This window comes from Muscardinus avellanarius (genome assembly GCF_963383645.1).
Source record: "Muscardinus avellanarius genome assembly, chromosome: 1".
NCBI classification, from domain to species: domain Eukaryota; kingdom Metazoa; phylum Chordata; class Mammalia; order Rodentia; family Gliridae; genus Muscardinus; species Muscardinus avellanarius.
Window position 1 is genome coordinate 44,349,703 of NC_137786.1, and position 72,089 is coordinate 44,421,791.

A 72,089-nucleotide genomic window follows, 5' to 3' on the forward strand; every position below is an offset into this window, starting at 1 on the left:
ATATTCTCCAAATCCGTAACACTATCATTTGGGAATGGCCATCCTCAACATTAAGTGTGATAGTGAGTATTAAGTGTGATAACATATGTAATGTTGTTTAGCAGTGCTTTATATAAAATTAGTTGTTAGTATTTTATACACTCATATGAAATATATATATCTATACATATATATGACTATATTATTAACATACACACATGCATATATGTCTGTATTTGTGCGCATGTGATTCACACAGACTTGAAAAAGTTGAATTATCTGTTAGTGTCTATTTCACTCTGCCTACTCAACTCCAGTACTCAAGTCTCCTTACTCCCATCCCCAGACACTAGGCCTCAATGACTTGCTCATATATTTGTCTGTCATATTGGCACATTGTAGATGCTCAAGAAATATTTATTAAATTGTTCATGAACTAAGGATGGCCAGTTCTCATGAGAACCTGACTGGGGAAGGGTTGGGTAGAGGGGACAAAACAAAACATAGCAAACCCAAAGCAGAAACATTCTGAAAATTCTCAGCCAAGTCACACACTCCTGAGGCTGGTGTTATGGTTTGGATATGGAACGTTGCCCAGAGTCTCTTGTGCTCAGAGGTGGGGCTTTGGAAGAGATTGGATGATGAGGGCTCTGACCTCATCAGTGGATCAATCCACCGATGGCCAAATGGATCCTGGGAGGTGGGACTGAGCTGGAGGAAGCAGGTCACTGGGGGCGTGGCCTGGATGGGTTTACCTCTCCCTGGCGGCTCCTCTGTGCCCCTTCTGCTTCTCAGCTGCTATGAGCTGAGCAGCTTTCCTCTGCCATGATGTTGTGCCTCAGCTCAGGCCCAGAGCAATGGATGGAGACCTTTAGAGCTGTGAGAGAAAATTAACTTCTTCCTATAAGTTCTTCTCAGGTATTTGTTCACACTACCACAAACCCGACAAACATAGTTGACATTATGTAAGCACCTTCTCTTTCTCCCTCTTGACCCCCATAAGGACCAGAAAAATGCTTAAACACCACTCTGAGCTGAGGTTGGAGGATCTTTTTCTCTCATGCACTGGGCTCTCTTTAAACAGGGTTGAAGGTTAAGTGAAGGACAAAAATCTAAGCTCAATGGGCCTTCCCAGTGCTCCCCTGGCAAGCAGTTTCTCCTAGTGTTTATACTTGAGAAGCCTCAATTTACATAGAAACTTTCTGTTTTTACTTGGCTTATGTTTTGTGAGAGCCCAGATTTTGGTAAATAGTGCAGAGGACCCACTTTAAAGGAAAGGTCCCAATTTAGTTATCCTCCTTTTGTGCTTCATCTCCTTCTAGCAGCAGTTTGGAGTTGCATTGAAGCTGGATCGACCTGAGAGTTCTTAGGAATACAGTAAAGCTTGATTATATCAATAGGACAAAATCTCTGGATCAGAACAGTTTAGCTTTACCATCCACCCGCAGGCAGTACAAATATCCCTTCCTCATGGGCACTGATATGGCAAAGTGTTAGGCATTGCTACCAGCTCCCTGCCCATCTTGCCTTTTGTATCAAGGTATGGCACTCAGGCCAAGGATAAGTTGCCTTTCGCTTGGGAGGTGGAGACAGGAGGATCGTGCAGGTTCGAAGCCAGCCGTGCTGGCTTAAAAGACCCTGTTTCAAAAAAAAAAAAATGGAGGTAGAAGGGCTTCCAGGAACTCCAGTACCACCAAAAAAAAAAAAAAAAAAAAAAAAATCATTTGAGGTCTACAATGTTTTCAAGAGCTTGATGGTTTAGCCCCAGATAAACCATCAAGATCTCCAGATACTGGGGTATTAGTTTATATGGAAATATGAATTTGTTTTATATAGAAATATGAATTTATAAAGGCCCTTTATTTTTTTTTAATTTAATTTTTTATGTGGTACTGGGGTTTCTACCTCCGGGCTACACTCCCAGACCTATTTTATACTTTTTATTTGGTAACAGGGTCTCTTAAACCAGTGCGGCTGGCTTCAAACCTGCGCGATCCTCCTGTCTCCACCTCCCAAGCTCAGGGATTACAAGCGTGCGCCACCATACCTGGCACAAAGGCCCTTTAGGTATCTGTTTCATATGTTGAAAGAATTCATCACTAGCCGGGAATGGTAACACAAGCTTGTAATCCCAGCATTGGGAAACAGGAGGATCTCGGTTCGACAACAGCCTCAGCTACTTAGTGAGGCTCTTTGCAACTCAGTGAGACCCTGTTTAAAAATAAAGAATATACACTCAACCAAGAGGACATAGCAAGCCTAAACCAACCAATAACAACCAAAGAAATAGAAACGGCAATAAAAATTCTTCCACCAAAGAAAAGCCCAGGCCCAGATGGGTTCCCAGCTGAATTCTACAAAACCTTCAGTGAACAACTAATACCAATACTTCATAACACGTTCCGGGAAATTGAAAGAGATGGAACTCTTCCAAATTCCTTCTATGAGGCCAGTATCACATTAATCCCCAAACCAAATAAAGATACCTCAAGAAAGGAAAACTACAGACCAATATCCTTAATGAACATAGATGCAAAAATTCTAAACAAAATACTAGCTATACGCATTCAAAACTATATCAAGAGAATAATTCATCACGACCAAGTCGGTTTCATCCCAGAAAAACAAGGCTGGTTCAACATACGCAAATCAATACATGTTATTCACCACATAAATAGAACCAAGAACAAAAACCACATCATCATAGCAATAGATGCTGAAAAAGCATTCGACAAAATCCAACACCCATTTATGTTAAAAACACTGCAAAAAATTGGGATAGAAGGAAAGTACTTCAACATCATCAAGGCAATATACTGCAAACCCAAAGCCAACATTATATTGAATGGGGAAAAACTGCAAGAATTTCCGCTACAGTCAGGAACAAGACAAGGATGCCCACTTTCACCTCTCCTTTTCAATATAGTCCTTGAGACTCTTGCTGCAGCAATCAGACAAGAGAAGGAAATCAAAGGAATCCACATAGGAAGAGAGGAAGTGAAATTATCCTTATTCGCAGATGACATGATCCTTTACCTGGAAGACCCAAAGAACTCAACCAAAAGACTTCTGGAGCTGATCGACAAATTCGGCAAAGTCGCAGGTTACAAAATCAACCTAAAGAAATCAGTGGCCTTTCTTTATGCCAACAACGAATCCACAATGAAGGAAACAAAAACAACAATTCCATTCACTATAACCTCAAAACCAATAAAATACCTAGGAATAAACCTAACCCAAGATGTAAAAGACCTCTACAACAAAAACTATAAAACATTAAAGAAAGAAATAGAAGAAGACCTTGGAAGATGGAAAGATCTCCCGTGCTCATGGATAGGCAGAATAAATATCATCAAAATGGCCATTCTGCCAAAACTGATCTATAGGTTCAATGCAATTCCCATTAAAATACCAGTGACATTCTTCAGAGACCTAGAAAAATCAATCATGAACTTCATATGGAGAAAGAAAAGACCTAGAATAGCCAAAGCAATTCTCAATAACAAGAAACACGCAGGAGGCATTACAATCCCAGACTTCAAACTATACTATAGAGCAATAGTAGTAAAAACAGCATGGTACTGGCACAAAAACAGATATACTGACCAGTGGATTAGAATAGAAGATACAGAAACAAACCCACACATCTTTAGTCAATTAATCTTTGACAAAGGGGCCAAACACATACGCTGGAGAAAAGACAGCCTTTTCAACAAGTGGTGCTGGGAGAACTGGCTAGCCATTTGTAAAAAGATGAATCTAAACCCCTATATCTCACCTAACACAGGAATCAACTCAAGATGGATCAAAGACTTAGAAATTAGACCTGAGACGGTGAAGTTAGTAGAGGAGAACATAGGTTCAACACTACAACATATTGGCACAGGCAGTAACTTTCTCAACAAAACCTCCAAAGCTCAGGAAATTAAAGCAAGAATAAACAAGTGGGATAACATTAAACTAAAAAGTTTCTTCTCATCAAAGGAAACTATCAATAACCTAAAGAGGAAGCCTACAGAATGGGAAAGGATCTTTACCAGCCACCATTCTGATAGGGGGCTAATATCCAGAGTATACAAAGAGCTCAAAAGGCTCTACACCAACAAAACAAACAACCCAATCAAGAAATGGGCAAATGAACTAAATAGACACTTCACAAAAGAAGAGATACAAAGGGCTAATAGATACATGAAAAGATGTTCTTCATCACTGGCCATCAGGGAGATGCAAATCAAAACTACACTGAGATTCCATCTAACCCCAGTGAGAGTAGCAAGCATAAAGAAATCAAACAACAACAAATGCTGGCGAGGATGTGGGGAAAGAGGAACTCTTTTACACTGTTGGTGGGAGTGCAAACTAGTTCAGCCACTATGGAGATCTGTGTGGAGATTCCTAAGAAAGGTGGGAATAGATCCACCATATGATCCAGCTATACCACTCCTGGGTATCTTTCCAAAAGGGTTGAATTCAGAGAAATACAGCAACATATGCATACCTATGTTCATAGCAGCACAATTTGTAATAGCCAAAATATGGATCCAACCCAGATCACCATCAACAGATGAATGGATAGCAAAACTGTGGGAAATACACACAATGGAATTCTATTCAGCCATAAAGAAGAACAAAATTTTATCATTTGCAAGAAGATGGAAAGCCCTGGAAAGCATCATGTTAAGTGAGATCAGCCAAGCACAGAAGGAGAAGATACACATGTTTCCTCTAATATGCCCAAACTAGAAAACACAAAGGATACCAGTAGGACCCCAGATATTAGAGGGGAAATACTAGCTAAGTTTTAATGGAAAGATAGGAGAGGAGAAAGGCCGATCTTGATTAAGGAGCATCTTCACCTGAACATGTGTAAAATTATGAATAAGACATGGTTAACCTGGCCAACCATTGGTGGGGGGGGGGGAGAAAACGGGGGCGGGGGGAGAGGGCACCAAATATAGTGTAAATGTATACTATTTATGTTCAATAAAAAAAATTGTTAAAAAAAAAAAAAAAAACCAGATTAAAGGAAACAGCTTAAATATTAGAACTCAATCTGCATACCTTTTACAACGCTGAAAATAGATGTATTTCTTGGAATTCTTTAAGGGAAATCTGTTGCAAACACTTGTGAGATAATCATTTTTAGCCAGAGATTACTTAATTAAAGTAAGGATATATAAACAGCTTTAACCACCCACAGGCAAAGTACTGTCATTTGTCAGAGTAATGAAATCGGTTCCTGTTTATAGAAAGCCAGACAGTCCTCCCTGGAGTTCCTTCTCGATAATGAAAAAAAAAAAAAAAAAAAAAAACTTGTGTGAAAAAAAAAAAAAAAAAAAAAAAAAAAAAAAAAAAAAAAAAAAAAAATAAAGAATAAAAAAGAAGGCTGTGGGCATAGTTTGGAGGTAGAATGCCCCTGGGTTCTACAGCAAAAACAAATAACAAAAAAGAATTTATTACTAAAGAATACATTCACAATATGATTGCCAATGAAGAATGTTTGTTGAAAACATTTTACCTGGATTTAAAAATATTATCTGATATTCAGCATTCTATGTGTGTATAATCTTCTTCTCTATGTATAATTTTGAGTTCATTTGAAAAGTTGTGATGATGCTCAGTGGCTATGTAAATCTTTATGTTAAATTCACTGACGTCAGTGGTATGGCTACCACTGGAAAGCCATCGGTTCACTTTCCACCTGTCCACTGCTCCTCTGGCTTTTATAAACATGTCCTCTTAGCTCGGGCAATATTCATGAAATGGGATGGGGAAATGTTCAATCACAGCAGTCTGCCTTTCCTGTTATGACAGGGGTGTTTGAACTCATGTTAAAGAGCACAGAGGTTGTCTCTACAGGAAGAGCTTGTCCAGGACCACTCTGGGGAAAATCCTTGACCTCACCCCAATTGGAAACGGGTGTTCTTCCTTCAGATTTATGCCACTCCTATGGCCTGAACACAAGGAAGAAAACATTAAACATTTCCAGGAATATAGTACATACCACACAACATAGTCTGGCAGGTCTTAGATATTCTTTCTCTAGCCAGGATTTAGGCAAGTAAAACAAAACAAAGCAAAATTTGGTCTTTCAAAATGGATGTCACCTTCTGGAGACTGGTAGGGTAAATCCTGCTGTTACATACAAGTTGTTTGGCTTACATGATGTTTTCAAAGTTAGAACTTTTTACATACAAATCGTAATTTCTGGTTTCTCAGAAAAATCAATATGCAATAGAGGACCTGTATTCCTGCGTGGCACCAAGGGGCAGCGGCTGAGTGACAGTGTCCCCTTCAGATGGGGTGAGCTCTCAGTTCACCGAAGGCTCCATCTCCCTTCCCCTCCCACCCTGTCACCAGGCCCACATGTTACCTGCCTATCCCATGTGGCACTTGAATTAACAGCTTCTTTAAAATGCTTTTTTCTGGGCGTGGTGGCACACGCTTGTAATCCCAGCATTTGGGAGGCTCAGACAGGAGGATCGCGGTTCACGGACAGCCTCAGCTATTTAGTGAGGCCCTCTGCAACTCAGTGAGACCCTGTTTCAAAATATAGAATAAAAAATAGGGCTGGGAGTGTAGCTTGGAGGTAGAATGCCTCAGGGTTCCATCTTTAGTACTGCAGAAAAATAAATGCTATTTATCTCTCATGTTTAATAGTTATTATGCTAGTACATTCCTCATGTAAGTTATATTACTGTATTTGTATGTAGTTTACCCTTAAACAATTGTGTATTAAACATGTAAGGGTAAAACTACATACAATAAACATAAATGGCAATAGTCTCCTATAATGTTATGTTGATTAAGTTTCTAGTGGGACAAATATTCTATTATATACATATTCACTTCTCTTCCAAATCATTGCCTTGTCTTTCAGTTACTCAAAACCTGGAAAGGGTCCTAGAGAGGTGCTCATATATTGTGAGAACCAATCCTTAGTAAATTTCTAGTTTTGTTTGGTTCTTTATTCTTTTAGGATTGCTTGTTGATTTATTTCTCTGAATTTTATATTCTCCTGCAGTACCTGAGCTCCAGGAAAAAGTGGATGAATAGAGTTCTGATATGTTCTGATATAAAAGTCTCACTAGAGTTTATACAAGGGAGAGCTAGCAGCGTTAGCAGTGAGTGGCAGGAAGAGGACTGGGCTCTGTTCCTGGGACAACAGGCTGTGCCGTTCCCTCCCTCTCCCCTTCCTTCCTTCCTTCCTTCCTTCCTTCCTTCCTTCCTTCCTTCTTCCTCTTCTCTACCTGTCTTCTCAAATGACATTCTTTTCTGAACTAAAGGATGAAAACAGATGACTTTTTTCTACTTCCATATGCAGAAACTAAAATTGACTATATTTATCACCCAAACATCCAAAATTTCCTTCTATTTTTTCTCCCAGATTCAGCAAATGTCCACATTTATTATCTGCCTATGTTTACTGTTGCTACTATATACTTGAACACTCTCATGTGAAGCACTGGAGTACCTTCCTGCCCCAAGGATAGCCAGAAAGAGTTCAGATTTTTAACTAGGGATCTTGTTGATCTGCAAAAACCATCACTTCCGTCTCCTAAATCTTTTGCACCAGAACTGCATTCAATGGGATCAGACCTATGGACTGATAATAAAGCCTTATGATATAGTGTTATAGATGCCACAAAACAGGTATGAAAGAAATACAGTGAGGACCCAGAGGAGAAATAAATTATTCTGCAGGATTGTCAAGAGAAGGTTCTGAAAGTGGGATTTTGAAGGACGTCTAACAGTTTTGGTGGGTAGATGAAGTGAGGGCACACCCCACGCAGAGGAAAGAGCTTAGGCAAACACCCCAAGTCTCGACAGGCATACAGGCTGTCAAGGAAACGTGGAAGCAAGTGATACCAGGGCATTTACAACAGCTCACTCTAGTAAGAAATGTGGGCTAAACTGAAGCAGTGGCCAAAAGGATGGAGAAAGGGGCGAAATTAAAGATCAGCAGGAGTTAAGGTGACCGAAATTCCTATCTTGGAAGAGTTGAGCTTAACACCATCATCATCAAAAGAAAAAAAAAAAGCCAGCAGGCAGCAGAGCTGCTGTCAGTGGGCAATATGTGGACACCTTTAATCTGTATTGATTGACCTCTTTGCCTAAATCCAAATGAATACTTTCATCTTTTACTAATATGACCACCTTTTCTTCTTTGAAATTCGCTTCACTCCCAAGTGTGACATACTTCATCTTCTAGCTTCCTGGCATACAACTCCTAAAATCCTTGATTTTCCAGAATGACTGCTATGTTTCTCTGTGATCATGAGTGGACTGATTGCTGGAAGCCCCTAGGCAGCCTCAGGATAGGGCTGGTGACTGGAAAGGCCAAGGTTCAATTGGACGGTTAGACTTTCAGCTCAACCCCCTAACCTGTGGGGAGGGGAGAAGGGCTGAAGGTCAAGTTGATCACCCTGGCTCAAAATTTAATCGAGCATGCCTATATAATAAATCCTTCATAATACTCCAAAAGGATGGGTGGGGAGAGCTTTTGGAATACACAGAGGTTCCTGTAGGGTGATGTGCCAGAAGAGGCTATGGAAGGTCCATTTCTATACTTTTATACCTTGTTTAGTGCTATTCTTTATCTGTGTCTTTTGTAATGTCCTTTATAATAAACCAGTAAACATAAGTCTTTCTCTGAGTTCCATGAACCACTCCAGAAAATTAACTAAATGGGGAGTCATGGGCACCTGAATGTATAGCCAGTCAGATTCTCAGGCCACAGCCTGGGGGCTTGTGGTTATTTTCTGAGTGTGTGTGTGTGTGTGTGTGTGTGTGTGTGTGTGTACGCACGCATGTACAATCTCAGGACTGAACCCTTAAGCTATGGAATCTCCAGGTAGGTAATGTCCAAACAGAATTGGGATAGAAGACACTCAGCTGGAATCTGCTACAGCAGAATGAAAAGCTGCTGGGGAGGAGAAACCCATATACCTTTTGAGGTTGCAGAAGTCTTTAGTGTTGCTTATTATGATGTAAGGGCAGAGTAAAACAGTGTATTTTTTTTTTTTTACAGCAACACACCACTCTTCTAAGTTTCCTCTTACCTTTCTGGTTTCTTCCCTGGCGTACAGAGGAAAGGGAGCAATTAGAGGAGGCTTTCTGCTTTTGGCTCACTGTTCTTTCTTGTTATGCTCAATTATTCTTTCATAATTTCACACTACTACCTGTGGACTGGTGACTTCTCATTCCAAGATGTACCTGACATCTCTCTCATGAGTTCTGGACCTTTTTGTGCAAGCTACCTAGTGAACATTTCATCCTGGTGTCCTGTAGGTACCTCGATCTCAACACTCAACCCTGTCCTCGTCTTCCCTAGAGGTATGGCTATGGTGCAGAATGGCCCTTGGAAGAGCTCATGTGCTAATGTTCAGAGGTGATATAATTGAGTATATGTGTTGGAGACTTATTTAAAAATATAGATTCTGACTTCCGGGGAAAATATCAGGTTTGGCTGCACTGGGCCAACATTTCTGCATAGTAATGATTAGATTGTTCCATTAGACATGGCATGTTCTCACTAGTGCACCAGGGTCCCCACTACTCTTGAAGGTTCTATCATGAGGGTTCTAATCTCATCAGTGGATACATCTATTGATGAGTTAATGCATTTATTGGGTAGTAGCAGGCAGGTAGGCTGTGCTGGAGGGAGTAGGTCACTGGACCTTGGGGAATACAGGCCTGCTTCTTAATTTCTGCTTCCCACCACCATGCTCTGAGCTCTGCAGACTTTACTTGGCCTAACATGGACTGAAATCTCCCAAATCTCCAAAACTTTGAGCAAATGAATCATTCTTCCTCCATGTCAACACCACTCTCTAGCTGCATGAGAGATGACGCAGGTATAGTCTTACCATCTTATATTCTCATGCTTTCTTGTTGCAAGGAAGAACAGAAATTCTGGCAGTCTGTGGAAGGTATCCAGAAGGTATCTGGTCATGATGAGAATGGAACTTGGAAGAAGGCTGTGGCCAAGAGAGATGGGAACTGCCTGTGGTGCTGCCACAGCAGTAATTGCTCTTCCCTGGGATGTGCGCAAGGGACAAAATCACCTGTGTCTACAGGGGCAAGATTGAAAGGTAGTCCTGAGACTAAAACACCAAAGAGTACCTTGTACATTCTCAACTAAAAAACAACACCACAGAGAAAGATAACATCATAGCATCCAAATATGAAAATTCATACGGGTCAATATTTCAAATATTGATAAAGAGTAGTGGAGACTCTGTTGTACTAGTGAGAACATGCCATGTCTAATGGAACATACTAATCATTACTATGCAGAAATGCTAGCCCAGTGCAGCCAGAGCTTCTATTTTTTCCCCAGAAGTCAGAATCTATATTTTTAAATAAGTCTCCAACACAGATACTCCTCAACGTATGATGGGGTTACTTCCTGATAAGCCCATTGCAAATGAACAATATTGTAAGTTGAGAAGGCATTTAATAAACCTAACCTATGGAGCATTGTACTTTAGCAGCAGTGCACTGTAGAATACAGTACTGGTTGTTTCCCCTGTGACCACATAGCTGGCTGGGAGCTTTGGTTCTCTGCATCAGAAGAGATTATATTTTGCAAATTGGAAAAGGTCAACATTTAGAATTCAAAGTATGGTTTCTATGAATGTGTATCACTTTTGCACCATAAAAGAGTCATAAGTCAAATCTCTCTTGGTCAAGGATGTCTGTATTTTTAAATGTGGATCAACCAAACATTAGATAAGATTCAGATCTTGGTTTAACAATTTGAGACTTCTGGTTCAGTATATTGAGTAATGTTCCCTTATAAAGTATGAAAATGCAAATACATTGAAAATAGGAAGGAAATCAGAGGCTACAATCCAAAATGGGACAGTTAGAACAAATGAGCAGCCGGGCGTGGTGGCTTACGCTTGTAATCCCCGCGCTTGGGAGGCGGAGACAAGGAGGATCGCACTGGTTCGGAGCCAGCCTCGCTGGCTTAAGAGACCCTGTTTCCAAATTTAAAAAAATATATAAATTAGGTCTGGGAGTGTAGCCCGGAGGTAGAAGGGCTTCCAGGAACCCCAGTACCACCACCCCCCCCAAAAAATGAGCAAATTTATCTAAAAGAACACACTCATTAGTTGATAGCTGAGTTCATTTGGTGAAACATATTTGAGGAAAGAGGAAAATTTATAAAGAGAGCTATCAGGTTAAAAAAAAAAACCCACTGATTCAAATACTAGATTTGATTTGGGAGCAGAAATGAACTGTGTCTGAAAGAGAAACAGAAATGAACAATGAGGGATTTCTATTTTAGTGGTAGATAATTTTTTTAGGTACTTGTACATTCTCAACTAAAAAACAACACCACAGAGAAAGCATCCAAATATGAAAATTCATACAGGTCAATATTTCAAGAGTTCGTCTTAAGAACAAATCATACAGTTTGGGAAACAGATTTTAATTAAGAACTGAACTATGTTTTTAATTATATTAAAATTACTTTTTCACTTGAGCACCATAAAACACAGCATAAACTTACCCCTTCATTCAGTCCTGATATGACCCTAGGGAGTGGATTTTTATTCTCATTTTTGTAGACTAAGGTCTGAGAAATTTCCATTTACTTGTTCACTTGATGATTACTTAATTTGCTATGTTGAATGTATATAGTAGTGAACAAAGCAGTCAAAAATATCTGCCCTAGTGGAGTTCAAACTCCAGGTGCAACCACACAGACACAGGACCCAGTAGCCTCTCTTTCAAACACAGCATCGTTCCTGAATCCAGGTATCCTTCTAAACCCATTATGGAGTTTTTATCATGTGTCTAATGCTGTAATAATGAGAGTAGATTTAAGGAACCGGAGAGTGCAGATCTCTGACTCAGTGGATGGAAGTCCTCAAGACAGCTAAGTAGTTGCTGGGTCCCTCGCCAGCCTTGTGACGTTGGCAGACAGCCCTGTCTGTGGCTTGGTGTGATAATGCAGGTGGAGATGTCTGTTCTGCGCGGAGGGGTTGTTGTGGATGGCAGGGAATAACACCAGAAGGAGGAAAGTCTTTTAAAATCATATGTGTGTGATGCTTGACATCGTATATAAATGGTTTTTCAGGTAACATATAAAGATGTGTTACTTGTAAATGATAGTGTTATTTGTAAAATGATGACCTACTCTGCAATGGTGAAATTTCTAGCGATCTCAGAAAATTAGCAGTGGTGTTCTGGGTACTTGATTAGCTTTAAGGTTGTTCATTTAGAGATAAATGTTATTTAGTTGTCTTTAGAAACAGTTACAGCTGGCAGCAAAGGGGCCCAGACTCATAGACCCAGACAGTAGTAGCTAGTTCTAAGAACTGACGCTATCTAGGGAGGAAGTCGGCATTCTCTCATTCATTCATTGAACAAATATATACTTGTTGTCTACCATGTCCATTTTGTTCATTGCTATATCTTCAGTGCCCAGAACCAACTTGATACCCTAAAAGAGTATATATTTACACAATTAATGTGTAAAAGTGTTTATATTAAGTTGTAGTTGCTGCACAGGAAAATGAAACTGATGGATGTGAGATGGAAGGGAGGGAAACTATTATGATAATTAATGCCAGCTGTTTCAACAACAACAAAAGCCTGCAATTGTAGTAACTGAGCACAACAAAGTATTTTTTCCTTCATACACTGGGACTGGGTTAGTGTCTCAGGGACCCCGTGGACCGAGGCACCCTCATCTCATTTCTAGGTTCTCCAAGGCAGGAGAAATAGGAGACTTGGAAGAGCCAGGTTGATTCTGAATGAAGGAAAGGCGCAGCATGGCAGATCTCCGGGGGAAGAGGGTTCCAGGAATAGAAAAGAGCCAGGGCCAAACCCTAGGCAGAAAGAAATGTGCTTGGCTCATTCTGGGAATAGCAAAGCAACCACTGTGGCTTTTCTCAGGAAAGACACAGCCCAGGGCCAGACCACCTTAGGCTTCTTCAGCAAAGGGAGAAAGAAAAAAAAAAGCAGTTGTTTGGGGTTCACTGTCCCCTAAAGACTTTTCCTAATAAAATAAATAGAATTTTAGAGGTGTATAATAAATGTGTTGATAGACTGTATAAAACAAGTTATAAACGATATGCTCCATTTTCTAGAAAAAGCCTTTAAAATGTATTACTGTATCTACTTCCACGAGTAAATGGTTATAAGTGAATATGTGAGCACAATTTTTGCATATCCAAGATCGTTTAGGGCTGGGCTGTTCCTGAACCTCAGTCCATAGGATCAAGCACCATGATAGCCCGTTCCCATCTTCCTTGAAGCTTGATGGCAGGTAAGCACACAGTTCTTTACAAGTGGAGCACCTGAGCTACAATCAACCCAGACACCCAGAGCTCCTCAACCACTGCGTCTAACGCAGCTCCGCCCTCTGTAAAAGCCATCACTGTGAACTCCTGAGGTTGTCACACCTGAAATGAGCCTGGACTTAACTCTTGACTCTAAAAAGCAACCACCAGATGAATAGTAGGTAAAATTAAATGTTTATCTTAAATATTCTAACTTAGCTTCTGGTGAGTTCCTAAGTAAAATAAATTATATTTGAGATGTTTGGTCAACATTTCTGACTAGACAAAATGCTGAAACTGAAATCCAGCAATCCCTGTTGCTTACTGTGATGGAGAGTCAGCCTCAGAGTTTTCAGTCAAGAATGTAATTTGGAATTTGCTTGCTGAATAGAATTAAGGTTTTGCATGGTAGAGGTGCTTCTATTGTACCAGGTTGGTGATTTTGTGCAGGATGCTTAGAATACCAGGACCCTTACAATAATGGTATATTCTTCTGGCCACTTTCCCAGATTTGCTGGAGGAAGGTCAGAGGACAGGCTGAAATTAATGACATGAATGCTGAGCCCCAATTAGAGGTGTCTTCAAAGGAATAATTAGGCTAGACTTAATAAGAGGGAATTATGCAAAGAAAAAGCTTTGGGCAAATTATATACTAAAGGAAAAGAAGACATAAAACAAGGCAACAGTAGGAGATTGGAGCTGATTAATAGTTCAGGAAGTGAATTTTGATCTGCTTATCTTAAAATAGCATACATTTAGTGAGACATAGAAATGACTTAGAGAGCCATAGACACTGACCTCCCTGAGGTCACCTCCCTTAGCCACCAATGCTGAGACCTTCCCAGGGGCATACACTCTGCAACTGCAGTTTTAGGATCTTTATTCTCTTCATGAAAAAGCCAGAGATTTTGCTTTTCCAAACAACAATAATAGCAGCAGCAAACGCTTGAACTGTGCTTCCTATGTACAGTGTCTGCCGTCTATTAATGTTTCATTTTCCTCATCTATAAAACAGGGGATACATTATCATTGAATACCCACAACTGTAGGAGGTGGGGACAATATAAGTGACTTGCTCAAGGTCATACAGCTAGTAGGAATACGGGTTGGAACTCTGCAGCCTGGCTCCGAAGCCCAGAATTCTCTGCACATAGATCTTAGTGAAGAGAGAGGACATGTGCAAAATGCTAGCTTTCTGTGCACACTTATTGTCAACTCCTATTGTCAACCCTACACTTGCTGTCTCCCTACAGCAGTCTCTAAAGGTGTCTTTGTCAACAAAAGATCTACCAACACACACACACACACACACACACACACACACACACACACACACCACAAAACAACAACAAACCTCCACACCATACAGGAGGAAAGGCATCCTGTCTTCTTAGTGCAATACCTTAATTTTTTGGTGCTGAGGATTGGACACAGTGATGGTGTACCTCTGAGCTAAACCCCACAGCATTTTATTTTATTTTATTTTACTTTATTTTTGCGGGTCTGGGTATGGAACCCAGAAGGAGTCGACCTCCGAGCTACACCCCCTGCCCAATTTTTTATTCTTTATTTTAAAACAGGGTCTCACTGAGTTGCAGAGGGGCCTCACTAAGTAGCTGAGGCTGTCTGTGAACCGTGATCCTCCTGTCTCAGCCTCCCAAATGCTGGGATTACAAGCGTGTGCCACCATGCCCGGCTGCATTTTATTATTTTATTTTCAAACAGGATCTCCCTAAATTGCGGAGGCTGGCCTGGAATCCACGATCCCTCAGTCTCAGCCTCCTCAGTCCTGGGATTACAGGCTACAATCTTCCTTGACACACACGAAGCGTGGAGTAACTCATTCTAGGAGCAATCACTGAGCGCTCAGAGTGGGAACGTTTATCAGGCATGCAATACTTTCTTTTTCCTTTTCTTTTTTGTGGTACTGAGGGTGGAACCCAGGGGCTTTCCGGGCTATACTCCCAGACCTATTTTATATTTTATTTGGAAACAGGGTCTCACTAAATTGCTGAGAGCCTAAGTAGCCGAGGCTGGCTTCGAATCTGTGTGATCCTCCTGTCTCGGCTTCCCAAGCGCGGGGATTACAAGTATGCACCACCACGGCCGGCGCAATACTAACTTTCTAGGAAATTTTTAACCTCAAACCCTAAATCCTCAAATAATTCGCCTCGGATTAGAAACCTTCCCTCGCCGCGCTCCTCCCGGTGCGCCCTGCGCAGCGCCGGCCGCCAGGGGGCAGCAGCGCCGCGGAGCCGAGCGCGGCGGCGGGAGCGGCAGCTCGGCCGTCGCTTGCTCTGGCCTGGCGCGCGGCTCTCGGCCGTGGATTAGCGCCCTGAGGACGTGGGCGCCGCGGCCCCGCCCCCGGCCGGCGGCCCAGCGCGGCAGTCGGGCTGCGGCGCGCGGCGCGGAGGGCGCTCGGGCGGGCGGCGCGCGCTGCCTTCGGGGCTCGGGTCCGCGGGGCGCTCGGGCGGGCCCGGGCTCGGGGCGCCGCCTGCGGGACCATGGCGCTGCGCGCCCGGGCGCTGTACGACTTCAGGTCGGAGAACCCGGGCGAGATCTCGCTGCGCGAGCACGAGGTGCTGAGCCTGTGCAGCGAGCAGGACATCGAGGGCTGGCTCGAGGGCGTCAACAGCCGCGGCGACCGCGGCCTCTTCCCGGCCTCCTACGTGCAGGTGCTGCGCGCCCCCGAGCCCGGGCCCGCGGCCGACGGCGGCCCGAGCGGCCCGGCGCGCTACGCCAACCTGCCGCCCGGCGGCTTCGAGCCGCTGCCCGCCGCCTTCCAGCCGCCCTACGGCGGGGGCGCCCCGCCGCCCGCCGCCCCGCAGCTCTACGGCGGCTACCAGGCCAGCCAGGGCAGCGACGACGACTGGGACGACGAGTGGGACGACAGCTCCACCGTGGCCGACGAGCCGGGCGCGCTGGGCAGCGGCGCCTACCCCGACCTGGACGGCTCGGCGGCGGCCGGCCCGGGCCGCTACCGCCTGTCCACGCGCGCCGACCTGTCGCTGGGCTCGCGGGGCAGCGCGGCGCCCCCGCAGCACCACCCGTCGGGGACCAAGAGCTCGGCCACGGTGAGCCGCAACCTCAACCGCTTCTCCACCTTCGTCAAGTCGGGCGGGGAGGCCTTCGTGCTGGGCGAGGCGTCGGGCTTCGTGAAGGACGGGGACAAGCTGTGCGTGGTGCTGGGGCCCTACGGCCCCGAGTGGCAGGAGAACCCCTACCCCTTCCAGTGCACCATCGACGACCCCACCAAGCAGACCAAGTTCAAGGGCATGAAGAGCTACATCTCCTACAAGCTGGTGCCCACGCACACGCAGGTGCCCGTGCATCGGCGCTACAAGCACTTCGACTGGCTGTACGCGCGCCTGGCCGAGAAGTTCCCGGTCATCTCGGTGCCCCACCTGCCCGAGAAGCAGGCCACCGGCCGCTTCGAGGAGGACTTCATCTCCAAGCGCCGGAAGGGCCTGATCTGGTGGATGAACCACATGGCCAGCCACCCCGTGCTGGCGCAGTGCGACGTCTTCCAGCACTTCCTGACGTGCCCCAGCAGCACGGATGAGAAGGCCTGGAAACAGGGCAAGAGGAAGGCGGAGAAGGACGAGATGGTGGGCGCCAACTTCTTCCTCACCCTGAGCACGCCGCCCGCCGCGGCCCTTGACCTTCAGGAGGTGGAGAGCAAGATCGACGGCTTCAAGAGCTTCACCAAGAAGATGGACGACAGCACGCTGCAGCTCAACCACACTGCCAACGAGTTCGCACGCAAGCAGGTGACGGGCTTCAAGAAGGAGTACCAGAAGGTGGGCCAGTCCTTCCGCGGCCTCAGCCAGGCCTTTGAGCTGGACCAGCAAGCCTTCTCGGCGGGCCTGAACCAGGCCATCGCCTTCACCGGAGATGCCTACGATGCCATTGGCGAGCTCTTCGCCGAGCAGCCCAGGCAGGACCTGGACCCCGTAATGGACCTGTTAGCGCTGTATCAGGGCCACCTGGCCAACTTCCCGGACATCATCCATGTCCAGAAAGGTAAAGCCTAGCTTTCATGGCAGTTGGTGTGGAATGTGTTGTTCAGGCTGAAAGCTATGACTTTGACAGGGGGTACCACTGCGGATTGGGACATGTGTTTATTCTGCAGATCTGGAATGGGGCAGGGATGTGGACCTCTAGGCTTTTCCCTAGAGTGTTCTGTGGTTTGTCAGACAGGTAGCTTGTACCTTCAGTCAGGGAGTGAGTACACTTCTGGGAACTTCTGAAAGCACTTTTTAAGTCCGTGCCATCATTTTGGAATTTGAAAGATTCAGGTCTGTAATCTTGTGACTAGGTAGAATGAGGAGGGGGACCCAATCCATGTTAGGCATCCCTTTGAACACTGCACTGTCACTTAGCGATGAGAGGAAATAATGGGGAAGAAGACGATGGCTGGAAATAAAGGTAAGCCCTGTTTTCACAATCCACACCTCAACCTGGCCTTGGTAAGGGGGTTAGGATCCATTCTCTTGAGTTGGGGCTGAATGAGAACTTTCTGCATAGGCTTCTTTTATTGCAACTTTTTAAAAATAAGGTAAAAAGCCCACTCAATTTCAGAAAATCAACGCAGTCATTTTTAGTTTGGACTCTTAATCATCTGAGGTGACGGGTATTGTTTAAAAAATGGCTTAGGAAATAAATACATCAAATACATACAATCTGAGTATTGTTTCTGGTATCCCATTGAGTTAGCTGTTCCACTATGTTTTAGTAGTAGTTTTTAGTGTACCCAACCTTTCTTAAAGCACTGGGATTTTCAAAATTTTAAAATAAAGCTATAGCAGTAATGCTTGTCCTAATATTACTCACTAATGTGCATTCTGACATAAGACCTCTATCGATTGAGAGAACACAGGGAGGTGTGTTGCCTGCAGAAGTCCAGCATGTAGGGCGGGTGGAGGAGTGAGTACTCAACCCTAGCATCCCTGGCTGGAGGACACCTCCTTGGATAACCAGGTATGGCCTGTAGTGCTGTGTTTTTCTCTGCCAGTCCAGATGACCCAGTCCATTTATGAACAGCCCTGATCTTTGACCTTTCTTATTTAGTTCAAATTGTTTTGAACTAAAGTTAATTTTTTGATGGTCTTGCTGTTCCCTAGAGCCATCCAAAATAAATCTAATTTCTTGACCCATCAGGCCTTTAGACATTTGGAGACAGCAGTTTCCTATCCGTTTCCTTCCTCTCTGCTTCTCTCCTTCCTCTTCCTAGTGTGACTAGACTTCTGGGTCTTAACATGTGAGGGGAGTAGAAGTTTGTGTCTTCAGTCAGTCTTGAATTTGTTGTTGCTGCTGTCAAAATTGTTATCCTGGACATCAGCAGTACTAATTTTTAATAAGCGTTAGTAACTTTCTTGGCATTTTCCAATTTGTAAGTGCAGTCTTAAGATCAAATTTGTCTTTTAAGTGATAAAAGGCTTATGCTGAACTTACATCTACATCCCCCGTGCCTTTCTTTTCTTTTTTTTTGGGGGGAGGGTCATAAATGATAAATCCTTTTTGGCTGTTGCTGAGAGAACTGACTTTTTGACCCTTTAATTTTGCACCTTGATATTTAAATTGCATCATATATTACATCATTCTGGACCCATGTTGGTTGCTTAGTTACACATTTCTGTGGGTTTATGCAAATTGTTGGTAAATAGTTGAAAGAGAGCTGGAATCAGGTATACATACCTGCAGCACTGTGCAGGTAGGTGACTGTCCACCCCAGGTTTGATATCACTTCATTTGCTGTTTGTATTTTCATTCAGGTCTCATACTTGGCTTTTATCAAATGCCCTGCTGTTGAAATTATGTATTAGAAAATGAATGGTGTTTGAGTTTACAGTAGTAGTCCACTTTGTCTATTAAGCCTGGTTTATTTATTTTTATTGGCATTTTTTAAAGATACGGAATAATGGATTTCATAGTAGTGTGTTCATAATCATAGAACTGGAATTGTCTCCTGTTTCTTGGGATTTGGAAAATTTTCATCAAAATGAGTGTCTTATGTCATTTAAGCAGAGTCATGGACACTAAACATAATCTCTAGGAACTTCGGAAAGAACACCAGTTGATATTCAATATAGTTTGTTGCTGCTGCCACCTTGGTGTGTAATGTACAGGGAGCCCGTGTCCCTAGATGACATGTGTTTAGAATCTACTGCCTTTTAAAGTGGTAGCATGCAAAACATTTGCTTACAACCAGTATTTGATAAGGGTGCTAGCATTGGCGATTTTGAGAAGTACTGATGACATGAATTTCTTAAGCCAGGGGAAAGCTTTCTGAGTATGTTTCGCATTTGTGGTTGTGAAGAGCAGCTCACCTCTTCTTCCAATACAATACCCTGACCAAGCAGTTGATGTTGGAATGAATGACAGTTTTCTTTCTGTCTGACCCCTTGGGGAGTTTGTTTACTGGTTGTCCCCCCCCCCCCCACTAAGGTCTTAAAGCACAGTCATATCAAAGGTTAAAACTACTACTTTTGAGAACAGAAAGGACAAATAAAGCCAGGCATGGTGGCGCACGCTTGTAATCTCAGTACTTGGGAGACTGAGACAAGAGGATTGTACAAGTTCAAAGCCAGCCTCAGCTACTTACTTAGTGAGGCTCTCAGCAATTTAGTGAGACCCTGTTTCCAAATAAAGTATAAAATAGGTCTGGGAGTGTAGCCCAGAGGTAGAAAGTCCCTGAGTTCCATCCCCAGTACCAAAAAAACCCAACAACAAACAAACAAAAAAAAGGACAAGTAAAACTCTTTAAGCAGTTTAACTAATCTTTTCTTGTATTTAGTCCAAAGTTTCAACTTAGGGAGACATTTAACATTAAAAAAAAATTCAAAATAATTATTTTACTTCATGAGTTCCCACTGTTTAAAGTCTTCCACTACTTCAACATTTTACATATTGTAACTGTAATTAGGAGGTTCATACTACAGTGAGATTGAACATGAGTTGATAATACTTAAAATTACTAAAACAGGAAGAAGAGTTAGATTATTTTTCTTGGTTCTTGGGGAAAGAAATGCAACATTAGGTCCCACTGAGCCTTTTTCATATCCAGGATACTGCTGTTGTCAGTCAGCTTTTCAAGTGTTCTAGACCTGTGTTATTCAGTTCTGTGCCCATGGACTACATTTTAGTAAGTTAAAATTAAATGCGATGAAAAATTTAGCTCTGTGGTCATAGCAGCCTTATATCAAATGCTTAATAGTGGCAAGTATACCGGACAACAGAGATAGGGGTTGTTTCCATTGTTGATGAAAGTTCTGTTGGACAGCACTGTGTTGGACACTTGGCTATAGTTTAACTGGTAATCCTGTCAACCCTGAGTTTCTCTAGCAAATTGGTTATCTTTTAATGCACTTTCCCCATAGTTTTTTTTTTTTTTTTTTTTTAAATTCGGTTATCTCATGGCATCTATTCCTTTTCAAGCAGGCTTAATTCGTAACAACTGGGAGGGGAAGCAGGTTCTGTTAGGTCCCTCTGTATAGAATGCACAGGCATTCTCCCGCTGGGCATGTCCATCTGCTGGCAGCCATGGATGTTGTCCTGGTGAGGTCCCAGCTACAGAGTGAAGGTGGGAACTCAAATACTTTAAAATGTAGGGGTTGACTTTTATGACCATATGCAAAACCGAAGCCATTGTTTAAAGTTAATAAAGGTTTTAGTGCACTACTTTCAGCACAAATGAAGAAAACCATATGGTTTCTTCAGCTGAAAGATAATTCTAGAATTCTATTTTTTTAAATCAATTAATGGCATCTTAGATAAATAGACGTATTTGGGTTAATAAAGTGTGGGAAGGAAGAAGGTAGCTTGCTGTATTATATAGTACATAGGGTGGGAATTGAGAATTTGAATTTTATTCGTAATTTGCTCTGACCTAATAGTGGTCCCTTAAAATCATTGTACCTAAGCAGCTCATTTGATTCCCCACTTAGGCACAGGTCTGTCTGTGACCTGCAACTCCTGTGTTAGCTTATCATTTCTTGAAATGATAGCATTTTATCTTCTCCCTTTCTCTATCATCACTGCCTACAGAGTGCCCCTATAGTGCTGGTGAGTTTGGAGGGGTGCATAGGCTATGCCATTATCAGTTTCATAGTATTTCAGTTTTGCTTCCAAAGATAATGTTAGTCTATAATTTTCTTTTATTTTTATTTTTTGTGGCACTGGGGATTGAACCCAGAGGCATTCTACCTCCCGAGCTACATCTCCACTTCCTCCTTTTTTTTTTATTTTTTTATTTTGAAACAGTGTCTTGCTAAGTTGATGAGATTCCCAATACTTGCTGAGGCTGGCCTTGAACTTGTGATCCTCCTGTCTCAGCCTTCCACATACTGGGATCCTGTACGTGGAACACCCTGTAGATGTGCCATTGTGCTTGGCTTAGTCTAGAATTTAAGAAAGCTTAATCTGGATGGCAGCAAATTGTGATTTAGAAGCTTTACATTTCCATAATGTGCATGACGTACATTCATAAACATATCAAATTCACTAAGACAAACATGAGAAGGAGGGAGGGGGGAGGTAATGGGGTGGGAATTGGGGAAGGGCTAAATGAGAGATGTGTGCATGTATGCCTCTACCATCCTGTACTCCATTAAAATGTATGACAGCAATGCACCAATAAGAAAAAGTGAGACAGGCGTGGTGGCGCACGCTTGTAATCCCCGTGCTTGGGAGGCGGAGATAGGAGGATCGCGCTGGTTCGGAGCCAGTCTCGCTGGCTTAAGAGACCCTGTTTCCAAATTAAAAAATATATATAAAATAGGTCTGGGAGTGTAGCCCGGAGGTAGAAGGGCTTCCAGGAACCCCAGTACCACCAAAAAAAAAGAAAACAAAGTGAAAAAAAAAAGTTTTACGTTTCTCTCTTGAGGATATTGCACAAGGGAAAGATCATAAAAGTTAAATTGTGAGAAATGTTTTTATATCTGTTTTAAACTGTGTACTAGACAGCTGGAGGGAGTCACTTAGAATAAAATTTCTTTATATCAAGGGCAGGGTATAAATTAATACTTGATTTGTTGGTAAAACCTTGTTTGAGCTGTGTGTAACAGGGAGGCAGGACTAAATAAATAAATAGGCAGGTGGTCCTGTTTTTTGTGCTCTTAAATTAGATATGCAGAATCTAGTTCTTTGTTTTCTAAGTGTTCCAGATGGAGCCCCCTTTACAACAGAAAAATAGCTGCAGACTTGGGGAAGGTACTGCAGCAGTGGGCCTGTCAGTCCAGCTGGGTAGAATTTCACTATTGTGCTTCTTTTTATCACTGGAGGGTTGGTCTCTAGCCCTCAGACATTAATTAAAGATAGCCAGAGTCCTGGCAGGCAGGGCAACCAAGGTAAGACTGGACTGTACTGAGACTTTCCAGGCGGCTCCCCATTCTCCTGTGGCTAAGAATAGCCCCGAGAGGGAAGTGCCAGAAATAAAGAGAAAAGGGCTAAGAAGTGGGCTGTTTGCACACTCCTCATTTTGAAACCTCTAGGTAGGAAATTGAAGCTAGTCATCCTTATTTTATTTTATTTTATTGGTGGTACTGGGGTTCCTGGAAACCCATCTACCTTCGGGCTACACTTCCAGACCTATTTTTATACATTTTTTTTATTTGGAAACATGGTCTCCTAAGCCAGTGTGGCTGGCTTCGAATTTGCGCACGATCCTCCTGTCTCTTCCTCCCTAGTGCAGGGATTACAAGCGTGCACCACCCCGCCCAGCTAGTCATCTTTATTGTTTTAGATCCCTCTTAATTGAACCCATTTCTCCCCTACCCTCACCCTATTTTCTAAAGAGACATCACTTATTGTCTTAACCTTTGGTCCAATTTGGATTTTCTTAGTGGAATTCAGGTAACCTTTGTGGCTTTTGAAATAGATGATTCAGTTCCTTGGTTAAAGTGTAGGTGTGACTGGTCAAGGGCCATCTTGGTCATGAAGCTAGGTGGCTGCTGTCTTTACCCTGCCAGTGGTGTCCAGACCTTCTCTCTTGAGCTGTACAGTTCCCTTCTAAGCCACACCCAGAAACTCAGTCTGTTACACTGAGCACAGCACATCTGATAGGTGGGGGATCTGTATTCCCACCCTGTTCCTCCCAGAACTCCTGGCACCTGTGGGCTCCATTGGACTTTCTTCCTTATTCAGAAATGAAATTTCCCAAGCATGATGGTGGAATCCAGACAATTGAGAAATTTTGTGATTCTTTTACAACCATAAACATTTCCCTTAATCTATGTTTCTTCTGGCTTAAAAAAATTTTATAGTATTTCAAGAATTTTAACTGAAATTTTAATATCAGATTTAATTTGTAATATATTTATGAAGCTTCATGATATTAGCTAAATGATTATTGAATAGTTGAAAATAGAGTTAGGGGGTTTAGGAGGGAGGCAAAAACACCCACCAACCAGGTTATCAGAGACTGCTGTTTTATTTGGACCCAGCACCCTCCGGAGTGTCAGCCAGCCGTGGGGGAAGGGACTGACGGCCATACATCTGGAGAGTTGCTTATAGTCCTGATTGGCTGGCTGAGTCATGTGGCAGATTGGGATTCTCTAGCGACATCCTGAGTCTCGGGATGTTTGGAGTCTCGAGGCCTCTGGAGTCTCGCAACATCTCCGCTTCTGGCTTCCGCTTCCTGTTCTGCTGTGAGATCACGTGGAGGAGGGACCCAACTTATCAGTTATCACTAATAAAATGGCACAATCATGATTAGCCCTGTTTGATGAGGTCATATTCAGAAGACAGACCAGTACCATTTATCACTCCACCTTTAAAGATAGCATAGACTAGGTTCTAGTTACTCGGGAGGGAGGGGTGGATAGAGCTCTGTTTGTTCCACATTGGGTTCTGAGACTAGTCAACCAGTTGTGGTGATGGATGTGTTGTGTCAGGTTGCCTGGAGGACAGCAGGACGGGGCATTCTGCTCCTGGAAGGACTATCCTCAGGCTACAAGTGAAGATGGGTCTGGTGAGGAAGCTGAGTTAGCCAAGTTCAGAAGTCATGCATGCCATCTCATTGCTGTGGAAGCAGGCCCATCTGTGGATGCTGGGCAGTGCATGGGTGGAGCTGGGAGCTTTGCACAGTTTATCCTAAAAAGTTATGTCAGTAGCCAAGTGGGAGCACATCCTCACAAGGTCATCATGAGGGTTAAAGATTAGAGTTGATAGTAGTGACTCATTAAATGCCTAATTATAAAAAAGCAGAAAGTGCTTTTTAAATGGAAAGTGCCTTTCTTCCCTTAAAAGATAATTCTAGTAATCTTACTGTCCCTCTCAGCAGCCTCTTACCATCTGAATTGTAGAAAAAAGTACAAAAAGCCCAAGGAGTCATTAGTATAGCAGTGAAACGTTATAATTTAATTAGGTTTCAAAATAAAGAATAAAAAATAGGGCTGGGGGGTATAGCTTGAAAGTAGAATGCCCCTGGGTTCTATTCCCAGTACTGCAAAAAAAGAAAACACATAACTCTTCAGTATGCAGTAAACATTTAGACATTGTTTCAGGCTGGTTTCAATAGTGTTTTGTCTGTGTGTGTGTGACACTCTGTAAGCTGGAAGCATGGTACCCTTTTATCAACTGATAAGAGAGAACATTTATACACATTTAGTTCAGATCAGCAGACATGTGTCCCAGGGTTATCCCACCGGGTGCTTCTGGTGTGAAAGTGATCTGAACTTGGCCTCCAGGCTGCTGGGGAGGTTTCCCAGGTAAGTTTCTTGGGCTGGCTTTGAATCTGTGATCTCCTGTCTCAGCCACCCCCCGCCAAATACTGGGATTACAAGTGTGTGCCACCGTGCCTGGCCAAAGATAAAATATTTTATGGAACAAATTTTTAAATGTCCATCATAGTCCAGGCACCATTGAAGGTGCCAGGGCTGACTCATTAACTCAAAAAAGTTATATGTTGAAGTATGATATGTGTTGGGGGGAATAAAAGTGGAGTGGGGAAAGAAGGCATGGGAAGCAGAATGATGTATTAAAAAGTATGGTTGATATGATCTCATTGAGAAGGCAAAACTTCAGCAGAGACTTGAAGGAGTAAGGGATTTATCCAAGCAGGTACCTAGGGGAGAGCTTTACAGAGGGTACAGCTGGATGTTTTGTGTTTTTTATGTTTTATGATAATAGATAACAGAGTGGATAAAAGTTAATAACAAATGAATAAAAGTATACGGGAATTAAATATGTGATCTGGTTATGTTTTATGGATGAAAGTCATTAATATATGAGTGACTTAAAAGTCTTGGGTTTAGATGTTGTTGAAATGAATTTCCAAAAATGAATTTCCAAAATTCATTGTAGGGGAGAATAATTTTGAAAATGCTTTATGTGCCAGAGTTATTAACATCATATATCTCATGATACCTCTTTATGTTGATTTACTGGTTTTTAAACTTGTATAAAGTATATACATACAGATTGTCCTCTTTGGTAAGCTTTATAATACTTTTATTAGGGTCCTTTTAGCTTAATTCAGAGGACAAGATTCAGAGAGAGTGCCTTCACTTCATTGATTGACTTGGAGACAAGAACTAGGATGTATGTAAGGAGAATTGAGATAAAGGTAGATTTAACTCAGGGCTGAGAGAGAGAGTACAGAGGAGTTTAGAGGATGGAGAGTGGTCATCAGTGCTTGGGTACATAGCATTTGGTTTCTTCTTTGAAAGATGGTTATAATTTTGGAAGAACCTAAATGGGAAGAACATTAGGGTAGACATGACAAGCACCTAAGAGTTGATATGCTGGCTCCCAGTACTCGGGTCAACAAGGGCGACCGACTGTCTGTCACCATACAGTGTGACACATAGTCTTGGGCATACGCCACGATGTCAAGTAGGGCAGGAGGGGTGTAATTAACTGTGGGGAGTAGATAGATGCATACAAGGGTGGTTTCTACCAGTTAAATTTAAGAAGAGTTTTTTAAACAAATGAAGTTTGCTAAACAGGCAGAGCAAGGGAGGGACAGTCCAGATGGGAGGAACCTTTTGGACAGAAGTCAGGGGCTCAATCCTTTTGGCCTCTCAGAATTAGCTGGGTAGTGGTTACAAGTATAAATTGGGACCCACCCTGAAGCTGTGGAATCTGAAAGTCAGAGTCATATGCCATGGATGTTTGTGTCCTTCAAAAAGTCCTGCACATGTTTTTGATAAGCTGCTGGGTTGCTGATAACAGCTACTGTTGGAGGTGATGAGGAGGCATCAGGGAAGATCAGGGTATTGATGGGGTTATATTTGCATTTCAGATGGACAGGTCCTGGCGGCAACTATAAAGGGTGAGTTGGGGTAAAGTAGAATGGGGAGTTCTGCACTACTTCAGACAAAGCACGATGGCAGAAGCCCTACTTATCTACAGGAGTGGGGAGAGGGGACAGGAAGGAGTATAAAGTGACCTGCAGAGCAGGGACTGTAGAGCCACCAGCAGAGATGGCTGGAGATGTTTTGGAGCAGGGATCTGCAAACTACAGCTTGCAAGCCAGATCAACCAGGGCATGTTTGATTATAGCACTGGAAATAGGGATGGTTTCTATATTTTAAAATAATACTGTTTGGCTGGGCGTGGTGGTGCACGCTTGTAATCCCCGCACTTGGGAGGCAGAGACAGGAGGATTGCGCAGGTTCGAAGCCAGCCACGCGTGCTGGCTTAGGAGACCCTGTTTCCAAATTTAAAAAAATGTAAAAATAGGTCTGGGAGTGTAGCCCAGAGGTAGAAGGGCTTCCAGGAACCCCAGTACCACCACCAAAAAAAAAAAAAATAAAAAAAAAAATAATAATACTGTTTTTAATGACTATGTAAAGTAGCTTTGATTTCATTTGTTGACTCACAAAACCTAAAATATTTACTCTCTGGCCCATAAAGAAAAGCTTTGTTGATGTTTGACATGGAGGACAGGTTAGTGGAATGGGAGCATGAGTGGTAAATAGCAGTTGCCACTAATCATTGAGTACTTACTGTGTGGCCATATTTCAGGCGTTGCGTGTACCTGATGTCTTAATTCCATGCAGGAGAGGGCATGAGTGCAGAGTGGTCCTGAGCATGCACAAGAACCAGATGGGATGCAATTCCTGCCAGCCTCAACTCAAGTCTCTTCTCTCAGCCTCAGTTGCCTCATGTTTTTAAACACTAGTTATTAGCTATTATACTAGTTTCCTAGTGTTAATGTAATGAATAAACAAGCTAGGTAGTTTAAAAGAACAGAAATGTATTCTCTTACAGTTTTGGAGACTAGCAGTCTGGTGAAGGTGTGGCGGGTCCCTGCTCCCTGTAAAAGAGAGTTCTCTAGGGGAGAGCTCTTCCTTGTCTCTTCCAGCTCCTGGTGGCTGCTGCCATCTTTGGGGTTCTTTGGCCTGTAGGTGCATCACATCAGTCCCTGCCTCCATTGTGGGGCATTCTCCTTGTGCATCTGTTCTACACCTTTTCTCTTGTTGAGGACACCAGTCATATTGGACTCAGGGCCCACCCTAAATCCAATGTGACCTCACCTCAGCTAAATATATATGCAAACACTATTTCCAGATAAAGTTATACTCACAGTATCCAGGTGGATATGAATTTGAGGGGATGCTATACAATGCAGTGCAGTTATTAACTTCCCCCAAAGGTGTATTGTCGCTATTTGGTGACTGAACAACTGAGGCTGAAGGAAGTTAAGTGATTTCTAGGATCACATTGCCAGTGAGGAGAGCCAGAATTTGAGTTCACGTTTATCCTTCATTTGAGACCTGTGTTCCTTACACTGATAACTGGCATGTTTACTAGAAGGTTTTTATTTTGTAGGTAGTCAGCAGTTGCTAAAGGTTATAAAGAGTGATAACTCAATCTTATTCAAAATAGTGAGTATATGTTGAGGACTTAGATGTGCCAGGCAGGATGTTTCATGTTTTACATCCATTATGTCCACTTAAATCTTCTGAGAGCTTTTGAGGTAAACACTCTTATTATCCCAATTTCACAGACAGGAACTGAACCACAGAAATTTAATCCTGGAGTTCTTGGGGGTATGTACAGTGCGTGCCCCACTTTCTGAAATGGGGTTTTGGGAAGTTGTTCCTATTGGATGTTCTGAGATGTGGAGGCTATTAGAAGGTGCAGGCACGAGGGTGACCTTGGAGGGGAGCCAATGAACTCAAGACATCCACCAGGTAGACTCAACAGGAGGACTTGGTGAGGTGCCTGCTATCCAGAGGGTTAGGGCTACCCTTGAGGTTTTAAGTTTGGGTGATAGAAAATGGTGACATGGTAATAGAAATAGGCAAGGTGAGAAGGAGAGCAGGATTAGAAGGAAAGACAGAAATGGGGTGAAGGGATTCTTAGGAAATCCTACTTTCTAGGTATTTTATTATTTTAATTAAAGGTAAATATGGGTTCTAGGTAGATAAAGAAAAACCAGACTAAAATAAATGTAAACAGGCTAATAAACAGAGCAGCACCTCCACTTGGGGCCAGGGAGAGCATGAGGAGGCACTTTCTCCTAACAAGAGCCATTGGAGAACCTGGGCTGCCAGTCCAGCACCAGGACCCTTGCTTATGTACTGTGTGTTGATATGAAACTAACTCCTGTCATCTGCAGCAAGACATCTAACTAGGTTCGAATAGATGTCTGCTTGGTCTTCTCCAAGTGTTCATGTTTTAAGACTTGCATTTTAAAACTTGATATATTTCTAGGTGCTTTGTTTTGTCTTTAGTTAGTTTTGTGATCTCATTCAAGGAGTCCAGATGTGGCCAGAGTAAAGACTCACAGCCACTGGACACCTGGTCTCTGCCAACATGGAGCAGCAGGAGAACCACGAGGGTGAGGGTGAGCGCTCTTGTTTCAACTAGCTGGAGCTTAGTGGTCCTCAGGCTCTGTGAGGCGCCTGGCCTTAGGGCGCAGTGATAACACTAAGGAAAACGGGAAGCTTGAGCTGCCTGCCATTGGTAATGCCAGAGCTTTTAGAGGAAGGATTAGAGTTGCAGTTGCAAAGTAGATATTTTGGGGAAAATCCTTAAAAGCAAGAAATAAATTTGTTGTAAATATTCTAACTACCGGTTAACCACATCACTCTCAGAGGCCTTCGGTAGGATCCAGCTTCTGGAGGGCCCTGGCTCTGGGCGTCATTCTCCTGGGACTTTATGAAGAGTGAGTGCCACTTAGTGCTCTTCCTGGTCCTATATGGAGGGCCTTCCTTGTTTAGCAGCTTCCTTTTTTATTTATTTTTTATTTTTATTTTTTATTTTTTGGTGCCTGGGTCTCCCTTTATCTTCCTAGAACCAAAAAACCTAAAGTTTTTACCTTGAATTAAAAATCATTTCCAAAGTTTACTCTTCTCTTTGGTATAATTGTGTGTGTTGAATGTGAAGGGTTTGCTGATACCCAAAGTGCTAGCAACTTGCAAACATATATGATACTGCTTGAGGAAGATTCTGTAGATACAAAATATTTTAGGAAAAGAAACAACACTTGCCTTTTTCCCCCTATTGTCAGATTATAAGGTCTTCATCTATATTTGCTTACCCATAGGTAAATCAACATCTTCACCATTGTATTTAAACACTGTTGAGATTAAGATACACTTTGTTTATAGGATTCTCTTGAAACTATCCTCTAGTCATCTTATCACATATTTAATGATTTGGGAGGGCAGATTAAACCTGGGGCCTTGTGCATGCTAGACACAGGCTCTACTACTGAGCTACATTTCAGGCATGTATTTAATATTTATTATAAGCTGAAACACGAGAACCTTTATATGCAAAAAATTTCCAATAATGAACAGCTTGTTTTACCAAAAAAGCCACAGGAGATATAATCATGTGATTTCTTGCTTCATTTTTTGGAACAAGGTGAACTGTGTGAATATTTATGCATAGTGAGTAAAAGTAATCATGTTTTAAGACACTTATACTCTAGTGAATGTTTCTATTCATACTGAATGTCATTCTGCCCTTAGATATTAGGTGATTATTGAATGAAGCTGTAAGAGCTACTTATTTAGTACATAGCAGGGCTTTTACTCAGCACAGACTGCTTATTATATCTTAAGAACCAAACTTAACTTAGAGACCTGAATTCTTTAAATGATTAATATTTTTCATCAACAAGCAGGCAGGTTTTCCTGCAATTTATTCTGTTTGTCTTGACCCTCCTTTTTAAAACTGCTCTTTGGGGGGTGGCATTGTAGCTCAGTGGTAAAGTATTTGACTAGTACACACCAGGCCCTGGATTTGATCCCCTAGCATTATAATACAAACAAGCAAAACAAAAATGAATAAATAAAATGGCTCTAAATTTCGGTTGCAATCTATTACATTTATGAAGTGAAAGTGAACGTCAGTTTATCCTTGAATATTGGTATCTCTTAGCTTCAGGACTTTTAGTTTCTTCAAAAATTGCTTTCATTGACTGGAGCACAGTATTAATATTTGCACCCTTCAGAGTTTATGAGTATGGTCCAAACCTGGAGCCCACTTAGTATGACTTGATTCAGGAATAGAATTTCAAGGACCTGAAGTCAGTTTTTGGGTCACTTGTCCCTGAGATATGTTGGCTTCCAAGGGCGCGTGGCCTGCTCTGTGGGGGTTGATATTTCCATGTAAGAGGCAGTGTCCATTGGGCCAGTTAAAGGGAGCTGTGCCTAGTCAGGCAGATCAGGTTCACATACAGGCAACCATCATCAGTCACATTATTTAGTTTCCCTAAGCTTCACTTTCTACCTTTGTCAGTGGGGGTGATGATTGCTTTCCTTTCTGGGTAGAAAGGAGACATGCAGTCTGCAGGGCACAGGTTAGCTAGGAGCAGGTGCTCCTGTGACTTTGACCTGGGTGCACAGCCATCCTCTCTCTGTAAGGTGATGTCGCCCTATGGTTATTGGTACTATACTCAAAGACCATCACAAAGTAAATATTGGCACCTAGAAGGGGAGGGATAGCCAATAAGTGAGTGGAAACCCAGAGGGAGGAAGGAGAGAGGAAGGGAGGAAGTTAATGGGCCTTAGCAGAGCTGCTAGAGGTATGGAAACCAGGGATGGGATGGTAAAAAGGAAATATGCCCCATCAACCAAATTAGCATTTTCTTTCAACATTTTACTTGTTTACTGGAATGAAGAAAAACAGGCTAGGTCTGGAGTAGCTTCCACCCAGCTGTCCCTGTGCCCTTCAGCCTGTGTCCTGTTCTGTCCCTCAAACCTAACTTCAGTTTTCTGGGAAGAATAGTAGTGAACATATGCTTGATATTTTTGGCACATTTGTGATTTCAAAATTTAGAAAGGTGCTTGTTTTCCCTCCCCAAGGGAGAAAACGTAGCCATTGGATCTCTGTTGCTTAGTGACTGGGCCTTTTGTATAAGTGGTTTTAAGAAGAACAAAACATACTAAGAAGAAGAGACTTGGGTGAGGAAAGAAAGGCAAAGTTGAGAGCCAGAGCAACCATAGGATTGGGAGTGCTTGGAGCAGAGAAGTGCATGTGTTGAGAGGGGATTAGAAAGGGCAGCGACTGAAGGGAGTGTGGAGCTGGTGCTGCTTAAAATGCTGGAGGCAGTACAGTGTGTGAGGGTTTTTTCTCTATTTTGCTGGGTCAGAGGTTGCCAGGAAAGTTGTCTCTCCCTGCAAATCAATAACAGTACAGTTGAGTGGAGTGCAAATGCATTCCCTGTTTGTTTAGTTCAGCTTGCAGTGGCTTTTAAATGCGTGCAAGGGGCCAGATGACACCAGAGCTCCACTGCTCTGATGTGAGAAAAACACAGTCACGTTGACATGCTTCTCGAGCATTTGTTTTTGCTGATGGAAATACTTTAGTGATATGCTGTGTAAATAATGAGATGCTTTTGCAAATGGTGCTGAGTTCCTCGATCATTATTTATAAAATTATATAAGTACATATATATTTTATATTTATACATAAACATTTATATATGAAATACAGATTTTATAAATAATGACTTACAAGATGATTTTTTTACTTTGAGACCTTTAAGATAATAGTATTAATAATCAATGAAATGTCTTTTGTTCTTATTTTTTGTATTTATTGCTTAACATGACTGATATAATTCCTCTAGTTTAATATATAATATTATGAAGAAATACATAGTTATTTCTTGCTTCATTCTTTCCAGCCTGAGCATTTTTTTTTTAAAACTATGCAAAATGGTTTACTTTGGTAAGATAAAAGGAAAAAAAAGTAAAAGATGGGTGGAAGAGAATTTAGAATTCTATGGAGCTGGGTTTGGTGATTGAAGGTGGGCAAATTACCTTTCTTTGAGGCTGGGTAATTGCAATAAATAGGAAAATGAACCCTTTTAAGGATTTTGCATGTATAGTCTGCTTTGGGTACAGATAGTCTGCACATTGGAGCCTTGGAGATTTATTTGTAACAGGTCCTAAAGCAAAAACATTGGTTCAGTTTTCCTTTTAACTCTCCAGCTGTGGAAATGGAAGGGCCCTTTCCAACAGGGTAGCAGGCTTGTCTCCATCTCAAGTCTTTTCCTTGAGCCCTCAGCCTATGACCTCAGAACGAGCAGCCTGTCTCCTGAATGCAACATGGTGCATGGAGGGTGGGTTACTAGCCACAAATTAGCTCTGGGAATTTGGATTAGTGACTCAGTCTCTTATTTGTAAGATTGAGAGATTATTCCTAAAACATTTCAGACAATCTGGCACCACCTTTGCCCTCATCACCTGATGAGCCGAGGCTCGCCTTCCCAGAGGACATCTTGGCAGGCCTGGAGTGACGAGAAGGACCTTGGGGCTCCTCCCTCTTCTTTAGGAACAGGGTCTCAGGGCTATTAGTTTCTGAGTGAACTTTGTCTTCTGTGGAGAATCCTGAATAATTTGCCAAACCAATTTAATAATTGAATGCTCTGTCGAAATGTCACTCTCAACATATAAACTTTATATGAGGGCTTCTGCCCGTTTTGCAGAGCTGGGGTGGAAGTGTTGGGGCACCTGGAGGCGGCCTGCGGTTTTTTTTGCCTGTTTGGGATCTGGTTAGAAGGATACAGCCTCATTTTGAGCAATACTTTTTCCTCTACTGCAAGTACATTTCAACAGTTTATTCCAGTAATGTGACTTGGGAAGGCTGTACTACCTCATGCTTTCGTTACCTTCATGTGAGTAGTCATGTCTCCTGAACAAGAAATGTTCCTGCATTTTTAAAAAATATATATATTTATACTACTCTGTATTGTCAGTTTCTTCCTTCATTAAAAAAAATTCTTCATGTGCTGTATTATTCCAGATATAACCAAGTAATAATGTCTGTCTTTTAACCCAAGAAACATCCTCAAAGCTATATACTACATCTCTTGTCATAAAATATTTTGTCCTCTGATCACTGCTAGGTATTTTATTTTAAAAAATTTGCCCTAATCAGGAGTTATGGGATTTATTTTAACAGTGCCTCTTTTGACCTTAGCTTTCATTGTATCATTTCACCCCTTGTTTCCCTTTTGGTTTTGAAAGCAGTGTGGCCATGACGCTGTTCTGGGGTGGGGCCAGGGCCTATTCCTCCTAAATTGCCACTTCACAAGTAAAGCTTTTGAAGAAAGAAAGAAAAAAGAAAACAGTAGAGCTTTTGAGAACCTTGCCTGTTTGTATCCATTCCATGATAGAAATGTGTGATCGCTTTTCTTACATTCTGAGTGGTGTTTTTGACTTTTATTTTACCCTTATTGGGTTTGATAGAAAATGTGGTACAGCTGAGAGGATTCTTTGGGAATGCTGTAATGCTTTGTTACAGTCCTGCAGCTGGTTGTACCTCCCCAGTTGTTGCCTTGGACATTGCAAATTGGATTTTTAAAGCTGTCCTAGAAGTAGCGAGCCCATAATGATCTAACTCTGCCCTGAGAGTTTTCTTCTCCAGGCTCCTACTCCTTACATGTTAGACCTGATTGAAAACTTTGCAACTTCTGCCTCAAAACCTCTGCCACAAAATTTTTGTGAATTTAAAATTTTAAATATGAAAAGATGTAAAGTATAGAAATAGGTAAAATTTCTGTCAAATCAATTGTGAAAACATAGCTATTTTAACAAAACCCAACTTCTAATTCTAAAATAATAGTATTTCAGTTCTTACCAATGCTTGTAATATCATTTTTACTGGAACCCATAGGTTTCCACTTTGTGGGGGTGTGATTTCAAAGCTTAGCAGCTCAGTGGGTAATAGAGGTGGGGCAGAAGGAAGCTTCCTGGGAAGCCTAGAAAGTAGTTCTGTGTGTCCGCCCCCTGGTGTTTAAACACTTACCATTTGTCCCTATATTTAGGCTGGGCTGTTTAAAAAATGCCATGTTTACTTGTTTACTTCCACTCAGTAAATTAGTTTACATAATAATTAGCTTATCTTTTTCATAGGAAGGAAGTTACGATGTTTAGGAGAAACTAATTGGAGGGATGTGAAACGAAATTTTTAAAACAATGGCTTTCTTGTGGAAATAGATATCAAATTTTTTTGCATTATATTTTATAAAAGATCATTTTATTTGGCTTAGGATGTTGAAGCCTTTTGAGGTTTTGATTCTGAATTTTCACAGCTGGTTTTTGTTCTCCCATCCAAGGAGCCAATCTGCTATCTCTTGAACTCAGGATGGAATACTTGTGATTTTTATTTTAGCTTAGTTTCTTAGTGCATTGCTATCATTGTGTTTTATTGTTACTTATTTTCCTTTTGAAGGTGGGTCTGGGAGAAAATCCATTTAGCTACATTTCAGTTAAAGAAGTTTTTTTCTTAAAAAATTTTGTTCTAAACCAAGGGTTACAATTCTGTGGAATCATAATCTTGCTTATATACAACTGTTGCTATTTTAAGAGTATGCTATTTAATACCTTTGCATACTATTTTATATAGGTCTGTGTTCAGACATCTATGCTTGGTCTCACCTCAGGAAATCCATCCAAGCCCTTTAAACAGGAACCATGTCTCTTTAACACAAATATCTCCTCATCTCTTTGCTTCTGCAATCCTGGAATTGGATTTGAATTCCAATTAAGTGGGTCAAACTGAAATTCCAAGTGGAATTGGCTTTCAGCTGGGTGCTTACTCTTCCAAATGATTCCCTCTGTCCTTCCTAATTTGCAAAGTAAAGTACTTTGTAGCTGGGGTATCAAACCAAACAGACACAAAACCATTTTATTCCTAAAGGAATTATATGTTAATGTTTTTGGTGGTAGTTTATAATTTCTATCATCTTCTAATAGGACTTTTTTGCCTCAAAAAATGACATTTATTCAAAGAAAAAGAAAAAAGAAAAAATATGACAAGATGTCCATCCCTTGGCTCCCTTCCCTCCCCATTCCAGCTGCTCCTCCTCAGCCCCCAGAGTTGAACCCTGGCTGGGGCTAGGTAGCAGAACAGCCCCTTTCAGATTAGGTCAGCAACAGTGAGGGGCATCTCTTCAATGGAGGTGTTGTAGAAGGTTTCAGTGTCTCAAAGAGTCCTCTTGTCTTCTTCTGTCACCATGTTAATTGCCACACCTTTACGGCCAAAACATCCACCTCCACCGATTCTGTGGATGTAGTTTTCCCTGCTCGTGGGAAGTTCGTAGTTGATGACTAAAGAAACCTGCTGCACATCAGTGCCTCTGGCCAGTAGGTCAGTGGTAATCAATACTCTGATAGAGCCAGATCGGAACTCCCTTGTGATGACATCTCGTTCCTTTTGGTCCATATCTCCAAGCATGGACAGACCGTGAAGTCTCGGGTGTGCATCTTCTCAGTGAGCCAACCGACCTTCCTCCGGGTGTTGATGAAGATGACTGCCTGGGTGTTGGTCAGAGTTTCATACAAATCACAGTGTGTCCAGCTTCCTCTCCTCTCTTTCCACGTTGATGTAGAATTGGCGGATACCCTCCAGGGTCAGTTATTCCTTCTTAACAAGAATTCGAATGGGGTCCCTCATGAATTTCTTGGTCACTTCAAGCACATCAGAAGGCATTATAGCTGACAACAAAACCACCTGGGTATTGCTGTTGAGCATTTGGAATATGTCATAGATCTGGTCCTTGAATCCACAACTTACCATTTCATCAGCTTCATCCAATACAAACATCTTGATGTACTTGGGAGACAGGTATCTCCAATTAAGCATATCAAACACATGGCCAGGAGTACCCACGATGATATGGGGAGCTTCCATCTGCAGCTTCTGCACCTGAGCACGCACATTGGTGCCCCCAATACAGGCATGACAGGAGGGGCCCATGTAATCTCCTAATGCCATGACCACCTTTTCTATGTGCTGAGCCAATTCTCCAGTGGGTGCCAGCACCAAGGCCTGAGTGGCCTTTAGGTCTAATTCAATCTGCTGCAGAATTGATATGGCACCCAGATTGGGCTTGAGGATCACATCGTAACCCTTGATACAAGGAAGAATGGCTCGCTGCTGGATGGCAGAGGGCTTCTCAAAACCATAAGCGTAGATACCATGGAGGAGGGACTCCGAGAGGTTCATGTCATCAAAGCTGTCAACAATCTCATTCCAGTTACTCTTGCTGACGCCTTTGGGCTCCATCCCATCGGGGCCATTGTCTCTAAATCAGGAATCCTGGCTCGCAGGCATGATCCTTAGGAACTTCTAATAGGATTTAAGAAGATAGATGGAAGGGAGCAGGGAGAGGAGGGAAGAGAGAAAAGGAAAGGAAAAAATAGGGCACTTCCTTTGTCTTAAGTTTGAACTTAGATTTTTGAAATAAGGAATTATGTGATTCTTGTTCAATATTTTGTCTTATGACTTAAACATAATTGTGTTGCTACAAAGATAAGAAAAGCATCTTATAAATATCAAACGTCACAGCTGTAATGAATGACTGGAAGGAGGTGTAAAGTAAGAATTCCAGAGGGAAATTTTAAAATCTAAATAGTTTGCGTTGCACACTCACAGTACTTTCTGAATTATGTGTTAAAAGCCAGGGGCCATACAAGGGAGGCAAGGAAGGAGCCGGCTGTGAAGCATAGGTATCTGGGGGCTGGTGGTGGGGAGCAAAGGCCCCAGCAGTCCCAGTCCCAGCATCCTTCTCCCACCTAGCCACCTCACTGTGTTGCCTATTCAGGCACCAGTTACTTTTCTGCTTATTTGTTATGTTTGCTTTGAAGTCATTTAGGCATTCAGATCCCACCTTGGCTTTTACTGGGTTTCCTGGGTGACTTTCCAGCTCAGAATGCCAAGTGACTTCCTTAGTTTCCTTGTACAAATAGGGGCTATCTATTGTAAGTTATAGTGAGGAAAGTGCCTAGCATGTATTATGACTTTTGAGGCAGATACCTTTTACTGTATGTTTCTTATGTACAGGATGTGGCTTGTAGCAGGTAGCTACAGGCAGGCAGCATTTTCTGTTGTGACACATTCACATATTGTCTAAGGGAAAGCCACATCTATGCAGAATTACTCCATGGTCCTATTCTACTTTGTGTCCTGAGTACTTTGAGCTTCGGAGGGTGGGGACTAGAATAGCAAGCTCTGCTCTGTCAGTGGGCCCTGTGTGCCTTAGGTCCTCCATAAATGTTTCTTTAGAGGATTTTTGTTTCAGAGTCCAACCTTTGGGGGATTTAAAAAATAGCAACATTGTATTATTTACTAATCAATTCATACTTGGAAGAAAAGTGAGTCTTTTTTCCTTAGCTTCTTTGGTATGTATACTTAGAAAGCTTAAAGGTATTAAATGCCAGAAGGCCCTTGGGCCTCAGAGAGATTTTGATACTTGTATCCAAGAGTTTTGATAGAAACCTCTGACTTGTTCATTTCTAAATTGGTTGTTAGAGATGCACATCTGCACTTCTGTGTAATAAAGTGTGGTTTCTAAAAATATGGCAATCTGATTGAGAATTTGACAAGCTGCAACTTAGTCAACATTCACACAACCTGGGCCAGGTTTTGGAGTTCTCCAAGGGACTGTTCTCTGTGCTGAAAGTCCAGACTGTAATAACTTAGCAAGTCACACTTCCAGAACATTGCAGTTTAGGCAACAACTACTACACAGGCACCTCTGCCTGTCAGCAGGTGGGACCCTGTGTATTATCCTCAGGAATTGAACATTGCACAGGACCTTCCTTTAGTTCATTGGATTGAAATCAGATGAAAAAATAGTTAAATCACCTTAGACATTTATTTTTTAACTTTTATTTTAAATCATTTTAAATATGTATTTTATAAATCCTTATATGTAGGTGTCTTTTTTTTTTTTTTTTTTTTTTTGCTATAATAGGGATTGAACCCAGGGGCATTCTACCTCTGAGCTCCACCCTCAGCCCTATTTTCTATTCTTTATTTTGAAACAAGGTTTCATTGAGTTGAAAAGGGTCCTCACTAAGTAGTAGCTGAGGCTGTACACAAACCGCAATCCTTCTGTCTCAGCCTCCCAAATGCTGAGTTTACAAGCCCGTGCCACCATGCCTGGCTTGGAGTTGTCCTTTTGAAATATTCACTCCTTGAATTCTACCTCCTTTCTGGTCTTTCAACTTCAGTATTTGCATATAAAATGTAAAACCCATTTAAATATAACACAGGTATTGTTACAAGAATTTACTTTTTTCTTGTAGTAGGGAGAAGTTTTTCTCACCTTAGCCTAAAGCGGGGAAATTTGAGGGCTTTACTGGTGTCGTCAGCCTTGGAGGTGCTGTGCCCCTGCTTTGATGGCTCCTTGGTCTTCAGGCAGGGGCTCACATGTGGCTGCGTTGGCTTGAGTGGGTCGACCCTCTGTCTGGCAGAGCCCAGCTCTCTGCAGGCAAGGGAAGCAGTGCAGGTGGGCATTTGCACCTTGGCTTGCCAGCCTTTTCTGCTCCAAGGTTCTCCTTTTCACATAGGATCTCATTTAAAATTAATACATGAAGATAAATGTATGGTATGTATGTTCCTACACATATATACTTATTTGTATAAAATTTATTATCCATAGTTCTTTATTTCTCAGGTTTTACACTGTGCTAAAGAAGCATGCCCTTTTACTTTTAAGGGTTTTATTTAATACTAGTTAATTCTATATTACTCTGTAGGTGATTTGAGAAAAATTGGAAATAGGGTCGCTTCCCCTGTCTATGTTGATTTCTTTACCTCCTAAACGAAGGCTTCCCTTTCCCCCCTCAGGAGTGCCATGTTAGACCGCAGGCCAGGTGTCCTATCAGTTTCTCTCAGAGTTTTCTTGTCTTCCAGCAAGCTTTAGTTGAATCATAGTTGCAATCCAGGAAATCCGAATTTTAAGCTGGCTGTGTTAGGTGATATGAGCTTTATCATTCATTCCCAGGTGCCCATGAATATCCTACCACTAAGCATCCTCAGCCTTTGTATTTTCATATAACTGTGCTTCCAGAAGAGAGTCCACCTTCGTGTGGCACCTGCCAAAGCCACCAGTCCTCCCATTCCTGTATAGTCCTCTAGCGACATTTTCTGACAAGAAGCCTTGACAACTCTATTTCTCAAGCCATCATTAGGGCAGACTTAAAACTCACTGATCCCTGTAGTCCCTAAAGAAAAAGTGATGAATTCAAGTTGCTCAAGTTCCCAATCCTCCAGATGTGGGTTTCCTAATAGAGGTTGTCAGGATGAGGAACGCATGTGTAATTCACTCCTCATCGCCAGGCACTTCAGTTAGGTGTGGACTCTGGGTGAATAAGGGCCCATGCCGGTGGCCTCTCGTGTGTTGGTAACGTTGCCAAGCAGCCTGTGTGACTGTGCCATGGTGTCCAAGAGAATAGCAGAATTGCTACTAACAAGTTCTCAAGTCACTGTAATTCTCTTAAGCTTGTGAAAATAGCAGAGTTTCTTGGTTTGTCCTTTTTGAGGATAGTTTCTTGTGCTTAAGTACTGCATCTCTCAACTAATTCTACAGATACTTGGCTGATATGGCAAATCCTAGTTTTTGATAAAGTGAACTTAGAGCAGTAGGAATGCTTTCAGAAACTTTACCAGATTTTCTTCTCTCTTAAAATGATTTATTACAGTTCATCACTTTAAATTCTAAAGGATTTTAAATTAGTTTTAGGCAAGTATTTACAACACCCAAGATTCTATGTAATGTGGCTGTGTCATTGGGGTATGTGTAACTTTAGTTATATATGATTTTTTTTTTAACTGCAGGAGCTCTTACCAAAGTAAAGGAGAGCAGGCGACATGTGGAAGAAGGGAAGATGGAGGTCCAGAAGGCTGATGGCATTCAGGATCGCTGCAACACTATTTCTTTTGCCACTTTGGCTGAAATTCACCACTTCCATCAAATTCGAGTAAGAGACTTTAAATCACAGATGCAGCATTTCTTACAACAACAAATAATATTTTTCCAAAAAGTGACCCAGAAGTTGGAAGAAGCTCTTCACAAATATGATAGTGTTTAATGACTGGACATTGGATTGTGGACTTTTTCAGTTCAAGGATAATTTCTACAGCAGCATAAAACTGCTATCAAAGAGCTATTGCCAACTATCAGTGGTGGTACAAGGATGGTTTTGTGTTCAACTGAAACCCAGCTGAATATATAATTATGTAGGAAAGAAACCATTAATATGGTTATATAATAGAAACAGTACCACACATTGTAACTAAATTATACTATGTATGCCTACACTACCATTGTAACTTTTGGAATAATGATTATACTATTTGCCTTATTGCTTTTTGAAGTATGGGTATTTTAGTGCATACTTTGTAGACCTCAAAACCCATGAAGGGTCTCAAAGAAGCTGGCTGGATAAAAGCCTGCTGTGGATGCCTTTTTATTCTCATAGATTGGGATTACCTAAATTCAACCTATTCTCTGTTTACAAACTCCAACTAGAGCAGCTATGCGACTTTGTGCCTTTAGACTCTTGGCTTTTTGTTTCTGTCCTCCCACCCCTTTAAGTAAGCCACAACGTCTCTGATTGAAAGAGTGAGAGGCCAGTGCACCTGGTGACAAACTGATGACAGCCTCCTGTTGCTGGGGAGAGGGGAGGAGCTGCGTCATCAGTTTGCACAGCACACATGTTCTCCTGATAAAGTGCTGGTGAATGCAGAGGAGAGGAGTGAGACTCCATGCTCATCTTTGGATATGGCCTCTAGAGAGGATGCACTGTGTTTCCTTGGATGCTACAGTAGCATAGTGTCTTTACACAAGTGTCCTAGAAACTGGGCGGGAGGAGTTCAGCAAACGCGTCTTATTACATGGAAAAGGAGGAGTCTGACTAGTCAGGAGACACAAATACAGAATCAGTGACAATACACAGTTTCAGTTCTTGGAAGTTTTTTTTCCGTTTTTTTTTTTTTTTAGCTTGAAAATTAAAAAATTTTTGTTTTTAAATGGGTCTACACTGTTAACTGATTGAGACTCCACTGTGATTCACTCGTTTACTTAATGAAAAACTTTTCAGGGATGTCTGTAAATTTCAGTGTTTTACGTGATAGAAAGTGGTGTTGGTTGATCTAAGGAGGGACCAGAAATAATTTCTACTATTCCAATACTGAAGGAAAAAAATTACAGATCTATACTGTGTTTAAAAAAAAGAAAGTATTAAAGACCCCCAGGACATTTAACCTTAAAATTATTTTAAATATATTCTTTTATTATTATAAGGGAAATACAAATGGCTGATAAATACCAAAAAGATTCAAAAGCAGCTTAACTTCAAAAGCACAAAGAGATTCTGGCTTGAAATGCCAAAATCTCAAATGTTTTTATAGTTGCTGAGCTAAATAATGTGATTCTTGAGTTTACAGATTTAAAAACTGTCACTGAAAGGTTAAAGTATCTACTGTTTTTATGAAATCAAACTTAACGCTGCCTCAGAAATCCCTGGGTACTGAAATGGTAACACGGAAGTAAAGAGGTCAGTTTGAGATAGTGGTGAGTCACAATGAATAAAGGGTCAGTTTGCAGAAAGTCATAAGAAGAAATGTTTATTGAAATGATTACTCAATAGCACATTTACTCTCTTAACAATCTTATATGGGTTGGACTTTTAAGATCAGATTATCATAATTTTGATCTTTGGTCAAAATTTTGTACCTTAGAATATATGGAGCCAGATTTAACACCAAGTGGCTTTGTTTCTATTGCAGATGTGAGAAGTGGTCACCAATATATTGTTCTCTAAAAAGTAACGTTCTTGTTGATTGGAAAATACAGTTCTATAAGCAAAACCCACACATATATAAATATTAATTTTTTATTGCAGAAGTTTGGATGTTATAATTTAGCATTTAACTTAAGTTTGAATCTGGGTAGAAGCACCATGCTTTTCAAATGATTTGAAAGTCACATTTATTTACCTCTTTATTTGATGGTGGTTTGATTTATTTTTTTAAGTAAAATCACTAAACTTGTGCAATTGTAGCATGGAAGTTATCTGAGGTATCTCGTATGATTGTGCTTTAGCCAGGGTGAATATAGCTTAAATTATAAAAACTAAAGATTAAAGTACAAAGAAGTGTAAGTTCATGCTGCCTACTTCTAAGAGAACTTTTGTTCTTTAAAACTAGGTAACATAATGCCACTGATTGGTAAGGGGTTTAAATTAATTCCATGGGTTAGAACATCAGAGTTATTAGTATCCATTTTCATCTAAGATCTTTATTCTCTAACGTTCTTGGTCCTATTGAAACATTTCAGTATACAGAAATACTGCAATGTTAATACCCAAGAGAAAAGCCATTATCATGTGTATACTGGTCATCATGATCAGTGTGGTACAGTTTTTTAAAATAAACTATCATGCCCTTCAAGCCACTATTTGTCTTTATTTCTAAAATTTGCAGTTCTGACATGTGATGTGTTTATAACGTGAGGGTGTGTGCACCTGAACCTGGTTTTGCTGTTTTAATTACAGAGTTGTTTATGTGCTGTAGCTGTAATGCAAGAAGACTGGTACAGCCATAGCTGTTCACTCCTTGCCCTTCCAGGCTGTCATATCTGAAAGCACAGTTCACACTCAGAATGGGGGAACTCGTTGGAAAGTGACGTAGAAGCCAGGGCACATTGGCCAGAGTAGTGTAGTAATTGGATGTTCTTGGGCTTCAATGATAACAGTTGTCTTGCATTTATTCACAGTAATACAGTGGCAGATTCTTAATGCTGATTTTTAATTGTCTCCAATTTTGCTACTGTTCTCATAATTAAGGACTTGGAAAATGTTTTAGAATGTCAAATCAAACATGAAAAATTTATGTATGAATCTTTAATGTCATAATTTCTAAGTTCATTGCTATAGCTATCTTTTTGTTTTTGTTTTCTCACAATCAAATACCATGTCTGAGTCTGATATATTTAAATCCACAAGCATTATCCATTTTTCTCATTTCCAACTTTATCTTTGGTTAACAGAATAAGTAAAACAGGGTATTTATTTATAGACTAGAAATGTTGAATATTGTTTTATTTCCTTCAAAATGTTGCTAGTGCAGATCAGCTCATGTTTATCTTTTAACAATAAACAAAGGTTGCTTTATTTCTCAGCTTCAGTGGAATGTAATAATTATTTTTCTATATTCATCACAGAAGTATTTATTTAATGTGAGAATTACAGAGAAATGGAAAAGGATATTCTCAGTCTTAAACTTTCAACTATAGTTGCCGTGTATATTGTCCATGAAATGCTGACTGATTAGATTAATTTAAAACTATAGCTGGGCATGGTGGCACATGCCTGTAATCCCAGCTATTTAGGAGGCTGAGGCAGGAAGATCACAAATTTGAGGCCAGCCTGGGTAACTTAGTAGGATCCTGTCTCAAAAAATAAAAAGGGATAGGGATGTACTAGTGGTACATCGCCCCTGGCTTCCATCTCTAGTACTGCAAAAAAGAAAAACAAAAACCATAAGCCATTCAAATGGTCCCACAGAGCACATGCTTGTTAGTAACATCAGCAATTAAGTCTATAGCAGTACATTATGAATGAGAGATTTTTAAATAATCGCTGCTGTAGGTTTAACACCCAACACACAGTAGGTGCTTAAGAAAGCACTTTACATGCTATCTTGGTTGGTTTCTAAAAACAGGCCAACTCAAACTCACCTATACCAAAAAATAATGCATACAGGGACCTGTTGGACCCCACAGGAGCCAAAGTCCCATCTAGATAAACTAGTAGGGGACTTTATAATCTGACATCTGCTTGTGTTTGGAGGTCTGTTTTCTTCTTTGTTGTTGTTGTTTTTTTCTCTCTCTGTTAATCAGCATCTTCTAGTAGGTCTAAACTGGCCAGGCCATCTCTTAACACACAGGTGCTTGGGCCAGGGGTGCACACCTGCCCCAAGCTGGACAAATCACCTGTGGTTTGGGAAGACTGAGAAGAGGTCTTTCCAAAGGGTATGAGAGGGAAGGAAGGAAATGGCTGGAACCTCTCCCAGGAGTTTTACCTGCTGGCCCTCACAAGTTTCTGAGGAAGAGTCCATGGGTTAAGTAATCAGAGAGGCTTAGTGTCTCTTGCCCAAGATTATACAAACTAAGTGAAGAGGCTGAGATTCAAATTGGGATCTCGTTCCAGCTTGTTTCTTTTTAAACTGGATTTGAGCTGGGCATGGTGGCGCACGCTTGTAATCCCAGCATTCAGGAGGACAAGACTGGAGGATCGTGGTTCACGGACAGCCTCAGCTACCTAGTGAGGCCCTCTGCAACTCAGTGAGACTGGTTTCAAAATAAAGCATAAAAAATAGGGCAGAGGGTGTAGCTCGGAGGTAGAATGCCCTTGGGTTCCATCCCCAGACCTGCAAAAACCAAAAAACTGGATTTTATTGGATGCCATTTCTTTGCCTTTTAGATCTCTGTGAACCTTCACGGGTCCACACTGCTAGATTTTTAGGAATCCTATCTCGCACTCTGGACACTGGGCATGAACGTGCAAAAGGAGCCTCGCAAAATCTTCTTTTCATCCATTTCTGTTGGTGAAGATGAGGGACTGTGCCAGACTGCCTTGTCTCTTAATGGGGAGAGCTGCCTGTAGTCTACAGTAGACTGGGAAGGTTTCAGGTGGAACCTGACATTGCTCAGATCCCCCTCATGCAAAAATAAGCACGTATCAGTTGCCATGGAGTGGTCTTGATCCACCACAGGTCAGGTGTTTAATCCCAGTTGGTCAGTCAGGGTTCACCATGACACCTCACGGTCAGGGGAGAGCCACAGTTCCTGGGAGGTGAGCTTCTACCTCTGCTGAAGGATGCTGCTGAGTTAGGGGGTACGGGTGGGGGAGATCAGAAAAACTGAGCAGCAGAAGCTAGTTCTGTCTGCCCATCCCAGGCCTCTGAGTTGTGTGCGTGTTTGGGGATGGGGGGAGAGGACCACTCCAGAACTGGTTCACGGCTACAGCCATTTGGAGTCACAACTTCTTCCTAGTTGGCCCAAATCCTGCGTGTCCCAATCTCATCATCCCTGGGGCAGACATGTAACTTTCAAAAATTCCACGCAGGCTGCCTGTGGTAAAGGACAGCCTCATGTCACTGGGTGAAGTTGTTCCAGAAGTGTGCCAAAGCCATTTGTCCATAGGAAGCTACTTTCCTGGGGGCTTAGAAGCACTCAGGGTGGGTAGCATCTGTTGCTCTGTGTCCATGGTCTTTGAGTTTGGAGTGGTCAGTTGCATCAGATTTTAGTTTTCCTGTGGTTTAAATTTTCAGTCACCCCAGGAAGTGACTCTCAGGACTTAATAATTGCTGAGCTGTCGGGCTTCTCTGTAAGCTGAGCCAGCACATCGGTGAGAACCGCAGTGCTTTGCAGCCAGAGACCTGCCTGCGTCAGACCCTGGCTTCCTCACTCTGTGTGACTCAGGCAATGCACTAACCCACCACAGCCTCCATTTCCTCAGTTGTGTGGCAGGCCTCCTTCGGTTTTATTGAATTGTCCAGAGTATTAGATTAGCCACCACATAAATCCCCTTGACCATTTGCAATACTCTCTCTCTAAATAACAAACATGGGAAGTGATAAAAATCCCAGGAATAGATAATCTACCATAGCTGTGATCCTGAATATTATGTGACCTTGGTCCAGTCATTTAACCACTCTGAAACCAGTTTTCTCATTGTATGGGTATGATACCAGAACTATTCGGAGAAGTGAGTAGCAAGTGAAGTCCTGAGCTCAAAGCACACAAAAAAGTGGGGATGCATTGATAGTCCCTGGGCCTGTGAGAAGTAAAGTCATGTGAGCACTGCCAAGGAAAAATGAGGAATCTACACCAGGGTGCCCATCAGACGGGTTCCTGCTTCAGCCCTGCCTTCTGCCTGCCTTCGGCAGCGAGGCCACAGGACTGAATCGCCTTCCATGTATCTTCCTCCCACAGAGAACCTCAGTAGAGCCTCCTTCCACATTCTGCCTAGAAGCCTCGTTCACTGCTCCTCAGATTCACCAACCTCCTTGTGATGGGGAAGGTCTCAGCTCTCCAGCGACATTCCCTTCTTGGTGAGGCTCCCTTGAAGAGCTAAATACCCTTCTATATAGGAAATTGTCCCATACCTCTAACCAGTAATATCTGACAAGACCGCTCAGAATTCTGTGTCAGTTCACCAAATGAATAATGGTTTTAATAAATCCTTTCACACCTTAAAAATATGTACTTGAGACCCAGAACAAAGAAATATGTACTTGAGACCCAGAACAAAGAAAGGCAGCTCTGACCTTGGGCCCCACATGGGCATTTTGCAATGATGGTCAGTGCATTTGCTCTGGAGCTGAATATATAGTGCCTCTTAGTGGCTTTTGAAGCTAGCCTTAAAATATTAGTGTAGATTAGGTTTGGTCAGACAACTTGTTCCACTTTTCTTCAACCTAACAGTTTTAGAAACTGGAAGGTTTTAGCTTTTGATTTAAAATGGTTCCCTTGGGAAGAAAAACCTTTAAAAGTGGAACACCGTTCAGGATTTAGCAAATCAGATTCAGTTTGAAGCCAACAATACTTCCATGTATTTGTTGGTGTCTGACTCTATTTTTAATCACTTTTTTTTTTAATCACCTGGCCCCTGCCTGTGATGTCTCTTGTAAGTAAGCCAACTGGAGTAGTGAGATAGATGCTAATGACATTCAGTACAAGGTTGTAGCTACATAGGGTCAAGTCCATACATCTGTGTTTTTTTTTTTTTTATGAACCACAGTACCTTTGAGGAGAGTAAAAGCTATAATTCCCTAGAAAAGGGATGTGTGTGTGTGTGTGTGTGTGTGTGTGTGTGAGAGAGAGAGAGAGAGAGAGAGAGAGAGAGAGAGAGAGAGAGAGTGTTTGTGTTAGTTAGTTTTACCAGGGATTGAACCCAAGGGAATTCTACCTCCGAGATTAACCCCTACCCCTATTTTATTTTATTTCATTTTTTATTTCAAAACAGGGTCTTACTAACTTATGGAAGGCCGTACTAGTTGCTGAGGCTGGCTGTAATACTGGGATCTTTCTGTCTCGGCTTCCCAAGTACTGGGATTACAGGTGTGCACTACCACGCCTGGCTCAGAATAGGAGCTTTTTTGATTAATGGTTCCATGTGTATATGTGTGTAATGCTGGGGATTGAACCCAGGGCTTAGAACCTAGTCCTTCCATTTAATGCTGGGCAAGCACTCTATTACTGAGCCCCACTCCCAGCCCAAATGGTACTTTTAAATAGCTCTTCTTCTAGAATCCATGGAAAGAAAACTTAACAGTTTAGGTATGTATCCTGACAGGTGGTCTCATGATATATTTTAGTTATTGCTTTTTTTTAAAAGATGAGGAAACTATATACCACTATACAATTTTCTAAGAAAGATTAAATGAATAAGAGAAAGAAACATCTATATTTAATGTTACCATTGGAGTAAAACAAAATAAGTTTTGCTTCTGAAAGTAAATGCCAAACAGTTGGTAACAAGGTACCAAGTTGGCTTCTGGGTCTGGGAACTGAGGGGAGGGTGGGAGGGGACTTCCCATTGTATATTATTTGCTTTTGTGCATGAATACTTGAAGGTATTTACTATTTAATAGCTGAAGTTCAAATTTGAAATTGACAGAAACTAGCAATGAAAAGGATTTCAAAAAGTGGGAGAAGTTATAGCTTTTTGCCAGCCCCTTTGAGTAAACAAACTGTATAATGTACAGAATCCATAGACTCTGAATAAAGACCAAATCAGTCTTCACTGTATCACCCTTTGCTGAAATTCAGTAGCCATGGGAGTGTACTGTCAAAAGAATATGTAAAGTAGATAGTAAAGACAGGTATGACCAGACCATGGTCTGTTGTTTTACATGATACAGGATCTTCTTTTGTCTTCTCAATCAGAAGCCGTGTCTTGTCTCTTCTTCCTGTGTCCTGTGACACCTTTCACAGTGCTCTTTCAGGTGTCTTGTCTGCATTCCTATCACTTTTCTGATGGCATGTAGCAACTAGTTACCTATAGGTCCAGAGCTAATGTCAATTGATTTTTCTAACCCCTTTTCTCTGGAGTGTTTATTATGGGTATGATACTGTTTTCTTCCATGACATTATTTTATCTACAGAACTTCCCTACTAAACCATTTTGTAAACAAGGAAACAGGCTTATCGGCATTCCGTAATGGTCACACAGCCATTGCAGGTCACCTGATTCCAGGGCCACCTGACTCCTGTTCCTGTTCTCGGTCACGTTCCCACTCACTCGACAACGCCGGGTGAACACACGGTACTCCTTGTAGGTGATGTGGTCCTCCCCTTGAGGACAAGGCCCATGCCTTTCTTTGCGTTCTCTGGATCCCAGCAGCGTGGAGCTATAAATAAAGCAGGAATGTGCCTTAAAGAACAGAAGACCTTTTTGTGACACCAGGTTTGCGTATAATAACTAAGTTGCACTTTATGAAAGAAATAAAAAGGACAAATGGGAGCCCTCCACATTGGCATGGCCGGCTCAAGCAGTTGCCTTCCTCTGAGAACAGACTTTCACAAAGGCAGACCTCTGTTCTAGTTCCAGGAAAGTGGCGGGGTCCATGGCCACAGGAGCGGGCAGCCACAGTGCCGCTTTGTTTAGCCGGGCGCTGCCTCTGCGCACCAGCCTGTGGGATGCAAATTTGGCCCCGTTGTCGTGATGGGTTGTCTTCTTGCCCTTCTGCACTGTTTGAGAACTGCTGTCATTTTGACTGTCAAATCCACCTATGCCAAGTTGCTGCTGTTTGTTCCTCCTAAATGCTACTAGCAGAGCTTGGAAGAAAGGTCCATCAAAGCTTTTGGAATCTAAAGCCTGAAATGCCATGAAAAAGTACGCATTTGCCATGCTGCTGTTTGGTTCAATACAAAAACTTCCACTACAGAAACCAGACTTCTGTGGGAAACCACATCGTCCTGTCAAAGGGTTCCTGTGGAAAGAATTGTCACCCCAATACCAACACACATTTGTGTAACTTAGCTTCACAATCCGGAGGAAGCCACCAGCTCAATAGAGATATTCTGGGCATTGGGATCGATGGATTCCTTCTTTTGTTCAAGAAGTATTTGTTGAACATCTGTATGGTCCAGGCACCAGTCTGGGCACTGGGAGCATAGCAATGAACAAAGCCAATAGGAATTTACGTATTTGTGTGTGTGTGTGTGTGTGTGTGTGTGTGTGTGTGTGTGTAGAGGACAAAATAAATTCATTGGTTAAATAGTATGTAGAAGGTGATGGTGCTAGGGGGAAAATAAAGTGGGAGAAAGAGAGGGACTGTGGGAAGTGAGGGTTGGGGAACGTGTTATTTTAAATAATGTGGTCAGAGCTGGGTATGGTGGTGCATACCTGTAATCCTAACATTTGGGAGGCTGAGACAGGAGGATGACAGGTTTGAGGATAGCCTCAGAAATTTAGGGAGACTCTAGGTAACCTAGTAAGACACTGCTTCAAAACAAAACAAAACAAAATTAAATAAGAAGGTGTGGCAAGGTGTGGTGGTGTGGCTTGGAGGTAGAATGCCCGAGTTTAATTCTCAGTAACACACACACACACACACACACACACACACACACACACACACACACACACACGAAGTGATAAGGATAGGACTCCCAACCTGAAGTAAAGACAGGAAGGATTTGAGTGAGCCAAGTGGATTCCAGGGGAAGCTCATCCCAGGGCATCGACAGCAGGTACGGCTGGGGTGGAGCAGGGCTGAGGGAAGGAGCCGTCCAGAGGACTTGAGCTGAGGAGTCTGCAGAGTTAGAGCAGGAAAGAGTGTGATCCATCTCATGTGATGGGAGCACCTTGACCTTGGGGGCTGGGGAAAAAGGCAGCAGCAGAGAGACCAGCTGGATGCTTTGCTGTCACCCAGACAAGGGCGGCATGGGTAGTGGGAGCTGAGGACTGTCAGGTTTGAGTCCCTTGGCCAGCACCAGTCCCTGTTTGGAGCTGGGCAGGCACAGGACAGTTCCTGCCTGAGTCCTCTAGTCATCCATTGCTGGTGGCAGCCTCAACTTTTGATTAACCTCTTACTTAGTAGTGAATCAATCCAATCATCTTGCCCCACAGAATCATTTATTTTCCTTAAATATGATCTATTAAGTACCAATTTTCTATGTTAGCTCTTAGAGACTTTATAAATATAAACCCCAGGTGTAATAATTGTTGATTTTTGCAGGACTGAGGATTGAACCTAGGGATATTCTACCTCCCTCCAAGGTACACCCCCAGCCATATTATTTATTTTGGAACAGGGTCTCACTAAGTAGCAGAGGGCCTCACTAAGTAGCTGAGGCTGACCACGAACCTGCGGTCCTGCTATCTCAGCCTCCCAAGCACTACAACTAAAAGTGTGTGCTACCATGCCCGGCTGTAGTATTTTATGTATACATCCCTAGGTATAATGTCCTCACTAGAGGTCAGACAGAAAACTGCCTTCCAAGTTTCTGGGTGCTTACACCTGTGTTTCACCAGCAGCTTGGCCTGCTGCGGCTGTGACCCTTATTTAAGTTCCTGGCTGCGGCTGTGACCCTTGTTTCCCTGTGGTTAAATTGCCTGGTGAAGTCTGCCTGGTTGCAATAGGAGATACACGTTCCGTTCTGGGGATCAGGCACAGCGATGGCCTTGCCCTCCTCTCTGGGGCCTCATATCTGCCTGGTTAAAATGCTGCCACGTGGCATTTGCAAATGGAATCAGCAAACCAACCGGACATCCCCAGTTCTTCTGGATTCATTGGATTCTTTGCTCTTGGCAGGAGGGGTTCTCTGTTGAGCTGTGTTCAGCCTCCTTGCCTTGGCCCTTCCTTTTCTACCATTTTTACCTCTAGTTTATTTTACTTTCCTTTTTTTTTAAAAAAAAAAAAAACAAACCATGGTTTGTCTTCCAAAAAATATCTGCAAGTGAGCTGGTAGAACTTGAAAGGTAGATAGAACTTGTCAGTCTAGTTCCTACTTTTGATTATAGTATTTGGGGAAATTGGCTTTATATTTTCATCACCCAGGGAGGTGTTAAAAATATCATAGTGTCATTAATATTGTGCATATTTGAAGGTATCTCTCACAATCCTACTAGTATGTGTGGGGAAGAAGGAGGGATAAGGAATGGGGTAGGAAAGAAACACACCAAGAGATGTCATGTGCATATATGAATGTATCACTTAGGTGTTTTTTGTTTAGTTTTTTGTCTGTTGGTTGGTATTGGGGTTTGAACCCAGGGGCATTCTATCTCTGAGCTCCACCTCCAGCCCTATTTTATTTTTTCATTTTGAAACAGGGTCTCACTAGGTTGCTAAGAGCCTTGCTAAGTTACTGAGGCTCTCCTCAGATCTGCAGTCTTCCTGTCTCAGCATCCAAGTACTAGAATTACAGGCATGCTGTACCACACCTGAAATGTATCACTTTGAATCTCAGTACAGTGTATAATTATACTGCACCAATAAAATTATATGTGTGTATATATACATATATATAAGATTGATAACTAGTTAAGCAATCAAACTGCCTGACTTAAGTCATTCATTTATTATTATTTCATAAGTATTTAAAATGATGCCTGGACCCTGATCTCGACAAATTAGACAAGCATCCAGAGGGTAGGGCCAGGCTTCTGTATATTTTAAAAGCTCCCCAGAGGATTCTGATTCACAATTTCACTTTCTTGGAGTAAAGATAAACAGTGCCTGGCACTCTGGCATTGCAGATGCGTCAGCTTCTCACCGTGGTGTACAGAGGTTCTCTCTAAAGGAGGCCTTGTAGAGACTAAGAGGATTGGTGGAAGGGACTGACGGAAGAAAACATCCATTATATAAATTTAACTCTGTTCTAGTACCAGAACACATGGCCTCTAGTGAATTATGAATTAATAAGCTTAGTCTATAATCCATTTAATTACATGTCATTGTACTTTGTGTGTATTAGAAGTGATTTGTTAATATGAATGACTAAAATATATCACAAAATATTTGTATTCCTTGATACATGTGGCTTTTAAATTCCAGAAGTGGCCCCAGCCTGCAGAAGAGCCTTTCCAGGAGCAGCTGTGGTCTGAAGGAAGGAAAGGGCCAGGGGTTTCCAGCAGCAGGCTTGTCCTTTTCTGGCCCTGAGGCTCTGTGAAGATCCCTTAATCCTCCCGGAAAGGAAGCTTTTATAATTCTCCTACACAAAGGTGGGGAAACTGAGGGCCAAAGAACTTTACAAAGTTAATTAGGTACAAATCCATTCTGTAGTATTCCGAGTTTCCTGGTCATCTCATGGGCCACCCCACCCACACTGGACCTCGTGCCAGCTGGCCTTTGTAAGGTCTTTCCTCTTTGTTTGGCCTTCGGAGATCTCTTTGGCCGAGTCCTGCCCCTGCTTTGGGACGGGGTTCAGCCTTCCCTCCCTCTGGCAGCGTTGTCGGGTCCTCCCTCCCGCGTGGAGAATGCCAAGGCTGAAGAACTCGGGGTACACAGGAGCACGGGAGGTGTCCTGGGGCAGCCCGTGCTTTCCTCAGCCTTGGCATTTGTTGCACTTACTGTAATTCACTTTCTGCTTCTTCCCTTCTCCTTTCAGTTTCTGTGCTCTTATTTTCCTGTATTTGTCATAATTCCTGGCATATTTATAGACTTATCATGAGAATGAAATAAAGTTTGGGTGACTCTGAAGCACTACAGTTTCACTGTTGAGTTTTGTTTGCTATGTATTTACTAGCAGAACAACTTAGTAACTCAGTGGGCTTCTTTACTATAGTTTCTTTCCCTTCTGCTTTACATTGGTAGGCAAGACCTAGCCACCAGCAAGCAGGCAGGAAGGAAGGAGCTTTCTCTTGAGTGAAAGCCCACAGGAGGGAGGGAAGGAAGGAAGGAGCAGCTTCCTCTTGAGTGAAAGCCCAGCAGCATCTGCAGTGATAACAGTTTTCCTGGGCCCCTACTGGCAGGTATTAAGTTGTTGCTAGGCTTTGGATGTGGGTTTTGTGGGTCCTCAAAGGTTTGTGGACTGGAGGCTTGGTTCTCAGTGTGGTGGTGTTTAGAGGTGGTGGAACCTCTAAGAGATGGGATCTCATGGAAGGTAGTGAAGTCACTGGGAGCACCACCTTGGAAGAAATTAACTTATTTCTTGGGGGTTCCAGCTAGTTCTCTGAGTGAGCTATAAGAAGAGTAAGCCTGGCCCCTGAATCTCTCTCTGGCCTCCTGTGTCACCGCGTGATCTCTTCCACACGTATTCCTGCCGTTGTGATGCCATTTCTCATGAAGCCTTCACCAGTGGCTGAACAGGTAGGTTCGCCTAATCTTCAACATGCAGCTTCTAGAACTGTAGCTATATAAAATTATTTTGTGAATAAATTGTTTTGTTATAGCCACAGAAAATGGACTGATACAGTTGCTTACAATTGTTTGTCACCAATAATTCTGCAGTGAACATCCTTTATCATCATATTAGTTTCGTATTGTTACTGTAACGAATTTCCACAGACTCAGCAGCTTAAAACAACAAGCTTATTATCTTACAGTTCTGGAGGTCAGAAATCTGGAATAGATAAAAATCAAGGTTTCAGAAAGGACTATGCTCCTCTTTGGAGACTGTAGGGGAGGATCTGTTTTCTTGCCTTTAAAGGTAGCATAATGTGGACCTCTTTATTCCTTGGCTCCTGGCCCCCTTCCTTCTTTGAAAGCCAGCAAAGGCCGACGAAGTCTTCCCCACATTGAACCACTCTGACACAGACTCTTCTGCTTTCCTCTTCCACATGTAAAGGACCTTTGGGTTACATTGAGCCATCAAAAGATTGGGAGGCTTATTTTGCAGGAGAATCAGATTCCATAACTTTCCCAGAGTCACATACACTGGAATTCGAGCCCAATTCACCTTTCTCCTGTGTCCTCATGCCTGATAGTTAAAGGAGCCCAAGTGAGATCAGAGTGATTTACACTGTGAATAAATACCACTCCATGTATTCTCTAAAGTAGAAATGACACAAGGACAGTATTAATCAGCAGGAACATAAAGCTCCTGGAAGTAGTCACCAGCTTCTAAAGTTGATTTTGCTAAATAACTAGAATTTTCCTCCCTTCCCCCTTCTCTCTCTATCCCTTCCTTAGTTCTTCTTTCCTGCAATATTAGAGTACTGTCTAAATCATTCTTACAGTGGTGCAACCCGTGTGGCAGCAACATGTAATTAAATCAGCCCCTGACTGCACCAGGCCTTCATTCAGAAGGCTGGGAAAGATCTGTAAGAAATCAGACCAAGGACATGCCCCACCTGTTTCTCTTCTGACACGGCCCTTAATGAGATCATGTAAAAAGTCATTTCCTGCCTGGGCCTTATCTCTACTGCTGACTAAATTAATGGTCTTACTTCCCTTACTTGTGTGTATGGAATCTGGGAAGAAAAGTAAAATCACTTTCTATTGAGGCTCATACTTAGGTCCGGTAAAGTTCATGCACTTGGATGGTTTTTCCTTCTGTGGGCCTTAAAACTTTGCTATAGAAAAAGAATAAGTCAAAATATGCCAAGCTGAGATTTAGGGAGAGTCATTGTTTACCCACTGCCCTTTTCTGATGAATTTCCAACCTGCAAACTTGCTGAAGATTTGACATAAGTATAATCTGACTCGTAGTTATGGAAATTTTAAAATTGTGGGTGTCGTTACAAACTCAATGGCTTTGTGTGGCACTTTAGAGCAGATGTCCTGTGCAGTGTGGGACAGTGAAAACAACATTGGACTTACATCTCTATTTTGTCAACAGTGTCCAGATCTGCCTGTCCAAAGGGAGGCCCTGGCATCCAGAGAATCACCAATGTGAAAGTACTCCATAAACTGTCAGGCAGATTCCTTCAGAGTCCCGGGCCCAGCAGGACAGATAAGGACCCAGATCTGTGCTCCTGAGGGCTCCAGGCTGGGAACTAGGTGGCCATCACCAGAGGGCTGAAACCCTTCCATTTAATCAGTTATAGAAGCCCATATTTAGAGGACACTATGGTCAAATCACGAGTCAAAGTAGTCTGCCAGAATTCACTGAAAACTGATTGTCTCCTCCATCCCTCTTGTTATCATAAGTGCTCCCTTTGTCCCCCCAAACTCTGGGGGTACCATCTTATTTATTCATTGTTAAATACAGGAATTGGGTGCCTCTTATGCAGAAAATTAAAAGTGATGCTTGTATAGAATTAAGGGCCCAAGGATGAAAAATATTCAGGGAATAGCAGGTGAGAAAGGGTGTTTCCACTGCCTTTGTAACGTGCGCCCTCAGGCCAGTGACTCCACCTGAGGCTCAACTTCTTTCATCTAGGCAGCGGTAGCTCTAATCCTATCAGCCCCCTGAGAGCCCATTCCTGCAGTTTTTCCTGAGATCTTTCATGGGTTTGATGCTTTATATTTCCCTTTCTGTTGGAAGTGGCTTAGGTAGAACCTGTTTTCTGCAACTGAATCTGACTGAATGATATCTTACACACACACACACACACACACACACACACACACACACACGTATGAATCTATAATTTGTATAGTTAGAACTAGATATAAGTTTATAAACTGCCTTTTCAATGTCATTATTTTCTCATCAGCATCTCACAAGTTTTGAAAATCAAGTGTTTACTGGTGGCACGCATATATATACATATATATATGTATATATATACACATATATAGTCACTTATTTTCTATTCCTTTATTATAGACGCTTAGACATTTTCCCCATATATTTGTTTGTACATGCGAGTACTTTGAAGCAATGTATTAGTTTTGAACTACTGCTATAACATTACTATAGATTTGGTGACTTAAAATAGTATACATTTTTATCTTATAGTTTTGGAGGCCAGAAGTCTAGAACAGTTCTCACTGTGCTGAAAGTCAAGATGCTGGTAAGGCTGTGTTCATGCTGCAGGGTCCAGGGACAATGAATTTCCTTGCCTTTTGTAGCTTCTTGAGGCTGCCCACATTCCTGGACCCCTGGCTGCCTTCCTTCTTCAAAGCCAGCAGTGGCTGCTGGTGTGTCCTTGCCACACTCCCCTGACCTTGACATTCCTTCCATCTTCCACCAGTAAGGAGAAGGACCCTGTGACTATATTGGGTCTACCTGGCTAATCCAGGATAATCTCCCATCTCAGTCACCTGATTAGCTACCTCAAGTTCCATAAACCCTAATTCCCCTCACCGTGTAATTTAACATGTTCTCAGGCTCTAGGGCTCAGGATTAGGGGACCATTATTCTACCTACAACAAGAATTCTTCTAAAAGTTGATCCCACAGAAAGAATCAAGGGTGAAGGTAAAGGAAATTTTTTTTTTTAAGTTTCTGACATGTCAAAGACAATTGTACCACTTATATCCCTTTGCAAATTTGAAAAATTTTAATCTCACTCTCACCACACCATTGGTAGCACTGAATATTACTGTTTCTTAAGGTATTTTTTGGCCTGTAAGATTATTAACACAATACATGCATGTGATAGAAAATTACAAATTAAAAAAAAATAAGTACACAGTGGAAAGTAAGTCTCCTACCACCCGTATCATCCAGCTCCCTCAAGAAGCTACATCTGAGGCCAGGTTTTATACATTGCTGCAGAGATATTCTGTGCACACATGTGGATATATGTCCTGCTTTTTGATGCAAGAGTATTACACATATTATTCTGATATCATTTTAGGCTTTTAAAATATGGTTGATTGGAGAAATAAATATACCACCTTCTATTTAAAAGTGCAATGTATTACAAAATAGCCCCAATTAATTATGTTTTATTTTAGTGAATGACAGACCACCTAGAGATGTTCTCACCTTTTTCTTAAAAGCATGTATGTAACCAAGTACGGTAGAACATGCTAGGAATCCCAGTACTTGAGAGGCTGAGATGGAGGATTGCAGGTTCTAGGACAGCCTCAGCAAATAGTGAGACTCTCATTAACCTAGTGAGACCCTGTTTCAAACTAAAAAATAAAACAGAGCTAGGGATGTAGCTTTGATTGAACCTTGGGTTCAAACCCTAGTGTCACAAAAAAAAAAAAAAATATATATATATATATATATATATATATATATAGAGAGAGAGAGAGAGAGAGAGAGAGAGAGAGAGAGAGAGAGAGAGAGAGAGAGAGAGAATGCATTGGACTATTTTTGTGTTTTGGGGTGTGTTTTGGGGTGTGTGTGTGTGTGTGGCTTTTGTTTGTTCATTCATTTGTTTGTTTGCTTGTTTTTTTTTTGTTTGTTTGTTTTTAACAGTACCCAAGGTTTTCTGCATACTAGGCAAGGGCTTTACCAGAGAGGTGTATCCCCAGCCTTGGGACTCTACTTTCTGTCGCTACAAAGCTTCAAAGTGCAAAGGCATGCTCAAACAAGTTCAATCCTAGAAGAGATATGACTTCATCACTACATCATTTGATCTCAATATCATGTTTATGCTATGAAATTGGGTGTTGTGTAATAAAACTAGCTGTTTCATTTCTTTTTTTCTTTTTTTTTTTTCTTTTTTGATGGTACTGGGGATAGAACCCTTCTACCTCCGGGCTACACTCCCAGACCTATTTTATTGATTGATTGATTGATTGATTGATTTTGATACTAGGGTTCCTGGAAGCCCTTCTATCTCCAGGCTACACTCCCAGACCTATTTTTACGTTTTTATTTGGAAACAGGGTCTCCTAAGCCAGCTGGCTTCGAACCTGCGCGATCCTCCTGTCTCTGCCTCCCAAGCATGGGGATTATAAGCGTGTGCCACCACGCCCGGCTTATTTTATATTTTTTATTTGGAAAACAGGGTCGCTTAAGCCAGCATGCTGGCTTCTAACCTGCACGATCCTCCTGTCTCCACCTTCCAAGCACGGGGATTACAAGTGTGTGGCGCCATGCCTGGCTAGTTATTTCTATTTGAGAAAAATATAACAACTTAGAAAACAAAGCATATTTTGCCTGCGTCTGCCATATTTTTCAAAATTAAGAAACATTATCAATAACCAGTACTGGTAATAGTTTAAAGATATAAGCAAAGTCGTATATTGCTCATAGGAATATAAGCTGACAGCTTATTATTTAGGTCTATTTGTAAGTATCAACTCAGATTTAAACTTACATATCCTCTTGCACATTTGCATGAGTATTTCTATCAGTTAATTTGCTAGGATAAGGCAATTACCAATTATATTTATTTTTAAATATTCTTTATAATTTCAAAACATTTAATGATTAATATGATATTACATATAAAAATTGAAATATTAGAAAATAATTTTTAAAAAGAAAGAGTAGATATTTTCAAAGTTTTTGTTGTGGTCTTGTTTTTGTTTCTGAGACAGGGTCTTACTTGTTAAGTTGCCGAGGCTGATCTTGAATTTATGGTTCATCTGCCTCTGCTTCCTGAGAAGCTGGGATTATGGGTATATGCCACCAGGCCATTCTCTATTTTAATGTTTAGAAATTTAAATACCTATGATACTTTTCCGTAACCTACTTTTTATGATGTATATCATCCTGTGTGTATACACTTTATATATCTGTTTCAAAGGGCCCCCGGAGTGGGAAATTTGAGTTTGGGCAGGATGAAGTGTGGTTTTTTTACTTTTAAATTAATATAATCCAAGTCTATTTGAGATTTTACTCATTAAATGAAGCGTACTTTTATTATGAAAATTAACTAATGAAGCCAGAAATGGTGGTATATACCTGTAATCCCAGTACTTGGGAAGTTGAGACAGGAGAATTATAGGTTCCAGGCCAGCCTCAGCAACTTAGTAAGTCACTTATCAACTTAGTGAGACTCTGATTCAAAATAAACAATACAAAGATCTGGAGGTGTAGCTCAGAGATAGAATGCCCCTGGGCCCAGAAGCCACTGATGTTAAGTGGCAGGACCTCATCTTTGTGTCTGTACTTGTATGCTCTTGGCTAGATTTTGCTTCTCTGTCCTCATTTTTCTAAATTTTTGTTGTTGTTGTTTTACTAGGGATTGAACTCCAGTACCTCTGTGCTATACCCCCTAGTTTTGTTTTTAATTTTTATTTTGAAACAGGGTCTCACTAGGTTACTCAGGCTGGTTGAGAACCTGTGATAATTCGTATCTCAGCCTCTTAAATACTGGGATTACAGGCATGACCACCATGCCTGGCTTTTTCTGAGATTTGAAAGAACATTCTGTCCTACCCACACTTTCTCTTTAGATTTGTCAAATGTGTTATTTCAATTAAATTTTTGTAGATTTGGAGCAGAGATAACTTTACCTTGAAGGTTAAATAAAGTCATTTGGATTCATAGGTGTGGATTTCTCCATGTGTGTGCATTGTAGAGGAGCTTGATGTGCCAGAGCCTTGAGAGTTATATATAAGGACAAATATCATGAAATAGAAAGTTAAAGTGAGATTTTTTTCTGTCTCAGGAAATGGTGAGGGGAAGAGTGTGAAGAATTTTATCAGCTCTGTGCACACAGTGAAGGCCAGTTAGAAAGGGCCTGAACCAGGCAGAGGGAGTTGCATAAATCTTTGGGTTTGGGGCCTGGGGATTGGAGATGTTTTGTTTTGTGATGAGAAGTACAAGAGCAGGAAGGAATCACCATGATTTTTACTGCCTGTTTTACTTTATTGTTTTTTTTAAATCTTTGGGATGCTGGTGATTGAACCCAGAGGGACTTTACTTTTAAGCTATAACCCCAGCCTGATTTTATTTCTTATTTGGAAACAGGTTCTCTCAGAGTAGCCAAAGCTGGTTTCGAACCTGTAATCCTCCCTTCTCAGCCTCCCAACTGTTGAATTACAGGCATGCACCACCATGCCTGTCTCTGTTTTATTTTATGGACACCTGAACTGCATATGAATTTTAACTCTAAGCAGCGGGAGTATCTGCTGATGGGCAAGTGTGCACAGATAGGGCTCCAGGCTTAGCAAAAGTGGCTGTGGGACGGAAATGGAGGACAGTCCCCTGGAGGATGCTCAGAAGATATCTCACAGTGTGCCGCCCAGTGTTGTTCAGAGCACATTGGTATCTTTTCTTGCCTGGTTTCTGGGGACTCCTCTGCCTTTCTGGGTACCTCTTGTTCCTGGAGTCCTGGGTTGGAAAAGTTCTATAGATTGGGATATTGCAGCTAGAAGGGGGTGTTTGGGCCCCGGAGCTTGGGAACTGTTTCATAAGTGTCTCACTCCCTGAGGAACTGTTTGCTTTGAAAGTTTCCCTAGAAACAATGTGTGTAAGGCTCAGCTCGCCCTGGACGCCATTCGAGCACATTTTTCTGTGGAAGTCACAAGGTCTGCTCCTTTCAGCTGTGGCCTTTCTGCTTCTCTCTGCTCTCCACTGGTTTCTAAGTGTGACCATTCAACAGGGCCAAAGCCTCCTTTGTCCTACCAAGATTTGTGCTGTGCTCTTGGCAGGGCGTGTGGTTAACCTTTGAGCCCTACGTCCCCGAAGGAAAAAAATGTGTTCCAGTGACACACTTTATGTCAGGAGCTCTGCTAGCAGTGGTAGAAATAGCAGCAGCAGCACATGCCAATTCTGTAGTGTGGGAGGACACTCCTATGCCGAGCAGGAGTCCTAAGGTTGCTCCTTTCTTTGCCAGGGAAAAGAGGCCTCTGCCTTCAGGCCCTCAAGGCGCATTTCTACCTCTCTTACTGTCCCATTCACCTTCTCCTGTCCTCAAGTTCCTGCATGATCTTTGTCATCTCTGTTTCCAAAGGAGGGGCTGATTGTCGGAGCTCTGGGATCAAGAAAGTGCCAAGTTTTCTCTTCAGTTATTGCTACTTCATAGGACCCAGCCCTGAAGAGACCAGAGTCAGCCCTCTGAGCCCTGGAGAGCTTATTTAGCTAAAAATGAGCTTTGGTTGCAAAATTATTTGTGGTGATTATAGTGGGAAGACAGATAGGCCTCAGCCATCATTAGGAGAACTTCATTGCTTGCTGAAATAAACACAACCACAATATTTCAGGTGGGATCTCTCTTTATAAATAAAAATGACTATTTAATCCTAATTATTTAAGTAATATAAACTCATTGTAAAGAACGCAGAGAGGCTGACTGTGGTGGCACATGCCTATAATCCTAGTATTTGGGAGGCTGAGACAGGAGAATTATAGGTTTGTGGCCAGCCTCAGCAACTTAGCAAGAACCTTTGCAATTTATTAAGAACCTTTATTTAAAAAAAATAAAGAAAGAATAGGGCTGGGGATGTGTCTCAGAGGTAGAATTCCCTTGAGTTCAGTCCCTAGTATCATACATATACAAAAAAGAATTCAGAGAGGTATAAAGCATAAGGTTAACCCCACCTTACCCCAGTTTAGGTTCTAGACTTTTCTTGTGCATGCCTATACATATAAGCACTTTTTAGAAATGTGACTCTATTATTTATGATGTTTTATAAACCTTTGATCTATTATCTACTGCTATACAAAACCAGCTCAAAAGTTAAAAGTATAAGCTGGGTGTGGTGTCCTTTTAAGAAGAGAGAAATTTGGAGACAGACACATAGGGGAAAAGACATGCATACACACGGAAGACACATGTGGGAATGGTACATCTGTAAAGCCAGGGACACCAGGGATTACCAGCAACACCAGTAGCTTGGGGGAGCCCATCAATTTTTGCATACCAGCTAATTTATTCATTCAGGGGCTTGGTACTTGATATCTTAATTCCATTGTTTTGAATTCTAGTCTGATAATTCTAACATCCTTTTTATATCTGAGTCTGCTCATCATGGTTTTTTTTTGTGTGTGTATGTGTGCTATTAGGGACAAAACCCAGGGGCATTCTACCTCCGAGCTATACCCTCAGCCCTACTTTTTATTCTTTATTTTGAAACAGGGTCTCACTGAGTTGCAAAGGGCCTCAGTAAGTAGCTGAGGCTGTCTGCAAACTGCAATCCTCCTATCTCAGCCTCCCAAATGCTGAGATAACAAGCGTGCACCATCACTCCTGGCTGCTCCTCATGGTTTTATTCTCACTTCAAACTGTGGATTTTGTTTTCATATTGCTTTTTAGTGTGTCTTATAATTTTTTCTTGATGATTCTACGTAATATATTGGGTAAAAGGAACGGCTGTAAATAGGAATTTAGTGATGTGGTAGTCAGGAGTGGGAAGGGATGCATTCTTTATTCCTGTGAGTAGACTCAGTTTTTAATTGAGGCTGTGAAATTCATGAGTATCTTCCAGTTTTATTTCTCTCCTTAGGTAGGACAGAGTGAGTTGCAGTTGGGTATTTTTCTTCTATCACAAGAAAGGTTAAAGCAAGCTGTCTGGAGTTGGGCCATTTCCCTTACCCAAGGTCCTTTAGTCTCTGATAAAACCCAGAAGATCAGGCTTTGGTTAGTTAAGGATAGTAAGGCTTTAAAGAAAGTCTTGTCCCTTCTGGAAACCCGCATGGTTACGTGAATTAAGGAACAGAGAAAAGCTTTAGCCTCAAAGAGTATTCCTATAAAACTTAAAATATATTCAATGAGCCGGGCGTGGTGGCTCACACTTGTAATCCCCGCGCTTGGGAGGCAGAGACAGGAGGATCGCGCAGGTTCGAAGCCAGCTGCCCACGCTGGCTTAGGAGACCCTGTTTCCAAATATAAAATGTAAAAAGAGGTCTGGGAGTGTAGCCCGGAGGTAGAAGGGCTTCCAGGAACCCCAGTACCACCAATATATATATATATATATATATATATATATATATATATATATATATATATTCAATGAAAGCGATTATAGTACAGAAAGGCTAAAATCCATTGTTGTTCACAAATGGAATACTTCCAGCTCCCCAGCAACAAAGAGAGTTTTAAACATCCACGCCTCTCGCCAAGTGTTAATTTAATTCAGAAATGTAGTCCTGGCAGATGGGGATGAGAACACCTGTGCACTGTGGGCCTTGTGCCTCTTCATCTTTTCTTGCTGTTCCTTTATGATTTCTGGGTTGGGTGAGACATCCTGTGTCCTCCTTCATGAGTTCAAGTTTCTCTTTGGCCCTATTTGTGACTTCTTTGCTCAGAGAGATGGACGTAGGCAACGCTGGAGAGTGGCCACTGTGTCCCTCTCGATCTCTTGGGGGTGAGAAGTCCAAGTGGCTGTGAGGCTGTTCACTCAGCAATTTAGGAGGCTGCAGCCCCTCTAGACTTGCCCGCCCTTCCTTCTTTCCTTCCTTCCTTCCTTCCTTCCTTCCTTCCTTCCTTCCTTCCTTCTGTTCTTTCTTCCTTTCCAGAGGCCATGAGTCTTCTGTTTTGTTTTTGTTTTTCTGTTACTGGGGCTTAAACCCAGGGGCATTCTACCTCTTAAGTACACCCTAACCCTTTTTAAATTTTGAAACAGGACCTTGTGAAATTTCTGAGGTTCTTTCTAAATTGCTGAGTCTGGCCTTAGAGCTGTGCTCCTTCTGTTGGTTTTTCCGAGTACTGGGAGTACAGGTGTGTGCCACCACATTTGCCATGACACATTTGGTCATAATTCTTCTTAAAAAAAGTGTCTGTGGGAAAAAAATAAACTGTGTGTGAACTCTGAAATGCTTGGCCATCTTTTACCATTTTCAAAAGCTCGCTGCTGCTCCAGATGACGTGTGTAGACAATTGTTTGGAGTATAGTAAAAACGGCTCACGTTCTGATTTCAATTCAGAAATTCCAAGAAGTCATGCCGCATGAGGAGTTGCTTACTGAAGGCTGATGGTTGGATTGCTGGTGATGGCGATTTTCATATTTTCTGAATATTTGGAAGCTGGCATCCTTAAGAAATGCCCTGAGAGACTTGTCCTTCCTCCTCGGGGTGAATGTCTGTTACCTGGGTGGAGAGATGCTCTCGCCTCTCCCTGTGCTGGGTCCCATGCCTGAGTAGGCAGGATTAATTGTGCTGGGCCTCAGCGGGCTGCAGGTTTCTCCATGGAGACTACGTGTGTGATAGGGTGGCTGTGAGGGTGACAGTGGGTACTGTACAACAGCCATTTCTGCTCCCTCACAAATGATAATGAATCCTTTGTTGAGCAACTATTATGTGTCAGCTCTAGGATCAACTAGAAAACCAAGGAAGGATGCTATCTAAGTGTTTTTGCCAAATTCAGTCTCCTTCCTCTTTATTAACAGAACACTATAGTATTTTGTTTGTTTTTTTGTCCGGGGAGGCAAGCTGCTCAGCTCTAGGTGATTGGTTTACTCGAGGTACCAGCTTCCTTAGTAGCTGGAGGTGACCGTGTGCTTGCTCTGGCCAGTGGGCAGTGATCAGAAGTCTCCGAGGGATTTGGACTTTGTCTGATAAACATGGAATATGAGACAACCAACAGTCTACCCTCTTGGGTCTTTTAACTTCCTGAAGCATAGACTTGATGTCTGAAGCCATGCTAGTCATTTTATGATAGCAGGAAAGAAAGGTCAAGACAATGACCTCTACACAGACAGCATGAAGGGCAGGCTGAGGGCGTGCCACAGCCACTGGCTCTGACGTGGCAGAGCCCAAAGCAAGGGCAGTTTACTAATGCCTCACTTCATATATATGTGTGTGTGTGTGTGTGTGTGTATGTATATATATACACATGTATATACACATATATATACATGTATATATATACACATATATGTGTGTGTGTGTATATATATATATATATATATATATATATATATATATACATACTTTCTTTAAACAAGCCTGGGGATGTATCTCAATGATAAAGCCTCCCTGGTCCTATTTCTAGTACCTCTGTGTGTGTAATATATATATATATATATATACACACATATTGTCTGTACTAGAAATAGGATCATTATACACATTATATGTGTATATATACATACAGATATATTTTGTATATATTATATATAAACATATGAAATATATACATATATATGTTTATATACATATATATGTAAAATATATAGAATATGTAGTTTTTAAAATTTTGAGACAGGGTCTTGCAAAGTTGCTCAGCCTGGCCTCGAGCTTGTGATCCTCCTGGCTTAGCTTCCAGATTAGTCTTCTTACTTGTTGCTTGCAATTTAAGTTACACTTAACTCCACTCCATTAATCACCGTCCAGCTGAATGTATTTCTGTGTGTGTGTGTGTGTGTGTGTGTGTGTGTGTGTGTGTATTGAATCCATGGGGGTTCTACCTCTGAGCTACACTCTCAGCCCTATTTTATTTATTTATTTAATAAGTCATCAAAGATCACCAGGGCTTAAGCCCACAGATGACCCAGATAGAATCTGAGCACCCTGCCTGCAGCCCATTATTTTTTATTTTGAAACAGGGTCTCACTAATTTGCTTGGGTCTTGCTAAGTTGCTGAGACTGATCTCAAACCTGCAATCCCCCTGTTTTAGCTTCTCAAATACTGGGATTATAGGTATGTGCCACTGGGATTATAGGTATGTGCCACCATGCCCAGCAACTGAATGCATTTCTAAGCAATAAATGCATGCACCTCAAATTTTATACTACAGTACCTTTATTACCTAGGTACTTTGTCTTAATACAAAGGGGTCCAACTTTGTGCTTGGAGGTGTCATGAACTGTTGCATGGATTAACGCTCCAATTACTCTTCCACCAGCAAGAAATGACTTCATATTTTATCCGTAACATATCTATAAATGTTGCACTTAATTTCATAATATACTGATGCTTATACTGATACATAAAATATTCAAATTGCCATCACAAAACAATTTAAAACCTTTTTTTAAAAAAATTGTTGCTTGAGAAGAGGCAGTTTTTTTTTTTGGGGGGAGGGGGGCTTTGAGTATTCCCAAACTGCCTACCCTCCAAGGGTACAGATATCATAATTTGAGAAGTGTCAATAAAAGAAGTAGCAGAGATGAAGAGGTGGCTAGACCTGGGGTAGGAATGGCCTCTGGGTGTCAGGATAAGAAATTGAAAGTAAATATCTTTAAAAGTGGGACACACCACAGAAGGCAGAGCATCAGGGAATTCATGCAGAGCCAAATTTTCAGAAGATTAATGTTCCGGTAGGATTAGAACTGAGTAGGACATGGGAAAATGGAGTAAGAAATTGCTGTCAGATTAACTTCAACCCTGAGTACAGAAAAAGTAATAGCAGAATGACTTTTACTCTTTTCTTGAAAGATGAAAGGATATAGCTGGGAAGTCAGCAGTACTATACAGGGGAGGAGCCACTTAGCCACTTCAGGCTATTCCAATTATTAGTGGCTACATAAAAGAATCAAATTTAGTGGCTGAAAACAATAGCAGTCATTGATTTTCCTCATTAATCTGCAACATCAGCGGGATGTGGTTGGGATCGGCTCGTCTCTGCTCCCTACAGTGTCAGCCTGGGAGGCCCAAAGGCTGCAGGGGACTTGGCAGCTGAGGTCTGGAACCTTCCGCCACTGAGTCATACACACACCTGATGGTGGCTAGCTGTCAGGGGGACCTTGTGAGGACATGGTTGGAAATATTGGCATGCAGCAGCTCCGACAGGTTGGTGAGCTTCCTCAGGCCATGGCGCTGATGCTAAGGGCAGTATCTCGAGTTAAAAGTGAAACCATCTTCATGGTTTAGATCCAGAGGTGGGCACAGCACCCCTTTTGGCCAAGTAATCACGGAGCCTATATTCAGGGGTTTGGGGGCACGGGTCTTGCCTCCCAATGGTAGAAATGTTGCAGGACAACTGGGGTCATAATTTGAAACCACCGTGCATACAATTAGTCAGAACCACCTCTACTGCCAAGGAGGCTAGAAAATGTAATCTTCATTCTTAGAGGAGAGGAGGTCCTGTGCCCAGCTGAAATTATGAAATTTACTTCTATGAAGAAAGGAAAGGAATATTAAGGATAACTAGCAGTCTTTTCACTGGTAGCAAGCTATCAGTGACTTAAAGACTGGAATTAGTGTGGCAGGTATAAAAATGGAAAGGAATGGGAGTGTGAGAAGTGTCAGGAATGAGAATCAGAGGCTCTGAGACAATGGGTGGCTGTGTGTGTGTGTGTGTGTGTGTGTGTGTGTGTGTGTGTGTGCGTGCATGTCCGATGCCTTCATTTTACTGCTGACCCAAATATCTAACTTCATTGTGACCCCTCACAAAAGTCTCAGTGCCAGGGGAGTCATGTCTGGAGAAGTAAGGAGAATCAAGCCTTTTTCTAAAGATAAGCTCCCTTTGTCGAACTATCCAGAGGAGCTGAGATCTGAATGCGTGTTCAGTGTCTTCTGTGATGGAGACTCCAGTCATTTCCTCCTGGCTCCCAAGCCCTGCCTAGAGGCCTTGCAGCAGAGTTCCTGGCTACTCTGCCCCCAAGGAGCCACTGGTCAGCCCATGCTGAGCCCAACTGTATCCTGGGGAATAGGCAGCCACAGTCAGTCAGCTAAAGGCCAGGAGACCAACAGGCTGAAGCTCTGTCATGGGAACCATCTTGCCCGATCTCCAGTGAGTGCAGAATGAATCAGGTCTAGCACAGTAAGAGGTTCCGCCGTCCCAGGGAGAGATGGTGATAGATTCTTTTCTGTTATCTGCATGAATCCAGCTGTATTTCCTGCTCTGGTTCTGCAAGTTCTTTCTTGGACTCTTGGAATAAAATCCTCTTCACTTCTGTGAGCTTGAGAGGTATATGTCTCTTGAAACCACTTTTCTTGATTAAGAAAACTGCTATGCACAGTGCTAGGTATGTGGAGGGAACCAAGGGTGATTACCATCAGGGAGCTGCTTATCCTTTGGAAATATCCCCCCATGTACTTTCTTCTAGACTTAAACCCTCACTTACCTAATGATCCTATTTATCAGATCATTTAAGCACTTGGTTATTAGCTAATTATTCAAAGTTTATTAACTTTTCTTTCTAACTGGACTAGAAAAACACTGAAATGCCAAGATCCATGTCATATATATTTTCTGCAACTCCTAATAGTGCCTAAGACAGTACCAGACATATTTTAGGCAATAATTATATTACAACTTATTTTTCTAAATGGTAGAGAAAGTGAATACTAAGTCAGTAGCCAATTCTGTTATTTTTTATTTGTTTATTTATTTATTTACTTATTTATTTTGTGGTATGGGGATTGAACTCAAGGACATTCTACATCCGAGCTGTACCCCCCGCCCTATTTTTTATTCTTTTTTTGAAACAGGGTTTCACTAATTTGCGAAAGGCCTCCTAAATAGCTGAGGCTGACTTTGAACCTGCGGTCCTTCTGTCTCAGCTATTAAGTACTAGGATTACAAGTGTGAGCCACTACACCTGGCTACTATTTAATTTTTTATTCTGAAACAAGGTCTCACTAGGTTGATGAGAGTCTTAATACTTGCTGAGGGTGTCCTTGAACCTGCAATCCTCCTGTCTCAGCCTCCCAAATATGGGATTACAGGTGTGCACCACCACGCTCTCAATTTAGCTATTTACTAAATATAAATTTCAGCGGAGCATGGTGGCACACACCCGTAATCCCAGTACTTTGGAAGTTGAGACAGGAGTATTGCAGGTTTGAGGATAGCCTGGAAGAATTAGTGAGACCCCACTTCAAAATAAAAAAATAAAATAAAATAAAATAGGGCTGGGAGTATAGCTCAGAGGTAAAGAGACCATGGATTCAATCCCCAGTAACACACACACACACACACACACACACACACACACACACACAGAAATGTAAATATTTTTATTCCATTCTTCATCTATTCTTTTGTCTGGTGTCTGGTTCACTTGGAACTAGCAAGAAGTTAGTATAGTTCAGGTTTCTTGCACTCATTCACAATGAAGGCAGTATGAAGGTCTTAGGATATAGAGGAAAAAATACTTGTGAAGCTTTTCAAAGTGAAATCAGCAGTATTCTGCGACTGGAAGTCCTGGCAATTGGAAAGGAAGGTTAAGCAAGGATGAGAAAGAATCTGGGCCGGTTCCCAAGAGGCCTCCCTGGCAAGGGCCCTCGAGGGTGCGGCTAGCCTTGGGAAGGCTGCAGAGTGCATTTTAGGAACTTTTTCCCTTCCAAAACAAATGGTAATTTCCAAATATAAGAATTGAAGACGAAATATATTTTCCTTAAGTGTAAGATAGGTGTTTGTATTTGCCAGATGTACCCAATTTTTGCCTGTTAGTCATCAGCAATGCATTTCTTTCCTTTTTGCTTTGGTCCACATGGAGACACACTTAATGAGTCCATGCAGACTGGCTCAGATTACACGGGCTGAAACATATTGACTCTCTTGGAAGAAGGAAAGAGAGGAAAAGGGAGAGAGAGACAGAGAGGGAGAGGGAGAGAAAAGTTTCAAGTTAGGCACTTGCCTGATGAGGATTATAAAACTACTCAATAAAATAAAGAACATTTACAGCATAGTTTTGCAAAGGCCAGGCTTAACAAATACTAGCCTCTGTCAATTCCCCTTATGAAGCTGAGGTTAACATTTTATCCATATTTTATATGCTTTTATAGGATTGTCACATTTAGGGGAATGTCTTAAATGGTATGTTTTGATGGTACTTATTTAAAGTACGGACAAGAAAAAGATTAACTATTAGTTATTTTTTTTCTTTTTTTTGTTTTTTGGTTTTGGTACTGGGGATTGAACACAGGGGCATTCTATCTCTTAGCTATACCCTCAGTCCTATTTTTATTTTTTCTTTTGAAACAGGATCTCACTAAGTTGCTGAGGGCCTCACTAAATTGTTGAGGCTTTCTTTGAACTTACGATCCTCCCTTCTCAGTCTCCCAAGTACTGGGATTACAGGTATGTGCCACCATGCTCAGCTGATTACTAGATTTTTAGGGGGACTATACTCTCTCGTCTCTCCCACTTTTTGTTAGGTGTTTTCTTTTTACAATTTTACAGTTCATTTTATTATTTTAAAGCTCCTAAAAGCCAAACAGTTCTAGCTCTAAATTAGTTTATTCATCAATGACTATGTAAAACATGTACCCACTATTTAGCTGAAGATTGCAATTATAGTTTTCAAAGCACACTAAGATTTCAAGCCAATGTCTGTATAACCTCCCGGGTTCCTTGCAAGTGTGTACAAATAGATTTCTGTATATATAACATCAGTGCATAAAGAGGGGAAAATGGCCACTTTTTAATTTTTCTGAAACTATCCATTCAAAACATATTAAGTACCAGTTTGTCCAAGATAAGTGAGAAGATGAGGCAGGATCTCTGGGGACAAGGAGCTCCCAAGCAGAGGCATCCCTGCCAGATGGAAACATAGTCTATTTCTTTAATGAATTCCAATATGGATTTCACATGTCACAGTAGGCGATAGCTGAGGAATTTTGACCTTTGCTTTGGGGAAACTGAAGTGAGCAGTGACTGTACTAAGTGACTGCCAGGGCCAGGGGTTCCCCAGGTGAGGGGACACAGGTGGACCCACCAGAGGAGGCAGGACTGAAAAATGTTGCTGAGGAGGCCTTGCAGTAAGAAGAGTAGACAGCAGGGCGACCCTCACCCCAAGGCAGCAGGGGCCCAGGTGAAGAGCTTCGCGGGAGACTAGATGAGGTGTCTGTGTGGCCAGGTTGTAGCACGCCTTTGAGCCCATGACCGGGGTGGGCCTTGGTCCTCTTCTGTGTCTTCTCCATGTCAAGGGTAATGTGAACAAATCCTGAATAAAAATAGTCGCATGCTAAGTTATATTTGGGAAGGTTAATCTGCTTCCACTGTGTGGGAAATATTAGAAAAAGAAACTAGAGGTGGAGGCCAGGCCAAATTAGGAAGCAATTGTCTAGGAAAGGAATGGAATGAGTATTTTAGAAATTTACCTGGGGTTGCTATTTCTCTGGGGTTATTGATTCCAAGATGACATAATGTTGAAAGGGAGAATTGTAATGGGAAGGAAGGAAGGAAGGAAGGAAGGAAGGAAGGAAGGAAGGAAGGAAGGACACCAAGGTCTCACTTGGGAGTATATGAGGACAAATGTCTGGCATTCTGTTACCTGACTTCTCTCTGTGCTCAGCTCCTCCCTGTGAGTCCTCAGCCTACCCCCAGGTTTCCATTTCCATTGCTTTTCTCTGGGCACTGAAGCTTCCTATTTCCCTTTAGCAGGGATAGCAGAGGCTAGCAAGGCTAGTCAGCTTCTGATTTTCAGGATCCCTTGTCCAGATGGAGCCTCCCCAAGCCATCCGCCTTATCAAAGTCCTCTACATGGGTGGTGGTGGTTTTATTGAATCTAGTCTCTGTTCAGTTAATTGTAATGCCAATGCTGGCTCAGATGTGAAGATGTAAAGCCTGCTGTTAGGGGACAAACACAGCGACATCTGTACCATCCTCTATTACTCACTCATCAGATGGAGCTCAGGGCTGACACTTCCAGCCATTTGCAGAGATCATTTGGGGACCCAAGTGTCAAGAACTCCAACATGTTAAGGTTGTTTATGTGAAAATTTGTCCCTATATCCTGACACATTCTTTGATCCCAACCTCCCTAGGAATGGGAAATAGGCAACTTTGTAGTCCATGGGTCAAATTCTATTTTCCTTTAAAGGCTCCTGGTCATCTTGTTAAAAATTAGAAGAGAAGCCGGGCGTGGTGGTGCATGCTTGTAATTCCCATGCTTGGGAGGTGGAGACAGGAGGATCGCACAGGTTCGAAGCCAGTTGCGCTGGCTTAAGAGACCCTGTTTCCAAATTTTAAAAGTGTAAAAATACGTCCGGGAGTGTAGCTCGGAGGTAGAAGGGTTTTCAGGAAC

The 72,089-nt window shown here is 41.9% G+C and overlaps 1 protein-coding gene and 1 pseudogene across 2 annotated transcripts; one reads left to right on the top strand and one right to left on the bottom strand.

Moving 5' to 3' along the window:
- Window positions 1-15,781: 15,781 nt before the first annotated feature.
- Window positions 15,782-40,567, top strand: SNX18 (sorting nexin 18; the record flags this gene model as incomplete). Its single annotated transcript, XM_080712666.1, has 2 exons — window positions 15,782-17,300; window positions 40,314-40,567. 2 exons carry the CDS (start codon window positions 15,782-15,784, stop codon window positions 40,565-40,567), a joined length of 1,773 nt encoding a protein of 590 aa, XP_080568792.1.
- LOC308269429 (eukaryotic initiation factor 4A-I-like) lies at window positions 35,607-36,803 on the bottom strand (annotated as a pseudogene). The gene has a single exon. The product of its transcript is annotated as a eukaryotic initiation factor 4A-I-like (transcript).
- Window positions 40,568-72,089: the final 31,522 nt, after the last annotated feature.